We start from the raw sequence: 53,757 nt of genomic DNA on the forward strand, positions 1-53,757 counted from the left end.
GCAACTGAAGCCACTGGAAATTGAAACTATCATAAATCCAATCAAGAAATCCAGGGATTTATAGTGATATAGGGATTTATGAAAGGGCTTGGGACTTCCACTAAAGATGTCACCTTCTCGGCAGTGGCACCTGCCCTGTGGAACGCCCTCCCATCAGATGTCAAGGAAATAAACAACTATCTGACTTTTAGAAGACATCTGAAGGCAGCCCTGTTTAGGGAAGTTTTTAATGTTTGAAGTTTTATTCTGTTTTTAGTGTTCTTTTGGGGGCCGCCCAGAGTGGCTGGGGAAACCCAGCCAGATGGGCGGGGTATAAATAATAAAATTATTATTTTTATTATTATCACTCCTGCACTCTTTGGAAAAATCAGAATGATTATACTGGTTTAAGTGTGGAGTGATATCTACTCAAAGTATACATCAGCTTCAGACCTTTCTCTAGTAACCAAAGCTTATTTTAGTATTTGTTTTGAAATAGATCACTCTCCTTTCTGACTGTTTGTTAACAAACTCAAATAATGAAATAAGCTTTGAAACAAACTTTTTGCAATATGCCAGGCCATTCACTTAATGGACCCCAGACTGCCAGGGTTTCAAAATCTACACTGCAAGTTTTTGTCACATCAGAGAGTCTTCCCTTCCTTTTGCCCCCACAGAACACAATTCACACGGACAGGTCATCAGAGCGAGCCTTACTGCTGGTGCGGCTGGTTTTGCTGAGCCTACGTTTGTCATGGAAGTAGCCATTGGGAACCAGGGTGGGAGCGGAGCTATTGGCGGCCTCGGAGGTCTGAGAATAGTTAACTTGGATAAATGGAGCTTCCCTGTCCACGTCGTCTTGGTTGTGAACCCTCTCGGTTGCAAAATTGGCAGTGTTCTGCTGAGAGGCCATTTTGTTGCTGAAGGGACTGATATATTTCCCACCAGGGTTGGCCAAACACTGATTAAAATCTGGAGGAGGGGTACAGCTTTGGGTCATCTTCGCTTGGGGGTCTGTTTCCAGTTTGCTGGCGACTGGGCTGGGGCTGCGTTTGTAAGAATGGGAGAACTTCTGCTTGGCTTTCTTCCACCCCAAGTGATATAGTTCAGCCAGGCTTAAGAACAGAGAGAGTGCTGCTACGGCCAGCATGAAAACGATAAAGATGTTCTTCTCAGTCGGCCGAGAGACGTAGCAGTTGACTGGGTGGGGGCAGGGCTTCCGTTGACAGATATAGAGCGTCTCAAGGAAGATTCCATACAGCATGTACTGCCCAATGATGAATGCTACTTCCATGGTGGTACGGATTAAAATGCTGCAGACGTAGGTATTCAACAAAGTGCCTTGAAGAATGATCCTCCCACTTGGCTCATCCCAGCAGGACAGCTCCGCCTTCTCGGGTGCTTGGTACTCTTGCTGGTGGAAAGAATCTTCCTTTCTCTGAATTGCTGTCGATGCTTCTTTGGCCTCCTTTAGCTTCCTCTTCTCCTCCATGCGCACTGTGTGCATTGCATGTCCCATGTACAGCAGGGAAGGGGTGGAGACAAAGATGATCTGGAGGACCCAGTACCTGATGTGGGAGATGGGGAAAGCTTTGTCATAGCAGACGTTCTCACAACCCGGTTGCCGGGTGTCACACATGAAGTCGGACTGTTCATCTCCCCACGAAGACTCTGCGGCTGTGCCCAGGACAAGCATCCGAAAGATAAAGAGCACAGTCAGCCAGACTTTCCCCACCACTGTGGAATGCTTGTGGACTTCCTCGAGGAATTCTCCTAGGAAGCTCCAGTCACCCATTTTGGCTCAGCAAAGAGGCTGGCCTCTGAGGGAGAGAGAGAGGGAGGGGGAAGAGAGAGAGTGTGTGTCTTACTGATATAATCTTATTTATGCATAAAAGTATTTCTGTACTTCCATATCATCCTATATCAGGGCGGTGTACAATGTTATAACATATAACACCATTTTAAAAACGCAAATGCAATGGAAAAGAAATAATTGCCAATAAATAGTACTTCCTTTGTAGATAGAATAGCATTTGAAAGGTTCCAAAACTGCCACAAAAGCAACTATAGCAGTGTTTTTCAACCACTGTTCCGCGGCACACTAGTGTGCCGCGAGATGTTGCCTGGTGTGCCGTGGGAAAAATTGAAAAATTCAAGAGAATTACTTTATATATAGTCAATATAGGCACAGAGTTAAATTTTTTAACATTTTCTAATGGTGGTGTGCCTCGTGATTTTTTTCATGAAACAAGTGTGCCTTTGCCCAAAAAAGGTTGAAAAACACTGAACTATAGAAGCAGATAAAGGCAACTTTTTTTTTTTTTTTTTTTGTAAATAAAGCATTATACGACTTCATTATAGTATACTGAAGTAGGATAACTACCAGTAAGTCGAAGTACTTCTGGAAAGTTGAAAAATGCGTCTCTTGGTCTCAGCATTACCAATTCATATTTTACCCCACTTTGTTATTTTAGTTGTTTAATCTAGCAAAGAAATTGATTAACAGTATAATAAACCTAAACACATCTACTTAGAAATAAGTCACATTGAATCCAGGGGGGAGTACTCCCAAAGAAAGTAGGCAGTGGACTGCAACCTAAAGCTTGCAGTTCTGCCTTTTTTATACATCAAAGCACCTCTGTAAGCATATCACAAGTACTCTCAGCCACCTTGCATGGGCCCACTCGTGCCTAAGTCTTTGGTCATACAACCATGCCTGTCTACCATGAACTCACTGTGCGATGACCTCATTTAACCTAGTAGCCAAACTCTCCAGTGTTTCTATTCACCACGCTTCTACTTACGTATCTATTTCCCTTCCTCAATACAGTCCCATTATAAGTTGGGCAGCAGAACACAACTTTGAGTGAGCGGGTGTCTACACATCTGGATGTTGCGGTCGACATCCCTATGGCACTTTTTCTTTGACATCACCCAGCTATAAAAACCTTTTGTTACCTTCTTTCAGAGGAGGGAAGTTTTCCCTTCCTTGTTTTCATGGCCATAACTTCCTTTCGCTTGTGGCATCACATGCGCTGAATGGGAGGGAAGACAGAGACACCGTACTCCATTACTCTTCGCTCCAGACAAAGCAGCGTTCTTGACAAGCAAAGAATAGCGATGCAGTTTAAAGAACTCCCTGTTACGAGGTGGGCAGGCCATTCCACCCATGTAAGCTTCTGCTTCAGAGAAATCTCTTTGTATGAACTTCTGTTATTTGCTGCGGGGAAGCCAAGAATCCTTCACTTAAAACACACACACACACACACACACAGACAGAAACCTTGGAGGCCTAGCTAAAATTGGATCTGCAGGGATATAAATAGCAGACCTCAACAGCTAGCACTATGTTTTCCCACAAGAAAGGTGACCAAAGACTGTTAGCCCTACATTTAGTGATTAAATGTATTTTTTAAATGCATGGCTGTTTCCCTACCATATGGTACATGGAAGTCTGTTGGCTGGTGCAAATTTGAATGAAAATCTATATGGCCAATATAAGTTTGGGAAACTTGACTTTTGAGGTTTGATCTCAATATACGTTGGACCCTTTCCACATAGATCTCTACTAGGAAATAAAATCCCCTTGCAATGGGGAAAAGAGCCAATTTGAGTCTGCCTTCAGGACCTTCTCTGTAAAATGCTTCTTGTGATGGGTGCTGAAGTTGTGATGGGTGAAATTAAGATATTACAATATTCACTGCACAAAAGGAATGCTTGAAGCTGAGCCCCTCTAGCATGGATATTCTTAAACAAGGATGTCTGTTCAAAAGGAAAACATTGATGCTGATGGCTTTTGGTGCCTTTTAGATGTTATAGCAGTGGCTTTGGAATAGTTTTTCCATAGCTTCATCCCAGGGTGTGGTTGTAACATTTACCGGTATGGCACCGTACAATTGGGGCCAATTGTGTTGGTTCCTGATTCTGGTTCAGCTACGGTCATATATGAAGGACTTACACAAATGGCCCCACCTATGCAGTGTTGAGCTTTTAAACATTATGACATCCATTCTCACCTTTTGGTCCCCGTATGTTGTTGGACTACAGCTCCCATCAACCCTAGTTAGCAGGACCAGCAGTCAGGGATGGTGGGACTTGTAGTCCAACAACATATGGAGACCCAAGGTTGAAAAAGGCTGCATTATGGCCACACTGGGATGAACCTCATGGAAGAATAACTTCATATTTGGAAGTCAAGCGGATAACTACCGCTGAAAGGGCTTTTACTGCATTGGCACCCATTGGCACCCATGCTAGAAATTTCTCCCAAGGCAACTTTGCCTAGTGCCTTTAAACTTTGAAGTATCAAGAAAAGGTTTCTCCAGTGTGAAATTGTTTTTGTAAGTGCCTTGAGAGCTTCTGCCCCAGAGTGGGACATAAATCTCTCAAATAGACACATAAATTTTAATTAAAATAAAAAGTGAATCCCAGGGATGACTTACAGCAGGGCAATCTAAAATCAATGCAGGATTCAACATTATGTTGCTGCTTTTTAACACTACCAAATAAACAAGATACTTAACAATAATCAATCTAGAACTCACACTACAAAGGTAAAGGGAGAGGGGGGAAAGACACTAGTTGTCTCTGAGATGCTCTGAAATTTCGGAGAGTCTTCTGGCTCATTATCATTAAAGAGTCTCTGTTGTTTTGCTACACATTGCCCTCTGAAACCACAGAGATTATTGTAAAACAATTGAAATGGAAAGTATACTCCAAAAGCTTCCCTCCATGTTTATGAATGCTGTGAATATACTGAGTTGAAGGACTGCAAGCAAACGATAATGCTAAGTGGCATTATCATACCTTGGGTGTGAGTGTGCTGAACGCTGCTGCACAGATGGGCGTTTTACTTCGTATCTTTATCAGCGAGCTCAAAGCTGACTGAACTGGCATGTAACAAAGCATGTAAATCTTACGTCTGGTACTAAATTGGGAGGTGTTGGATATGCCAGTGAGGACAGCCAAATAATACGGATGAACCTAGGAAGATTAAGAAATACTGTATTGACATAGTTTGAGTGCGGTGGAAAGAGAAGACTACAGCTTCATTTTTCAGGCTGTATTGTGGTGCGGTCAGTAAAAGGGAGGTTGCTTTTATTTGTTTATTTAAGGAGACGCAAGGTAAAAAATGACGGAACAAGATGGATAAATGCCTCGTAGCAAAAACTTAGCATGATACTGGTCTAAAGAAGGACACCATACAGCTTTCTCAGCATTATATGGAACATCTGAATTTTGCACAGATGCATCACAAGCTGTATTTCTTGAATTCCATGGTGCTTGGTTCCGCTGTTTACTCTACCCCCTTCTAGTCTCTTTTCATGTACGTGTGTGTATGTGTGTGTGAGAGAGAATATCTAACTGCAGATAATACTCCATGCATCACAATGGGCTTCAGTTCACAAAAGCTTCTGCCATAACTTCTGTGTGAGGTTCTTAAGGCACCATGTGTTCGCTGCTGAATCAATGGTGTTTAGTTTATTTATTTTTACTAGAACCTCAAGATTCATCAATTGGAGCTCATGGTTTGGGTGCAAAACAGTGGCTCAAGAGGCCAGGTAAATTACCTATGAGTGCAATGGCCTGTATATATGTAAATACAAATTTAGTTAACTACAGATCAGGGATTCTAACTACCTAATTTAGGTTGGGGTAGGTAAGGTATTGTAACTTGTGACTGGGAGACAGGAAATCCTTACATTGCAAATTATTCAGTAATCTACCATCAGATCCTGGTCTTCTTTTCTCCCATACCTGGTCTATTAGACAAATGGACAGATGTTGCTTACTGACATGTGACAATATGTCCACATTCTAACCTCCATACAAATTAGCTAGAAAGGGGATACATAACAGTTTGTCTACTGACAGAAATGAGAGGGGCTGAATTTTTTAATTTTTATGGGAGCAAATTAATCAAACACATTTTTGAGCAGTTTTGTTTTTTCAGTAGATATTCACCCAATATTTAAATATCAGGGCTTTTTATTTTTTAAAGTCTCCTCTGAAAGGGAGGGAAATCAATTTATATACTGCTTTTTCTTTTTGTGTGTGTTTTGGTTCTCTGATGAGATCTTTTGGTCTGTTCTTGATCCCCACTGTGCACGTAACTGCTCATCCGTTCTATTTCTTTCAAGTGCTGCGATGACACAAAGGAGACAAGGACAGCAGAGGAGGGTATGTGAAATCAACCTACAGGCCAAAGAGAAAGGAGCTGGAAGAGGAATGATTGCCTATGCTGGTATGCTTCAGATTCCTTCCAACCGAGTACTGACATTCCCAAGGGCAAAGTACAGGGATAAAATAAAATGTATGTGATAAAAATAATGCATAACTTGCTTGCAACAGTGAGAATACTTTGCATAGTTCCCAAGAGACTGTGGATTCAGAATCTCACCATTCTGAACTCTGAACCCTTAGGAATTGTCTCACCATAGGAAAATCCGAAAGAAGACACAGGGGCAGCTGAGACTGTTCAGTTTGGTGTCTGATTGGTTTTATATATAGTGCATCACCCAGAATTTGCTAATATAGGGACTTCTACAAAGAGGAACCATGTAATATTATTTGTGCCAAAACCATAACCAAGGAAATAAACAACTATCTGATTTTTCAAATACATCTGAAAGCAGCCCTGTATAGGGAAGTTTAAAACGTTTGATGTCTTACTGCATTTTAATTTGTTGGAAGCTGCCTCAAGTGACTGGGGCAACCCTGCCAGATGGGCTGCATCATCATCATCATCATCATCATCATCATCATCATCATCATCATCATCATATTTGGACAGGCAAACATACTCCTCTGCTGCTGCAGCCTCTGATAACATAAAATGTTGAGTACCAAGCAGAAATAGCCTGATCAAGCATGTGCAGTTGAGAGCCAGTGTGGTGTAGTGTTTAGAGTGCTGGACTAGGACCTGGGAGACCAGGGTTCAAATCCCCACTCAGCCATGAAACTCACTGGGTGACCTTGGGCCAGTCACTCAATCTCAGCCTAACCTACCTCACAGGGTTGTTGTGAAGAGAAAATGGGGAGGAGAAGTATGCAGGCCACCTTGAGCTCCATGAAGGGAAGGTGGGGTATAAATGTAATAACAAACAAACAAACAAACAAACAAACAAACAAACACCTCCCATGTGCTGGTTAGGGTTTTGTACAAGGGCTGAGGGGAAAGAGTTCAAATACTCAATGCCATACAGCAATCATGAGTTCTTGTCTAGTACTTGTGGTCTGTTAATTGGAATGAAATTGTACACATTCCAAGTGAAAGCACAAGTTTGTGGTGATAGTATTTGGGAATCAATCCTGATGGAATGGTACTTTTTATTTTCCCTGACTGAATGGCTGAGGGTAAAGAGGGCCTCGATTTTTCCAGAGACCTAACATACATGGACTGACATGCAAATATCTACACACAGATACATTAAATAGGAGTGGGATAATATAACACACACACACACACACACACACACACACACACACACACACACAAACATCAGATATCTAGTTTCACATGGCACATGCACTACATACCGGTAATCATCATATGGGAATTTATTGCCAGAGATATTGAGTAATTCCAAACAAAAAAGAAATTAACAAGTGGGAAATCAAAAGAGCTGTTTCAGCAGAATTCAGATCATGGGCAAGTTGGCTGGTTATGCACAGCTTGCCTCTAATAATAACCACTTCAAAAGAATAACAATGCAATTGTACTTGGTGGTCTAACAATGCCCTCCCCCCCCCCCATCAGCTTGGTCTAAGAGCATTTGGTTTCTCTGGTCTGTTCACCTTCCCATAACACCATGACTGTGATGAGGCCAGCTCCAGCATTCTTATAACTTAAGTAAAGAAGAAACTTCTGTTAGCAAGACCACTTATCTGTCTCTAACCATAGGCAGCCCTTGATCTCTAATTCTATGCACATGTTCTTCTAAGTCCCATTAAATAAAGTAGGACATAGTCTCAAGTCAAAATGCTTCGGAATAGTCTGTTGGTTTCTAGAGGTTACGGCAATTAGAAGAAAACTCTTGTCCTGTCTTCTACTTCCAAATCATGTGACATTTTTTGGTTCCCCTCCCTAAAATTAGTGTATGTGTGAACTTCATCACCACCACTAAAATATTCTTTTTATATAATATTTTTATTAGTTTTCAATTACAGTCCAATAATAGCCTCATTATTTAAAACAGTGTTTCCCAACCTTGGGCGTCCAGCTGTTTTTGGACTACAACTCCCATCATCCCTAGCTAGCAAGACCAGTGGTCAGGGATGATGGGAATTGTAGTCTGAAAACAGCTGGAGGCCCAAGGTTGGGAAACACTGATTAAAAAAACCCACCAATTTATAATGCAATTATTAATACTAGTCATTCAAATACCGAATTATATAATTTAGCTAAAGTGCCCCCCCGCATGCTAGATTTGATGGTTTGATAATTTTCTTTATTTCTGTGTTCCAAAATCTTATTATTTTCAATTGCATTCGTAATCATTTTATTCACTTCATAAATAATAAAGGATGGGGATGAGTCAGCTCTAAGTCTCCATCATAAATCTCTTGCAAAATAGAGCTTCCCTTCCTTATTCCTTTTTCAACACACACAATTCCGTTTGATGCTATAGTCCATATTTATAATCCAATTTATTCCATATTGGCTTGTACAAATATAATTTGAACTAACATTCAGAGGACGGTTGCCGAATCATAAAGGTAGAGAAAAAATCTTTAAATAAAGAAACTGTAGGCTCCCCTCCCCCCACCGTCTTTTGCACCAAATGAAGTTCACACCTTAAAGTCCTTGCAGTTGGTTTGTTCTGCAGTTTGTGATCTCATCTCTTCTAGCATGCGCCTGTACTTTAGTCCAATTAATCTCTAATTAACAGGAGAACCTCTGCTTCTTAATGGTGGTGTTGGAGGGTTTTTGCCAGGCAAAGTGTTTCTACACTCAGCGCCTCCCCGCCCCCCATGGTGGAGCGAGTGCCAGGTACCAAGACAAACTATGAGTGAAGCCCATTCCCCTCTTTCCGGGGGGGGGGGATTTGCAATGATAATCGCCCTCAATCATCCTTGTTTTTCCTTCGCCAACAATCTCCCGCTGTCTTGGAGGCTGCCTCCATTAAGTCAGAACAGACCTGGAAGCCACTCCTAAAATATTCTTCTTTAGATCAGGCTGTTTATCAGCACACTTACCTGGGAGTAAGCTCCAATGATGCAATGGGACTGCTTCTGAGTAGAGTGTGTATAAGATAGTGCTGTCAATTTTACTATGCAAGTAAAAGGTAAAGGTAAAGAGACCAGTTGCAGATGACTCTGGGGTTGAGGTGCTCATCTCGCTTTATTGGCCGAGGGAGATGGCGTACAGCTTCCGGGTCATGTGGCCAGCATGACTAAGCTGCTTCTGGCACGGAAATGCCGTTTACCTTCCCGCTGGAGCAGTACCTATTTATCTACTTGCACTGCGTGCTTTCGAACTGCTAGGTTGGCAGGAGCAGGGACCGAGCAACGGGAGCTCACCCCGTCACAGAGATTTGAACCGCGACCTTCTGATAGGCAAGGCCTAGGCTCTGTGGTTTAACCCACAGCGCCACCCGTGTCCACTATGCAAGTAATGAAGAGCAAATATTCTCCAAAATGCGCACATAAAAAAGAAACAATGTAAAGCTTCCAACTATATCTAGCAAGAAGAATCCAGCCATGTGACAGCAAAGCTCATCTCTAGTGGTTCTAGGTTTCTGCAGTTATCAGATAGCCTTCTCAGCAACAAGAATCCGTTTAAATAACATCAAACTCTCTCTAGGCATTAAAGCTTTCTGTGGTTATCAGATATCAGTGTTATATAAAAAAGCTGAACTAACAGGAAAGCACAAACGGGTTACTGTTTAGGAGATAATAAAAACTAACAAGGACAACATTCATAAGGATGTGAACTTTCTCATGTTAGATGGACACTATTAAACAAGGAAAAATACTCCAAAAATAATATAAAATCTGGACCATTCTAAATAACTCAGCACATGTCATCTTTTTTCTGTAAACTGAGAGAAGGTGGCTGCCCCACTTCAATATGCTTCCAGATTTCTGATGGTTCTTACTGTTGCTTGTTTTAAATTTAAAGAAAGCCAGTTCCAAATTCTTACTCCCTGAGCTTCCCGCAGTTTGTCACATTGACCATTTTACTCACCTGAATGGCCTCTTGTCTTTAAACAACTCGTCGTTCTGTTACTTCGTATGGAGTCTTACCATGGAGTCTTTGGACTTTTTAACCGTCTTCCCACCGCTTTCTCTTTCCTCCTTTCTTTCACCTGTGGTTTCTCACACCCCCTTTGTATCTCCTTCCTATGTATACCCGCTTCCCTCCTCACCCTTTGTCTTTCTCACCCTTCCCCTAGTCACTGTTCTAGAAAAAGGAGTCATTTTATAGGTTTCATCCACCCTTTGTCCGTCTTCCCCTTGTCTCTGCAGGCCTGCGATGCTGACGGTTGCTCTTCTCACTTGTCAGGAGAGACAAGCGCTGCACACCAAGTGCTCTTCAAATAACAGGTCACTATCAAGCTTTCCTTGAAAGTCAGAAACAGCGATGCCCCTTCTGCAACCAGAGCTCTCTGAAGGCAGTTTTACCCGCTCAAGAAGGGAAAGGGTTAGGGTTGAGGGGCGGAGGCAGGCTGTCCCTTGTTGATTCTGGAAAGCACAACCAATCAAAGAATAATTCCTAATGTTCTGAGATTCCCTTATTCTGACAAGAATACTTTCCAGCAAGCCTGTTTGGCGGGGTGGGGGAGCAGAGGAAATATGCATGTACATAAAGCAACATTTGTGCATGGGTCAAAAGTTAAAAATAGAAGGAGCGGGTTCTGGACCGTGTTTGCAACACGAACAGCCTATTGAGAAGAACGTAGAGAGTGACCCAGCATCAATATCAAAGCTTCAGAGGAGAGCAAGAGCTTTGCTACAGATGATATTGCCTACTGAGGGATGTTACCTGTAGTAAACAGGTTTTACTTAGGCTTGGTGTGTGCTAGGAAGAGTGAACCACACTTCATAGGTCTCCCCTCAGTGTGTGGCATGCCCTCCATTTTGGATGAAATATTGCCCTTTGTTCTCTTTTTCACTTCTGTCTGTCAAACTTTCAAATGGTGAGATATTCCCCACAGGGTGGGAAATGTTATTCTCAAATGTGTGGCTTCTAATAAAACATACATTGTTTTGGTGTTATGAGTGTTATGCTCTCTGCCTAAAATGAGAAGGCAGTCAGAGGATATCGTCACAGCAGCCACGAAGTCCTGAGCTACCCCAGAGCCAGTCGCCACAGTGTGGATGTTGAAATCCCCTAGAACCAGAAGTCTGGGAGTCCCCAACACTGCCTCCGAGACCGCAGCGAGGTGGGCAGTAAACCAGCAGAATCCCTAATCTGTCCTGATTGCACAACACCAGAAACACACACTCTAGATCCCCCCCCCAAACTGGATAGAGAGGCTGGAGAGACAGAGAGAATTTCTATAGACCACAGCAACTCCCCCTCTCTGACACTCAAGTCTGGCATGATGTTGTACCATGTACACAGGTGGGCACAGCTGGGTGAGACCAACTCCACACTCTTCATCCACCCAGGTCTCAGTGATGCAAGCAATATTGGCCTCCACATCCACAATCATGGATAAAGGAGGTATTTATATAGCAGCTTCCAACAGTGAGATATGCATAAAGTGGCTCACAACATTATAAATTGGTTTATTATTGAATGCAAAACACTGAAAGGGGGAGGTTGGGGGAAGAAAGCAATATTGTTGCTGTGTGAAACAGCCAGTTGTAGCTACATTAGCCATGCATCTCAACAGAGAGATATTGAGAGATTTATATTATTATTTTTTGCCCCAACATGCATCACTTTGTGATCATTTTACTACTCATTCACTCTGTTTGGAGAGGCCTATTAACATGCTGGGTATAAGACAGCTGTTTGTCTCTACTGAAAATGAACTTTATTCATTGCTGAGGACTGCAGTACCTATGAGGCTACACACATTTGGAAAACACAAACTATCTTTGGCCGTCTATACTGCTCAGACTGGGTAGTTCAGGATCAGCCTGAACTTCTCCAAGGGATCTCCCACTGGACAGCTCAGCTGACCTGAACAGCTGAGAGAACTGAGAAGTGGGGAGTCTGAATATTGTGCACAAAGGGCTTGCCCTTCAATGTGCTTGCATGCATAATTCTTTCTTGTTTCTTCACCCATTCAGCCAAGGTTAGAAGCCAGGAAGAAATACAGATTTTTATTTTTTTTTAAAAGAAAACAAACCCACTCGAAAATGTATTTTAGCACAAAATGATTACAGTTTAAGGATAAGCTCGGTAAGACAGATGTAAACACAAAGACTATGAGGCTGAAAGCATTAAAATTAAATTATTCATCTGTACAGAGATTTGTCTTTTTTAAAATGTGAATTTTGATTGTCTTTCCTCAGCACTGACTTAACAAATGTCAAAATCTGGGAAATACTCAAAATTTAAATTTGACCTCAAATGGTGACACCTGAAATTCAGAAATGAAATCTGAGATCACCATTCAATTTTCAGGAGTATGCTCGATTTAATTAATGAATATGATGAAAATAAAGTTTCTATATTCAGTTCCATGTGACCTACGCTATCAACTATTGATTGCTATAGCCTGTCCAGTGTCATATTTCATAGAATCATAGAGTTGGAAGAGACCACAAGGGTGATTTCATGTCGGCTGCTGCATTTCAGATGCTGTCAAGTGACAACAGCTTCTGCACATCAGCCATCAAAACTTGAAAAAATGCTAACTACTACTGCACGTCAACTGTCACAGATTGTCTGCTTATGGGCATTGAACCTTAAGCAGCATTTTAATTTAATTTTATGCTTATACTCCAGTAACTGTCTGAGGCATCTGATTCTAATAGAGATAATAGAAACATTCCTTTGCATAGATCACTTCTGGAGATTAAATCCTGTGACTTTAGATTCGTTGTCATTATCTTCATATTATTCTCCCTTTATATACCTTAACAGCCTTCCTCTCCAACAGCCACAAGAAATCAAGGCAATCAGTCCACTCAGAGGTGCAACTGATAAAAGGGGAAATGAGACCATACTATTTGCATAATGGGTAAGAAACAAAAATTCTAGTTTGCAAAGTGGCAAACCAAAGGAAATTATCTTTCCTAAAGTAAGGACTTCCCCGATGTGAACTTTGTATTAGGTATTTCAAATAAATAAATAAATAAAAAATCAGTACTTGTAGCTGTTTTGCACATTCTTTATGCTTTTTCCCCTTGTTATCCACCAACATTCATCCAGTTAAAGCTGCAATTCTGTGCACAGTTGAATGTAAACTTCACTAAATGCATTGTGACTTACTACCTAGTCAGAGAGGAATCCCTTTCTCCCCGCCATCCCAGAGCAGAAAGTGTGATTTGGGATGATGTGTGATTTGTTCAGCACATAATCTTGAATCAATAAAATGTGCTCAAACCTCGTTAAACAAAAGAATTTCAGTGTAAGACCCCAAAAAGAACCTACAAAATATACCCCCCCAACTCATTTTATCAGATTTTCAATAGACAGAGGTAGGGGCACAAAAATAGATGGATGAAGAGGTTTCTACTAATAATTTAGCTTTGGGGGTTGATCTTTGTACTTGCAGGAACATACCTTCTCCGCTTGTATATCCAGGAGGGATCCTTGTCTGATGGAGGACTCTTCAGATTGGATAAACAAATCTCAGAAGAGTGTCAGAACAGCGCGTCTTCTTATCAGGCAGCTGCCAGGAGGTTCCCAAAAAACCTGAAGGAAGCAGGCTGTAGGGTCTCCTAGCTTCTGAGTGCCGTGTGACATGCCCCAGCAGCTGTCGGGCTCCTATAGAGTCATCGTGGTGGATTGGGATATAAATGTGGTCCCAAGAAGGCTTTATTGTAAGCAGGGACTTGGCTCTAGCTGAGCACTTCCTCTGCCTCCCAGCCTCTCTATTTTTAATGAAGGAATCTGGGGCTATCGCAAAGGAAGTCAAATTGTTTTAGGAAAACAATAGCAAAGTAACTAAACGTTTATTGGTTTCCTCCCCTGGGGTCTGGGATGGAGTTGTCAATTGGACTGAAAAGATAGACGTAGTGTTTGTTTAAAAGACTTAATTCACTGGACTAAATCAATCTTGCTTATGTCATTTTTTTTTAAAGAGCGAGATCGTAGACTGATATGGAAGTGAAGCAGCAGCTTAAAAGTGCAAGTAAGATTTGATCGTTAAGCTTGGCTATGCTTTTTAGAGTTTATGGTTATGAAAGGATTGGCTTTGTATTCAACAAAGTTGTTCCATTAGCGCAAGGACTTCTGCCTGTGGAACTGGGCTTCTTCTCCCTCTCCTGCTCCAGGGGGGTATGTTGGAGAGCAAAGGGAGAGAAGAAGAAGGAGTCCTGTTGTGCAGGCAGAAGTCATTGTGCCAATGGGATGACTTCATTGGAGCCAATCTGTTGCCTCTAGACTTAAGTGTCCAACTCTCCCTAATACTTACTGTCCCTGCAATGTTCCCCCACTTGGGTCATTCCATGTTAAGTCTAGGCTTGGAACCCAAATATCTGATGCTACCAGCTTTGCCAGCCTTCCCACATCTTAAGACAAACTTGGACAACCTGATGACAGCGAGTAAACTGCGCCAAAGTGCTGTGCCCTCAAGAAATTGTTACTAATCAGAGTATATCACGGGAGTCTTGGAAATGGCTGTTTCCACAAAGCTGCCTGCTGAGAAGCCATCAGCACTTTGGAATGATAAACCTTACAGGCCTTGCTTCTGGAACATCTGGTGCAGGAGTCTTTTTCGAGACTACCTGCCAGCCTGCCCATTTGCTACATAAATGAACATCGCCTCCGGAGCCAGGAGTGCCAGGAGCAACAAGAGCTTCCACTAGATTCATATTATTCAGTTTAAATGATGAGGGACAATTGGAAGTGAATGGAATTGTCTGTACACGTAAGAAATATATAAGCTTTGCTACCATAAAGCAGTTCCTGGAATTATTGGCATTCGCTTAAGAAGATTCATGAAGGTGTGTGCCCCCCATCCTTTCAGCTTTGCATATCTGTCATCATAATCATCAGCAAACTCTCTTAATTTTGGGCCCACTAGATGTCCCTAAGTGCCGTAGTGTCTAGAATGGAGGCACCTACCCCTTCCCATCCATGTGATCTGGTATCTGCCCACTCCTTGCAGTGAATGGATTTTGGAAATTCTTGATGTCTCTCTCTTTTCTTGTGTTGCTCACGCATAGGGCATTCAACCTGCCCTTGGCACCACATTGTCCAGCTAGCTTTGCCATCAAATGACTGCAGGTTGAGCATGGTTGTCAGCAAGGGATTCCCTCCACATGCACATGCTTTGACCCTGCCAGTCCCAATGGGCACAAGCCCCACTACTGATGAGAAAGATCAGCATGCTCCAAGTGCCCTCAAATGAGTAATGTGTCCCTGGGGCTTCAAGACAGACATGCAGTGCCTATATTTTAATACCATCCAATCAAGCGCAGCAAAGATGCAAAGTTGTGAAACGAAAGTTCACAAATCAGCTGACTAGACAGCTGCTATGCAAACTCACACTTTCCCTCGGGATGGGATGGGCACTTTGTTTCGGTGTTCTTGAAACACTGGTTGGTTGGTTGACCTGCTTACTTTGCTAGCCATCCTTGAAGCCCCAGGTGACTCGACAGCCCCATTTCTCACTTCTTGCCCCCAGACCCTTCTTTGTGCCTTTGGTTCAACGTTGAATGCCGAATGTTGGAAGATTCAGGACTGCTTCATGCAACACATAATTAAAACTCTGGAGCTCGCTCCCACAGGAAGCAGTGATGGCCACCAACCTGGAAGGCTTTAGAAGAGGTTGATGGCTGTGCCCTGCCTCCACAGTTGGTGACAATAATGCTTCTGAGTATCAGTTGCTGGAAACCCCAGGAGGAGAGAGTGCTTTTGTGCTGTGCTCTTGCTTGCTGGTCTCCTGTGGGCACCTGGCTGGCCACTGTGAGAACAGAATACTGGCCTGATCCAGCTTGCTCCAAGCTTAGACTGCATATTTGAAACTATCTTACTGTATTTTGTACCCAAGAGTATTCTAGCTGTGTTCTCCTTGCTGGTGCAAGGAATAAGGCATGAATCAGACCTTTGGATTGAGTAAGTAAAGCTTTTAAACTTACTTAACAGTGTGTGGTCTGTTCATTGCCAGAGGGGTAGAGAGGGGGGCAAGTGCTGCAAGCACACTAAATGGGATATGAAAAGGGGTCTAACAATCTATATTCCCACGTTGCACTACTGCTTAACTCTGTGACCATTTTAAACTTTGCTGGGGGCTCTCTCCTGCTGGAGAGTTAAGCCCTGTGTTTTGAATCCTGGCATCCTGCCAATTTTTTTTGGTTAATTACTCACATGTGGGTCACAGATCCTATTTTCTTCCCACACAAAAGGTGCAGAGGAAAGTGAACCGATTGAAAACCAAATGTCATGTAACAGCTGAATGGATAATGTGCGGAATTAGATATGATAGATGTAATTGACATATCAGAATTCTGCCATTCCTTCTCACCTCCTACAGCCCTTTTAACTCAGCTCCTTGGAGCTTGCATCATGTTAATACTTTACCTCATGTGATGATAAGTATCTCTATTTGCTTTTCACCACAGGCCTTGACATGTCCTGAAGAGGTTTCAGCAGAGCCAGGAGAAAAATATATCGGGGGTGGGGTGGGGGAAATGGGACCAATGAGCTTGCCATGTGCACGTGCTGTAACTGGATCGGTGTTCCAGGGAAAGTGTAGGTAATTTTCCTACTTGGGACATAAATATATATATATATTTAATGGTTCTCATAAATATGCTCATGTAAAATGGGTGGTTTGTGTGTGTGTGTGTGTGCCATTATCACACAATAATTAAGGGAGGCTGTTAGCAATCCAGTTTCTCTCTGGGTTACAACTTAAGAGGATGATTTCTTTATATTTATTATTTATATTTATAAAATTTTTAATATATTTACAGAAATATACAAAAACTTAAAATTATTTTGTGATGTCTACCTGAACACCTATCTGTATTGATATAATAATGTAGCAATTATCCATTTTGAATTTGAATGCCACATTTCAGTGGTCAAATGCTCCCAAACCACTCACATCAAAAGCACGGAACAACACAACACAATCCATTCATTCACTCTGGCCTTAATCCAAGCGAGAGTTAGGCGTTCTTAAAGTCCATGCAACTGAGGTTGCTTCCAGTCAACCTACTTATGGTGCTCTCATCCTGATTTATTTGCACAAAGTTTGCAGGAGGTTCGTAATTGAGCATTTGTTCTGAATTGTCTGCAGGGAGATTAAATGACATTTTGTCAAGCAAATGCTACCCATACCTTCCAGTGCATTTTCCTATCACTTACCCTATTGTAAAATGACCGGATTTTGGGAAGTGTGTTTATTGTTCCAAATCAACTTTAATTGTACAATTTGAATTTGCTGGGGATGACTGAATCATACCTGAAAATGGCCTGGAAGCATCCTTAATGTGTTTAGGCAAGTGCATAACTTGGTGTTGGATTTATGCCACTATCTACACACACACACACACACACACACACACACACACACACCAGTCCAACTCCTGTGTACAGTATCAGTATCAACAGTATCGCAATCTCCCCAGTATCAACAACAGGGGAGATTGTGGGAAAAGTAGGATTTGCCTGTTAGAAACTATTAAACAAAAACAAGTGTTAACAGAATGGGTAGGGTGATAAAATTGTGACTTTCACAGATTAGGAGGGTGAGGAAAAGCCCAAAGTCTGCCTTGAGGCATGATTTGGGGTTATCTGCCTATTTGAGAGTGATGCATCAGTCCTGCATGTGATCCTCATATGGGCTAAGCAAAGCTTTTCGGAAAATTATTTTGTAAAGCAAAATAACTGTAAAGCAAAAAGAAATCAAATGGCTTTTCCAAAATCAAAGGGAACCAAAGACTGGTTAGCACAATGCACCCAGTATTTGCAAGCTTTGTTATAATGCCAAGTATACCACGGGATGTTACAACAGAAATGGCAGTTAACATAAATTAGACATGGTTTAAGAGGCAGGCGGAAAATTTTTCAGAGGAGCTTGAAAAGTGATGCCTCAGACTGTTTTCAAAGGCCTGTGTTTGTTTCCCCCCTACATCCAAAAAGGAAAGAGGGCAGACATGGAGGAAAATTGATTCTAAAATGTGGCTTGTTGTTTTTTAAATAAAAATAAAAATAAATGAGGAACTATAATTTGACTAGCATTTGGCAATCGTTCCCTGAGATTTCAAATGAAGGACATAGGAGTATATTGATATATGATGGCCATGAGCCCAAGTAAAGCACTTTTAAATCCGACTAATTTCCACGAGAGCATGTGCTTACACCCAGAGGTGTAGTAGTCAATGGGTTGGGGTATGATGACCTCTTACTATTCCTGCACCAGCGCCCCTTTCTTCCAGAGCCATCAGCATGAAATGTAGGCTTTTCAGCAACCGAGAAGAAGCCCTCACACCCCTTGTGCTGACTAGAGCCAATCAGAGCCGAAGCAGATGAGTCAGCCACGGAGGATTGGCTCCTAGGTTCACTCTGCAAAAGCTGTGTGGGAAGAACGCCAAGGAGTTGTTCTGTAAGGATCCTAAGCTGAGCATTTAGGAACACCGAAAACACAGGGTGCTTCCGTTTCAGGAGAAGGGTGCGCAAGTTCCGTTATATGCCGTGGAGCTTTGAGGGGAAATGCAGCTTAAGTCGCTCCGAAATAAAATATTGCAGCACTTCGATTAATTGGCCGATTTATGTGCACAGAAAATAGTAGATCTAGCTGAAAGGCCACTCATGGAAAACTGCTTTGATGGTTGCAGTGCATCCCTAGTTATTATTGTTGTATAATTATAGGATTATTGTGGAATCTTAGAAGGAGACGAGGTAGTAAGGGTGTGTGGCTGCGATGGGGCATGGCGATGGTTAACGTGAAGGGCCCCTGCACATCTGAATTTGCCACTACGCTACCACTTATAACTCTGGTTTAAATAAATAGCAATAAAAAGTTCTTAAGTCAACCAGACTGCCTCCCCCCCCCCCCCGTGTGTGTGCATCTTGGAAATGGCTCCATTATTTGGCACTAATGAGCATCTCATGCATATTTCCTGATTATTGTATTGGGCCTATCTATCAGTTGGGGGAGGGCTCTCAATGTGCCCTGTTGACTTGTCCCCAAATTGGTAAAACTGCTGAGCGCTTTCATAGTGAGCAGTGCTGTGCGTCTTGTGTGTGGGTGTGGGTGTGTCTTGGAATAGCGTGATGATCTTTTAAGTTGTTTGCTAAATGTTGGCTCTTTAAGTCGTTTCTTCATCAACTATATAACCTGCCAAACTTTTTAGCATGTCTCTTCTTCCATTAAAAAAATCAAGAATGCTACTTTGCGCTTGCAGAATTGAGCTGGAATTCATACTCATTCAGAAGTTCACAAGCGAGAATTCTGTATATCTTCTTGAAAGTCATAATACCCTTGGCTAAAAAAATTAAAAGAAATAAATAGAAAAGAAAAATTAACCTTGCCTGTTTTTGCTGCTTTCAGAAAAGGAAATTCATTAGTCATGTGTTCTAGACATATTCTGGGAGTGATATCAAACACACATTCTTACCAGTGTTATTTTCTGCTGTTTTGAAAAGAAGCAAAGCACAGTGGTAACTTCAAACTTTACATTTAGCACCAGCATTTTATTATTTTATTTTCTAAAAAGACAATCAATGATGCAGGCAAATAATTAAATTCTAAACCATATTTTGGCTGAGATATTGAGCTTGCAAAATGGGCTGGGGGTCAGTTAGCACATATAGCCAATGTGTTGTTAGGGCATCTCAGGAAAGCTCTCTTCTGTAAGCTCTGCATATCTTCAGTTCCCATATGGAAGACTGACATGTTATGCTTGCATTGTTGACAGCATAATGTATAACAAGTTGCAGGGTTCCCACGGCAGGAGGTGGTGATTGCTGAACAATAGGAGTGCAATAAAGAATGGTCCTTCTAATCAATATCCTGCCCAGACACTGAGTCAAGTGGCAGTCCTGGCCTATCTAAAACATCTGTAGCGTTTGTTAGTTTTTCATTTGTTTAGTGATAACATTCGTTTTCCCGAGGCAATAAAACTCAGGGACTATCACCTCTGTGTGCTTTTCTCTCTTCAGCTTGTTTCAGCTGATTCTGTCCCAGCATCTACTGAGAGATCACAGGAATTAGCTCTCCGACACTTTGAGCTGAATGCGATGCAATTTACAATATTGGCTATCTTCAGACGTTTACCAAAACAGGTCAGGTGAAGTGGTAGAGAGGAATGCACTAGCCCTGCCACCCAGTAGCTGATGGTGTGGTGGCATGCTGCCACTCACCTGACTTCCAGATGGCCATGTCACTGTCCTTATGGGGAGGCAGAGGGGAAGTAGTGAGGTTGGCATGGTGCAAACACGTCCTGGTGCTACTGCCCATCTGTTTGCGCTGGGCCAATCTTCCCACTGTCTCACTCGTCTACCTCCTAGTAAGCAGCAGCAATGCGACAGAATGGATATCAGGCAAGGAATGCCATTCCACTCTGCCACCCCCTACTCCCTGCTCCATCATCACTCCCATTGCTCTCAATTCCTGGAGGAAAAGCAAGGAGCCTTGTGTGTTCATTCTTCATGGATTTGGATTTCGGGGAAACCAGGGTTCTAAAACATGCAAGCAAAAAAGGTTCCCCACTTTGCATAGTTGCCCTCCACAAGCTGAGGGTGATGGGAATAACAATGAGGGGGGGGGCAGAGCTAGCTTCGTCATCCCCACTGCCCCATCCCCAAGTGTGTTCATAACTTCTAATAGTAACACCTGACTTGGGATCTGGTTACACAATTAGAACCGGTCTGAGTAAGATTGCCCAGAACTACCTATCTATCACCATGATTATCTGAGCCTGCTGAACTTAATAATAATAATAATAGTTATAACCCACTTTTCACCACCTGGCTCCCAAAGCAGCTTATAACAGTTGTGCTTCTCAGTTATGTGAAGAGGGCTTCTGGCTACACCAATTTGGAGATCAACTGCAGCTTGATGGTGCAAGTGAAATTCTGCCTAGGCTAGCTATTGGTGTAAACATTCCTTATTAGTTTTGTGATTGTATGTCAAAGCTTGAGCCAGGCTTAATCCTAGGTGGGACTGTGGCCTTCCTTCCGCTACCCCACTCACTCTGAGCTGATGCACTTCGATAGCATCGTGCACTGTCTGAGAAATGTGGATTTCAAGCGCTGGCGGGGTCATGAGAACAGGCCCCTGCTCTCCTCACCCTGAGAAGGTTGATGTTCGAGCCACGCAGGCCACTGCTTTGATGCATGCCACTGCCACGCTGAAATTATCTGCTGCTAAAAAAGGCAAGAACGCAGACATGAAAAATCTAATGAATTTTATCCTTAGCAAAATGTTTCCGTGAGACTGCAGAAACCCGTTACAGAGGGCATTGCGAACCACTTGGTTTCCAGTAGAAAGCGAAGAAAAACAACATTCATTTAAATGACTTGACAAAATACTGTGTTTCTGTTTGGTCAGATCCTGCTCTCATCACCCTGCCTGAAGGATTGAGGACAAAAATGACCATATGTCATTTTTGATGGGGGTGGGAGGGAGCAGCTGTGCCAAGTGGTTTTTGGCATCTCGGTCTAGACCAGCTTCTTTTCAAGCTGCAGGAAATCTGCACAAATCAGGCAGCTTGTGCAAAGCACTTTCTGTCTCTTTGCACAGTATTGTTTCATGCTCAATGGATTGTAACATTGGCACAGTGATCTTCTGCTCTCATTGATCTATAATCCAAAGCTGCAGCATGTCAATCACTTCCAAATACACAATAAAATTAGAATTAGGATGTTAGGGGTTGAATCATGGAAAATGCACCTGTTTTTGTAAGTTTGACTTCCTGTTGCATCCAGACCTTGATGTTTCTTTCTGCTTTCCTTCTTGAGGAGACAGCAAGACTTGTTAAGCTTTTATTCCTGAGTTATGCTTGCCCTTGTTTCAATGTATGTGTTGAGGGGCAGCAGTCTCCAGGTTGAGAAGGAAGGTCTGAAGGGTGCTTGAAAGTGTGGTTGGTTGGAGGAATTTAAGAGTCCTCACAGTCAGGAATCCTGATTGTGCAAGGTCTTTGACCACAGGGAGGATTAAAACAGCTTAAAACACTTAACCATCGCAGGGGGCCTGTGCCAACTCAACCAGGTAGAGCAGAAGGAAGGGAAACCAGCAGCAGTTGGAGCCACAGCCAGTGACTGGCTGAGCCAAGTAATTCTAGCATTGTTCCCATCCTTCCTGCTGAAGAAGGGCAACACTGAGGAGGACGATGACAGGCAGTGCCACCCTTAGTCGGGGGCTGGCTGGCTAAACGCAGACTGACATTGGGGAGATTGTGATCTATTCACCTTAATGGAACAGCCTCCACTGCTTGCAATCTTGTGCAAGTCCTTCCCGCTCAATGCAGAAAGGTCGGTCTGTTGCCCCACCATGGATACAATTTAAGAATAGTTGGATACGAATGCTTGAATGGAACAGGTGTGGGGAACCCCTGGCCCTGTATATGCTGCTGAACTGTAACTCCCACCAGCCCCAACAAGCATGGCCAATGGCCAGGGATGATGAGAATTAAAGTTCAGCAATATCTGGTGGGCCAAAGGTTCCCCCACAGCTGCTCTAAATAGCTCTATTCTTTTAGCTGAAGAGAGCAGTCGTCTGCTTCCAGTCTTCTGCTTCCAGTCTTCTGCTGGAACTAGTTGACTCTCTCTTATGCCAGGAAGTTGGAGCAAAGCCTTGGATTCCTAGCATGGATCTTCCTGTGAGTGCCATGGCAAGAGCCCCGGACTCTGAGCTTTCATTAAAAAACAAACCAACCCTACATCTCTTGTTCTCCTGGAAGGAATGTTCTGGGGCAAAATGTGCAAGTACTGCAAAAGAGATTTCCATGAGTCTCCTTGTATCTGTGGGAAGGCCTGACCATGTGGAAACTTACATAGAAACTGAAAAAGCAAATTTTCTTGGGCTGGAGCTGGCAAGAATGGGGAAAAAAACATCTCCCTAACTAGTGAAGCGGACACGGGGCAATGGATTCAAACTACAAGAAAGAAGATTCCACCTAAACATTAGGAAGAACTTCCTGACAGTGAGAACTGTTCGGCAGTGGAATTTGCTACCAAGGAGGGTGGTGGAGTCTCCTTCTTTGGAGGTCTTTAAGCGGAGGCTTGACAGCCACCTGTCAGGAATGCTTTGATGGTGTTTCCTGCTTGGCAGGGGGTTGGACTGGATGGCCCTTGTGGTCTCTTCCAACTCTCTGATTCTATGATTCTAGTGCCAAGTATTGACTCTGGGATCTTCTGCATGCACGGCATGTGCCCACTACTGCCAGAGAGATACATTCTCCCCACCAGGGCAGGAAGCTTCTGCAGAGAAATCCTCAAAACATCCTGTTTGTTTGACTTCTGGAAAACAACTGCCATGAAATCTTCATCCTGCCACCATCTCTCCTACGATAATAATGGGACTGAGACCATAGAAAGGAGAGGTTAGAACTGCTCCCTGGAGAAGTCCCTTGCAAAACATCACTGAGATGCAGAATATCCCCAGGCTGGCAGGGAGCATGTGCCCAGCTTAGTCCTCATCAACACCACCTCCTCGTTGACTTTTAACACTTCCTTATCACTTGCTGGTTCACCTCCCAGAGGTTCTGATAAAATGCCATCCTCAGTGGAATCTCCTGACCCAGTCTCTTGAGAATGCAACAGCTTTAGAGGTGGAACTGAAGCTTCCTAGCCTGGAAAGGGAATGATCCATGTGTGTGGTTGGGAGCAATCTGATCCATCTTCCTGTACCAGAAGATACTTAAAGTATCATTGTCTTTATATCCACTTTTTAACTTCTAGTGATGGACACAGACAACTTCCTTAGGTATTTTCCTTCATCGTACAGCTATATTATATAGATGATAGATAGATAGATGATAGATAGATAGATAGATAGATAGATAGTGTGTGTGTGTGTGTGTAATGATAGCTTCTTGTCTCCTACTAACTGTATTCACATCAACTGGGAGGGTCTGGCTTTGTTACTATCACATTCTCCTATTTTACCCTTCATGCTCTACTGTTGTAAATCTCTTTGTACTCTTAGGCATAAAATAATCGCCCCCTCATAGAATTGTAGAGCTAGAAGGGCCCCTGAGGGTCATCTAGTCTAATCCCCTGCAAGGCAGGTATCTCAACTAAAGCACCCATGACAGATGGCCATCAAACCTCTGCTTAAAACCTCCCAAGGAAGGAGAGTCCACAACCTCCTGGGGGAGACTGTTCGACTGTCAAACAGCTCTTACTGTCAGGAAGTTCTTTCTGATGTTTCGCTGGAATCTCCTTTCTTGTAACTTGAATCCATTGATTTGGTTCCTACCCTCCAGAGCAAAAGAAAATAAGCTTGCTCCATCTTCCATGTGACAGCCCTTGAGATATTTGAAGATGGCTATCATATCTCCTCTCAGTCTCCTCTTTCCCAGAGTAGACATACCCAATTCCTCAACTGTTCCTCATAATGCATTTCAACTATAATGCTTTATACACTTTTTCTGGGAGCAAGCCCCATTGAATATTTGCTCTGTGGGCAATGGCTTTCTGTTCTTTTCAAACCAAGTTTTTTCCTCTCTAAAAAAAAAATCAAAATGCAACTTTTATGGTTGGAATGCCATTAAAACCCAGTGGCCAACTCTCATTAAACATACACAAATCCTATTGCAAATATCACCTCTTAAATCATATCAAATTTGCAACACAGCCAGTAGTCTAAATCTTGGTTGAATGGGCTTGCAGGAAAAAAAGTCCTAACAGTACAATCCTGTGCTCTTACGTAAGGCCTACTCTGAAGTAAATTCACTGGAACTTACTTTCAGGTAGCTGTGAATAGGATTGCAGCCAAAGTTAATTTAGAATAGACATGTAGATCTAAATACATGGCTGGATTTATATAAGGGAGCACATGGATTCCAATGGACGTTCAGTAAACTGATCAAAGGACTTTGTAAGCCTTTGTACATTGCCTGTCATTCCAAAAATGCACGAGGGCTGTAAAAAGGGATGGCTCCCAATATGCTTAGTTGTTAATCATCCTCCCAGATATAGGTGGCATATCAGGTTGCATTGACCCAGTAGAATATATGATAGCACATTTGCTGGAACTATGAAGGCAAAGCTGATTTTAAGATATTTGTAAAAGGAGAACAGAACTCTCTCTCTCTCTCTCTCTCTCTCTCTCTCTCTCTCTGTGTGTGTGTGTGTGTGTGTGTGTGTGAGAGAGAGAGGGAATTCCTGGTCTCTTCAGCTGCTTGGCCTGAAAATGGAAAGCCCAAAGCATTTCAAATTCCTGAAGTCTTTTGTCGCTAATGCTTTGCAGGAGGCTTTACTGAGCACCAAGCATCTGGGAGAAATTACAGGAATGTTCTCTTGTCTGCATAGATTTAGGGGAATGGTGCCACTGGGTGGAAGGGTCAAGAAGAAAATGGAAATGACCAGGAGAATGAAGGAAGCAGGAAGGAGAGAGACAACTGCCAGCAGAATAAAGTACCCGGTAATAAAGGAAGCAAAAGTAATACAAATCACAGCAAACATAGGACAGATGTAAGCAGGGCTTTTTCAGTGGGAACTCACAGGAACTCGGTTCCAGCACCTCTCAGGTGAGTTCTGGCACCTCTCAGGTGGGCACCATTGCCATTCTAAGAGAACGAGGTGGTGTTCATGGTGAGTTCTGGAACCTCTTTTTCTAAAAAAAATAGCACTGGATTTAAGAGCGGTAAAAAGCAGTCAAGAGGCAAGAAAAGATAAGGGCAAATCAGAAACACTAATTACAAACAAGGAACCAAGAGTCAAAAAGATGAATTTGAATATAAGCCTAATTTTACAGATTAATTAAAAATCATGCCTGGCGTCCGTCCTAAATTCAAAGCAATTTAAGAGAAAAAGCAGGTCATATTTGAATTCACCTAAAATATCTAAGTACTGTTCCATGTTCCCCACTTCTCTCAGCGATGAAAAGTTTTCATGGCAGTCCTACAGGTTTTGCTTCCTTTGTTGAAAAAGCACTGGTGGTGTTTTTCTAATATTGATTTACAAGCATACAAGCGGAACATGGTGGAAACAAATCAGCACTCCAACAGCAGGTGGCAAATTTGCTAATCAATCATCAGAGTTCAAAGAACACCCAATATTTTTCATCTTTAGTCCACTGACAGTTCTATACATTATCTGCATCTCTGTATCTGTTTTTCCCTAAATCCAATCTACAAACAGGTGTCTGTTTCTGTACCACCTCCCACTAGCTGGAGGATGTCCTCTCCTCCAAACTCAAGGCTGGAGAGAGATTCCCAGCAATCAGATGAACATCTATTGTTTACTCCCATTGCTAATTGTCTGATGGGATTCTAAGAAGGAGGTAGATATATAAGTTCCTGTATAACCAGTGTTTGTTTTTTTCTGGGGGGATGCAGGGGTACACATACCCCTAAACATTTTGTGAATCTTTGTACTTTTGTCCATTTACTGTATTTATTTTTCTCGATTTGAACTATAAAATGGTGATTTTCTTGAGTCAAAATGAGAGTACCCCTAAACATTTTTAAAGAAAAAAAAGCACTGTGTATAACCATACATTTGTATTCAAGAAGACTTTAGTGGAATGATAAACATTTCTTTGGTGGAGAGTGTGGATTTGATTCTGCATGATGTTAATTTTTTTATGATCTCCCGCCCTTCCCAGCAAGGAGTTTTATCATCACAACAATCTTGTGAAGTGGATTAAGGTTCATCCACACTTTCGCTTGACCAGCTTTGATTGTAAAGGTAAAGGGACCCCGACCATTAGGTCCAGTCGTGGACAACTCTGGGGTTGCGGTGCTCATCTCGCTTTACTGGCCGAGGGAGCCGGCGTACAGCTTCTGGGTCATGTGGCCAGCATGACTAAGCCGCTTCTGGCGAACCAGAGCAGAGCATGGAAATGCTGCTTACCTTCCCGCTGGAGCGGTACCTATTTATCTACTTGCACTTTGACGTGCTTTCAAACTGCTAGGTTGGCAGGAGCTGGGACCGAATGACGGGAGCTCACCCCATCGCGGGGATTCGAACCACTGACCTTCTGATCGGCAAGCCCTGGGCTCTGTGGTTTAAACCCACAGCGCCACCCGCGTCCTTTGATTGTACTTTGATTGTACTGTGTACCTATTAATTCCCCTGGCTCTGAGAGCTTTTTTTGTTGTTCCGTAGCTGTGCCTTGCTAAATTTTGACCTTACTCACAGAATTGGATCTTAACAGATGTTTTGCTTAACCAATCAATTCAGTGGATAAGATCGGATTTTCACCAGGCACAGTTGCAGAGGAACAAGAAAAGCTCTTGGACCCCGGGGGAATTAAATAGTAAACAATACAATCAAAATACGAGGGAAAGTTAAGCGTGGATGAGCCCTCAGACTCAGCGAAAGGGTCTTGCCCCAGGATCTTGGATACAAGCTTTTTTGTCTACTGGCAGCTTTTTAAAAAAATGTTACTATTTATTAAGGGTGGCCTGCCTTGGAGCAGGATGGGGGTGGGGGAAGCAAAACACAATGATGCAATAAACACTTTGGGTGTGGCGCAAAATTGTCAGGGACACAGGGCACTTGGGTCCTTTGGCTGATAGAGAACCGGAGCAGTGGCTTGTAAGCAGCAGGTCTCTGTGAAACGATTTCCAAAGACTTTGTGCCAATTTCAGCACACAATGTTATCACTACGAGCCAGCACACGGCAGGCCTGCTGTGTTCACACAGTTTGGCCACCCGGGATTCAACAGGTCCTTACAGATCTCAGCTGTTCATACTCCGGCTTCCTGGTTCTTGATGGCAAAGGACAAAGGAAAACCCTTTCTTCTCTGGTAACCCTGAGGAGTTTATCATTCCTGGCACAAAAGCTGCAATTATCACTAGAATCTGAAACCGAGTGCCCATCTCCCAGCCTTTGAATGCCTATGCTCTTTTCATGATCATGGCTTTTATTGGTCATATTGGTTCAGTTAGTCATTTAGTTGTTTGTATCTGTTCAGGTGGCCTTCTCAGCCCACTGGCCTCAAGAGTTTTTGTTACGGAAAAATCCAGGTGTGAGAGAAATTTGCCCTTTTCTTGAGATTCCCCCCACCTTTTTATGGTTTTAATCCCGTGATTCAGTTTCTTAAAACTTATTTATTGTAAGCTGCCCAAAAACCTTTATGTTATGAGGTGGCATATGAAGGACACAAATTAATAAATAAGCAATACAGCATTTTAAATTTGTTGTTGTTCAGTTGTGTCCGACTCTTCATGACCCCATGGACCAGAGCACGCCAGGCAGGCATATCCTCCACTGCCTCCCACAGTTTGGCCAACTCAGGCTAGTCGCTCCGAGAACACTGTCCAACCATCTCATCCTCTGTCGTCCCCTTCTCCTTGTGCCCTCCATCTTTCCCAACATCAGGGTCTTTTCCAGGGAGCCTTCTCTTCTCATGAGGTGGCCAAAGTACTGGAGCCTCAACTTCAGGATCTGTCCTTCCAGTGAGCACTCAGGGCTGATTTCTTTAAGGATGGATAAGTTTGATCTTTTTGCAGTCCATGGGACTCTCAAGAGTCTCCTCCAGCACCATAATTCAAAAGCATCAATTCTTCGGTGATCAGTCTTCTTTATGGATCACTGCCTTGTTGTGGCGAAGGGGCTTGAATAACTCAGGGAAGCTATGAGCTATGCCATGTAGGGCCACCCAAGATGGACAGGTCATAGCGGAGAGTTTAGACTAAATGTGATCCACCTGGAGAAGGAACTGGCAAGCCACTCCAGTATCCCTGCCAAGAAAACTCCATGGACAAAGACAACAGCATTTTAAATACTGTTTCTTTTAAAGTTTGCCCTTCTTTTTCTGTTTCACTGGTCTATTCTGTTTCACTGCCTCCTTGAGCTTGGGTCCTGATACCTCACCCTGACCTAGTAACAAAGGAAGCCGAGTTACCGGTAAACCATTGGCCCATCTAGTTTGGTATTGTCTACACTGACAGGCAGCAGCTCTCTAGGATTTCAAGCAGGGAATCATTTCCATTCCTCCCTGGAGATGCCAGGGATGGCTTTCTGCATCCAAGCAGAGAATTGATCACTGAGCTACAGCCCTCCCGCAATTTGCAGTAGTAGTAGTAGTTAAAATAAAAAAAACCCACCAAGAGCACAGCTATAGAGCTAACACACCTTCTAGTTCAGCCCTTTCTTTTCTATAAGAGGTAGGTAGGAGTTATTTATAGAGTGTTCCTCTCCTCTTTAGTCTACCACCTTTGAGAACTGGAATGTAGGTTTTTCTTTCTAAAAAAGAAATGATAACAACTGAACTGCAAGGTGTTAATCTTTGGGGATTAGTTGCTGATGGAGACTTTCCACATACAGACCCAAGTGCTGTCACGCTTCTGTCTATATCCTGAGGGCATGGACAAAGTATTCAGCACCCTTCTGAGGATGTGAAGACAAGCATTATCCAGGATTTGATACCAATGCAAGAGAAAGGCATGCAAAAATGGCACCAAAGGTTTTTTTGTATCACACCAACACCTCCAGAGTCCACCTAGCCTTCCCTTTTAAAAATAGCACAGAAATGCTATGTTGTGTCATCTTGTCTTTGAGGAAGACGGTTAAGTATCCAGTACCAAATGAAGTCTTTTCTGAGCATCCCTGGTGTTACTAGTTTTCAGCAAAGAAGTGACCCTTGTACAACACATTGATAAATATACTCTGAGTGCCTCCAGATGACTTATTTTATTGAACATTCATCCTGGGACTCAGCTATACAGCTGCAAATAAAACGTTTTAAATGTATTGCAAAGTGCAATATGCAAATGTGATACTAGATGGCGACAGTGAGCTATGCAAAATTGAATATTTTCCAAAACTTTTTTTTAAAAAGCATTTTCACGGCATTTTTTAATATGTGTGTAGATTCCACCCTGATTTGCTTGTACAAAGCTTATAGGGAGGTTATATTATTTATTGCACATTCACTCTAATCTCTTGGCAATATGAGGTTATATGACAATCAAAACACCTCCTGGTTTGCTTGTGGGGTTTTCTGTTAATCCCATTGATCATTTGTTCATTTCGCGCGTCTCAGTGCATTACCTAGTCCCTTTGCTGTTTATTTTTTTAGTTAGTACATCTGTTTTAGCAGAGATGTACCTTGCAAACATCCACGTCTTGTTGGATTCCAACTCCCATCAGCCACAGCCCACCTGGTCCAAATCCAAGAATGATGGGAGTTGTAGTCAAGCAACTTACAGAGGAGAACAGATTCCCCATACTACCTGCACTATTCCCGGAATTCCTGTTAATTACAGTGAGTCTACAGGCCCCTTTATAAGTATGAATTTGTCAGAGTTGAAGACATTGGAGCTGAGTCACGAAATGCAGTTGTGAAATCCAATATGTTAGATTCCTTTACTTTTCCAGTCAATGGGGTTGCAGTCCCTGTAGCCTGCATCTCCAAGTATGGGCAACACAAGACTACCACTGTAGCAGGAAAGGGCTGTGCTGCTTGCACCTTTTTTGACCCACCACACAGCTAGCAACATTCCCATGGAAAGGCCTCCTTCCATGATTCAGAGAATGTCTGGCCAGTTGTTCTGGGAAATTAATTGCTTGCGAATGGCCTGGATCCCATGTCAGGAAAACAGAACTTAGAGGCTCAACTGCTTCCAAGCCCGAGAACCTTTTATTTTTTATTTTTTTGAAAAGAATAAATTGCTGGAGCATGAGAGGCTTCCGTTCTTTGCTGGCATATTTTGCACCGTGCCCAGAGAAACAATCCTATCAGGCTCAGGAAGGCTAGTGCCTGGAAGGGCAGGGAAACAGGAACTGCCCCCACGGATGTCCTCCCTGGAGGGAGTCAGCCACTTTTCTGGGGAAAAAACATCGTGGTGAAAAAAAAAAGTGGACGCCAGTTTCAGCTCAGGGTTCACAGCAAGGTACCTATTTCATTGTGTCAGGACCAGGAGAATGGAGACAGCTCCAAATCTTTCTCTTGGGAGCCAAGCTAGCATCTCACATGTGGAGTCCTGGCTCTGGCAGGGAGTTCATGCCTCCATCATAAGGCTATATTGCAAACCCCAGAATCTGAGGGAGAAGAAGACTGAGGTGTACATCCTATAAATTTAAAGCAAATTGTTTTCTTCAAAGAATCCTGAGAACTGTAGTTTAGCCCTCACAGAGCTACAGTTCCCAGCATCCTTCACAAACTACAGTGTCTAGGATTCTTTGGGGGGAGTCATGGGTGTTAAATGTGCTGTAAATGCATATCTCCTTTGACTAGGTGGAAACAATATGTGTTTAGCTCATAACTGCTAGCCAAGTGCTTTGGCTTCTTTCTCTCCTATGCTATCTGAAGGAATTGAAGGGTGTAACACTAATGGAGGTGGCAGAATCAAATGCGAACTCAGTCAAAACGCTACCTTCAAAAATGTATCCAGAATATTTACCTATACCCAGGCTTTGCACTATGGAAGAAAAAGCATGGATCTTGGGGTCTATAGTGTTGTTGTTGTTGTTTGTTGTTGTTGAAGGGACGTAGCCTTTCCTATGCTGCAGGCCATTTGGTTCACTTCGGATCTACCACTGGAAGAACACTTTACATTTTTAATGCTACGATTTCAATTCCTGATCAATTCATTCATTCCGTTTTCAAACCACCCGTCGTGAGTCGGGGCGTACCCAGGATCAAAACTAGGGGGGGGGGGCAAGCCATGGTCGTTCAGGTTGTGACATTTCAGCACAGAAAGGCGAATGGAACCAAAATTTTAGGAAAATTATATATAATTATAGCAGTGCTTTATTACGGTAGTTATTACAATTATTTGCTTTATTTTTTTATTCTAGTTACATGTCTTATACCAGGGGTGGCCAACTCCCAAGAGACTGTGATCTACTTTCAGAATTAAAATCTGGCAGTGATCTACCCCCGTTTTTTGGGGATCAGCTCAAAGTTGTTGACCTTTTTTGGGGATGAGGAATGCCCCGTTTTTTAGGGGTTCGGTTCATTTTTAGTTGTTGAGCTTTTTTTAGGGACTAGACCTTCTGAAATAATTGATTTAAAAATATTAAGATTAAGATTACTTCAACTTCCTAAGCATCTAGGTATGCTTGCCTAAGGAAGAATGCTTTTAGCAGGTGCCCGAAAAGAGTCTAGCAAAGGCACGTGCTTTGCTGCAATAGGCGGGGAGTTCCAAAGTGCAGGTGCTGTCACAGTAAACAATGCAGTACAGATATTATGTGGAGCCTGTAGTAGTGCTTGAAACTACTGGAGGGGAGGTTTTATTTATTTATTTATTCAGCTCCACTGAATTGAAATTTCAGCCAGGCATGTCCAAAGTCCATTTCGGGGACCTAATTCGGCCCACCAGTTGGTTTAATCCGGCCCCTGTAGCAGTTTATTTCCTGGGGTAAATTCCTTTAAAAACCTCAACAACTTCAACCCTAGTAAAGGTTAACAACTTTGGTCGGCCCTTTGGTCAGCCCTCACGGCCCTTCACTTCAAATCTGGCCCTCTTTGAAAAAAGTTTGGACACCACTGGCTTACACCATACTAAATTTGTTAGCCTTTTAAGGTAACTCTTATTTAAACCAGGCCCCTACCCACCCCCCAAAATACTTTTGGTCTCACAAACAGCAGCACATTCCACCTCAACAGGGGCGTAGCAAGGTAAATTGGTACCCGGGGCAAAAAATTTTTTGTCCCCCCCCCCCGGCATGGGAAGTTCAGGTGGTACCCGGTGCGGAAAATTCCTTGTCAACCCCCCCATTGATCCCCCCCGCAAAAATTGTTTTACATTATTTCATATTTTCTTACAAAGGAATAATAACAAGTAATAATAAAAAAAAGTTTTATTTATATCCCACCCACCCCCCGGCCGAAGTCGGGCTCAGGGTGGCTAACATCAGATACATAACATTGGTATAAAATCAAACAATAATTAAATTACCTCCTAAAAACATCTCATAATCAAATTAAAGTCCAATTAGATGGCTTTCCACAGGGTTAGGGTTGGGAACAGTAAGTGTTCTCTGAACTGAAATTCCAGCCTTCATGACATAGGAAAACAGCCAAGTGAACAGCTATTTTGGTGGAGGAGGGTCAAGATATTAACCGATATGCATAAAATTTCATATATAGCTATATAATCCCTAGTATAGTAAGATAAGACCTTCAGAGCAGGCATTAAAAAAATAAAAATAAAAATAAAAATTCAAAAAAAAAAATCCATTTTTTTTATAAAAAAATTGTTCCTTGATAATTTGTCACCCCCTCCATTATGGAACCCGGGGCGGCTCGCCCCCCCTTGCTACGCCCCTGCTTGGAAGCTCAGCAATAGGGGTGGCAACCGCATCTCTAGGGCTACAGCTGGGAATTGCAGGAAGGGACAATCTCATGTCCCTGCAAAATGGGCTACATCCAGTGGAGGAACCACAAGAAGGGCCTGTCTGTTACCAGCTCAGACAATTGGTCCATCCAGACCTTTTGTAGTGACAGCCACATCCTTCTGCAGAATTATGCCCTAATTCCCCGGGTGAGCTTCTTTATTAAATGCTGAGGATACCAGTAAAAAACAAAAATAAAGCATTTATTAAAAGCTACTGAGTAGAAAGTTTAGGGTCAGTTCAACTGTTAATTTACTGTGTCCAATTTATTTCATTAAGTATTTTTGGCATTGCTCCAAGGTGGCATATACAGTTCTCCCTCTCCCCATTTTATCCTCACTACAACCCTGCGAGGGACATTAGACTGAGTAACATTGACTGGCCCAAGGTCACCCAGTAAACACTTGAACCCAGGTTTCCCAGGTCTTAGTCCTGCACTCTAACCACTACATCACACTGTTCTGTGTTCACAAGAATGTACTTGTGAGATCACAGCTCTAGAGGAGAGAGATCATAAAATAGTGCATTGCAATGCATGGAAGCGTTTATGTTTGCTTTGTAACAGAAAAAAAAACCCTGTTCAAGAAAGTTCGTCATTCGCCTCACTAAAAATCTACAATCACACAACGGAATTCAGTTCACAGTAAATGGTGGGGAAGAGCACCAATAATACTTTGTATGTGGAGATTATTGCTTGTTATTATGGTATACATTTTGCCCTTTTATATTGTAAACCACCCTGTAATCTTGGATGAAGGGCAGCATAGAAATCTAAATCTTCATCACCATCAACCACCACTGCGTGAGTCCTTAGGATATTCCTCCTAGGAAAGAAGAAGGTAGTTTAATAACCACCTAAACTAGGATGAAGGGAATAGGCTCAGGTTACATCCTAAAGTTACTATATCAATCCTAAATAAACCATATTAATGTGAGAATACAGCGCCCCCTTGTGGGATTAATCCAAGGCCTGCAGTCAAACAGCTAGCGATTTCAAAGCGATATACTATATGCAGTCCGTTATCTCTACTTTCTCTTCCCCAGGTTCCTTTTCATGGTCAAACTCATCCTTTTAGTGTTCTTCTCTCCTCCTCATTTTGGTGAACAATGCTCAAGTGCCAACCCTCCTTTCCTAAATGTCCATGGTGGCTCCCCCTGGCCAGCAGCCCTTTCAGACCCATTCCCCTTTCTTCCTATCCTGAACGCCTTCCTTAGGCCCTCTCATATGGCCTGCCCTAATCCTAGACTGCATACACACCATACATTTAAAACAAATTTTCATCCCTCTCCCGGCAAATCCTGAGAACAATATAGAAAATTCTTTCCAGTAGTACCTTAGAGACCAACTGAGTTTGTTCTTGGTATGAGCTTTCGTGTGCATGCACACTTCTTCAGATACACTGAAACAGAAGTCACCAGATCCTGAGAACAATAGTTTACGTCTCACATTCCCAGCAACCTTCAAAACCTCCAGTTCCTAGGATTCTTGGGTATGTGTATGTGTATGCACCTTAAATGTATGGGGCTGACATTAAGTCACTTTTACTCATGAGTATATCCATTGAAATTAATGGACCTAAGTTATGGCTATTTCTTTCAATGGATGTACTCTGAGGAACAGTTAGTTGAATATATTGTATGGTATGCAGGCAGCCCTAGGGATCAGGGCAGTTCAGGCAACGGGAACCAGAAATTGTTTGTGACGATAAGAGCAGCTGAGCCAATGGCTGCCACAGAATGAATCATCTTCACCACAAAACCCTTTAACGATTTACAATACAGATAATTTGCAAAATAAAATAAAAACGATACTCTCTATCCTTAGCCAGGATCCAAAGGGAGAAACACTGATACACAGTATATACAAAGAAAAATATTTTATTGGTGTGACTAGTTTTAAAGGAACTTTAAAAGTGTGTAAATCTTACAAAGTTCTCCTTCAGGAACGTGTGTCCATGGTTAAAATAACATAAGATGGACAACTAATATAAACGCAGTTATAAAAAGTGTAGAGAAAAAGCCGATATCTCGATAAGAGGAAACCTTAGCCGAATTGTTCATGCCCGTGGCGATGGCGCAGGGCTCAAGCTGTTGAGCGTTTTTGGGAACAAACTACAAAACCACACTGAGTTAGGCGAACCCTTAAAAAGTTAAGCACAATTTGTGCTGCTTCATTTGAGTACAAGAGGAGGTTCCGCCCCCGCTCCAAGTAGGTTGCCATGTGGTTGTGCCTTGCATTTTACTTCCATTATATTAAAGATCAGCCGGCTTATTACAAAATGTTCTGTTTGGTCTCAATCTGTAAGGAACACCTGGCCCTCCAGGTGTGGGCTCCAACTCCCATCAGCACCAAACAACACAGCCGCTGGTCAGAGATGATGGTAGTTATCATCCAACAACACCTGTAGGGTCCCTGATCTGGACCCCAATAGGGGGGTAATCTTAGTTGTGGCTTCTAGAGCCATTGTGATCTGGTAGCTGCAGCTACTAACATGAGTTTGGCCAAACTGCGAGAGGCAGTGAAGGATAGGCGTGCCTGGCGTGCTCTGGTCCATGGGGTCACAAAGAGTCGGACACGACTGAACGACTGAACAACAACAACAACAACAGCTGCAGCAAGGACCAAGGAGCGGAGATGGTGGGGTGTGTGGCTACAGCTGAATTTCATTGATTCATTTGAACTAACCAGTTCAGTTCGCAGCCACACACACCTACAGCACTCAGTGTTGGAAGGTCCTCTGAAAACTTGCACAGCCATATGGAGCAGTCAAGAGAGGCACGGGTAACATTTGATATTTGTGTGCTACTAACTTTGTTAAAGTGACTTAGAAACTCAAGATTTTCAACCATATGAGCCAACCGGGGTTTTCTAGTAATGTAGCACAGTTTTTCTTACAGGGGACTCCTCAGTGTCTGGCCTTAGCGTTTAGCGGATGGCCTGTAGGTTTGCTATGTTCAGCACATTAGCAGGAAACATGAAAGCTGATTTTGAGCTAAGCAGATCAAGAGATGATAACTTTGTTGCAGGGGTCGTCCAGTCCCACAATCTGCGGCTGTGTCCTATCTATCTGACAGGAATGCGCCCTCATGCATGAACTGCTCTGCTCAACAAAAGGGCCCTGCCTTACCCTGACACCATTGTGTAGGAAATCCTCTTGAAACAAAAAACTGCCACTCGTTCTCCTCTCTGCCATTCCACACACTGGGCTCCAAGGAAAGGTCTGGGTCGCAAAGGCAGCTTCTCTGTGTTGCCGCAAGGAAAAATGTGATGCTTTATTTCCAAAATGAGCGGTGGCCAAGGTTCAAGCTGACTTGGATTTGTCTTCTTTTACACACACACATACACACACACACACACGCACACACACACACCCCTCTCTTTTTTTCTTAAAAATGTTTAGGGTTAGTCTCATTTTGACTCAAGAACATCACCATTTTATAGTTCAAATCAGGAAAAATAAGTACAGCAAATGGACAAAAGTACAAAGATTCACAAAATGTTTAGGGGGCATGTGTACCCCTGCGTCCCCCCCAAAATCTCTCTCTCTCTCTCTCTCTCTCTCTCTCTCTCTCTCTCTCTCTCCACTTCAGGCTGTGTGCCTCTGAGTACCTGCAGAAACCCCCCCCCCCCAGGACAACAAGTTTCTTTCCCCCCCTGAAAATGGGAAAAGGATATTTCACTTGTGAAAGAAATGCAGCTTTGACTTTCCTGTCTACTGTCAAAGTAGCCTTTGACTTACTCTTAGCTTGCCTGCGTGTGGCAGTGATGGGGCAGTTACATAGCCACAGAGGCAACCGAATGATAGCCTAGGAAAACAGCAGAAAATCACTTGAACGTGAGGGGGAGCCTATGCATCGGGCTGTCTTCATTGCATGGCAGCCAGAAGATCAACACACACAGGCGTGGGCATGCACTCTTGCTGAATGCACCCTGCAAAAGTAGGGTAGCAGCTACTTCTGTGCCCTTCCTGTTGAGTGGATAATGCACAGTCACTAACACACAGTGTTTTCAGCACACATGCATGAACACTATCTTCCTATAGACATAAAAATGTAAGATTGTCACCACGCTCTGCCATTTGTGTGGCTTCCATTAGATGGCCATGCCAGCTGTAGTGTGAGGAATGGCAGCTAGGCAAAGAAGCAAGGAAGCAGTGCTGGTGGCTGGTGGCCTGGGTGAGCAGCTAAACACAGGGGGGGGGGCTCATGAAGGGGGTGAGATGCTTCACATAGCAGCTTAGCAAGCTGCTGTGTGACATTCCTCCTGCTCCTTTGAAATCAGGTGGAGCTTGGGGCAAGCTGTGAGGGGAGCTGTGAGCTGTGGGTGAATAAGGTTTAAAGGGTGGTTGGTTAGGTGTGGGTGAAAGGTGGTGGGGAAAGGTGCAGGCGGGGTTGGCAAGGGCAGTGGCGGAGCTTCACGCTCCAGCCTGGGGGGGGGGGGCAAAGAGCAGGCAGGGGCGGGGCTGGCGCGCATCCTGTGGGCGTGGCGTCAACCCACAGGGGCGTGGCATGCCTGCGGGGGCAGGGCGCCCAGCACGGGCAGGGAGCAGCTGCGATGGCACCCTACAGGGATTGTGCTGCTGGGGGCGGTGCGCTCCCCCCCCACTCCTCTTCCTCCACCAGTGGGAAAGGGGAGCAAGCAAGGGCAACAGCTCCTAATACTACAAAACAATGCAGCTGTCTCCTAGCTGGGTCATACTAGCAAATCCCTCCACCTAATCATGTATGTGGAAACAAAGGACGGGAAAAAATGAGCATGAATATAGGAAGCCCGTGGCTATTTCTGTGATCATAGCTGCAGCATAGTCCATTGGCTTTGAACCATAGTAACCACATTGAGCAGATGAGGTTTAAGATGGGGATAACTTCCCTAGCACTCAAATGGATATTTCACTGTAGGCTAATGTTGAGCTCTGCAAACTGCACCTTGGCTTGCGTTATCAGTGCTTGTGGCCCATCCCTAGTTCACTTTGCTCCTATTCAGCACTCACAAACTTTTTTTTTTTTTTTAATGATGTGCCCTCCCTCTCCCTTTTTGGTCTTTCCCCTCTTTTGTTCTCCATGTCACCGAATGTCATTCACTTTCTAAAGATGTCTGGCTTGGAGCTTACAGACTGCAGGGCAGCTAAAGCCCACCCATCAGTGCTGATCCAGTCACATCTGCTCAGTCGTGCGACAAGGTTGGGGCTTTTAGAGCAGGGAGAAGCTAAAGTTCACCTTTTTTGCTGCTGAACGCCAAGCAACAAGAGGAGCCCAGTTCTTCGGCGGAACCTTTCACTGTGGCAAGTTGCCTTCTTGATGGCATTGATTTATATGGATTTTCTTTTGACTTCTAGGTAGCTGATGTCGCAGCAGTTGGAATGTGAGGCAGTCAGCATCCAAGGGCCAGCTTCCATGTCTTTTAAGGGGTGTCTTTCTCCCACTGTATGGTGCTCAAGAGAGATGCCTATGTGAATCCTGATGTCATGGGCATTTTACCAACATGCATATGGAGTGGTTTTTTATTGGTAAAAATAGCCATAGCATCCTGTTTCACATGTGCATCCCTTTGTATGGGTACCACATTGGCTGGGGAGGGCATAGAAAACTGCAGATGCAAAGATGTCCTGATTTGGAAGAGGCAATTTGGACAGACACAAGTTGTATTTACAAATCCCATTAACTCTCAGTAGGCCTTTTCAAACTCAGTCTCTCCATTTTTTTATTCACTGTTACTAAAAGGATGTTACTGAAGAACGATGTAAACTGCCTTGGTTCTTGAGTGACCAATTTGCATTCCTGGAGACTGGATAAGCCCTAGAAGTTAAGAGCTAATCTTGTCAGCATAAGATTTTTCGCAACAAAAATACTTCACAGGGTTTTGCTCAAGGTATTTAAAGTTTTTAACAGAACACAGGAGGCAGAAAATGTGTTCAGAAAATGCATCCCATTCATTGTTGTGGAAGCTCTTAATAGAGGAAGAAGAAGGAATATTTCTGAATGTTGTGATCCTGTTACAGAGTACTTTTTGAGGTTTCATCTAAATTATCTTATAGTGTGCCTTTGTTTCCCTGTGCTACAGATGTATGAGTTATGGTGTGTGGATATGTTGGTTAGCCAAGATGAGACACTTTGATGCCAGGTGGAATTATAACAGATTATCCCCAAAATTATCCAGTTGATTTATGCTAAGTTTAAATGATTCTGAAGTGAAAAATTAACTTGCATTGTGAATGAGTCTTGTGAGGTAGAAACAGCTATTATAGAGAAATGCTAAACAATATGTCTAAAGCCATAGTGATAATGCATATTGAAAAGACAGAATCCTGATTGCCAAATAGAAAATAAAATCTCCCTGGCTATTCAGACCTTATCTGCTATTAAATGATGGTTTATATGCTACCCATTTGACATGGGAAAGTTCATCACAATTTTAGTAGTAGTAGTAGTAGTAGTAGTAGTAGTAGTAGTAATCATCATCATCAATAAATTCTTTTTTAATAATAATAATAATAATTTTATTGTACCCCACCCATCTGACTGGGTTGCCCCAACTACTCTGGATAGCTTCCAACAAAATATAAAGGGAGACAATAAAACATCAAACATTGCAAGCTTCCTGAAACCAGTCTGCCTTCAGATGTCTACAAAAAGTCATATGATTATCTCTTTGAATAATAATCTATATATATTGTGAGAAATGGAGCTCATCTTTCAGTTAGTGGGATGTAATCCAACTTAATTTTGCTCTGAGCAGATCTGTATAATTTAATGAACCTAAAATTTCAATGGGTCTGCTCTGACTATTGGATACAACACAGTGAATCTGATAAAAGGTTTAAGTCTGTGTTAGTATTCTTATCCTGTGAAGCACTGCGGCTGCACACTGTGCTGTCATTGCAAAGTGATACACAGCAATACACAGCTATGATTAACATAGGTTCATAAATCCCAGTGGTGATCAATAAGAAGCTCTTAGGGCCAGTGGCTTCCAATCCTGGAGCAAAGTTTCCCCTTGATCATGTGCCCCATTATCACTGCCATGTCAATGCTTTCAGCAAGATCCCAACACCCTACAGATGCAGCGTGAAAAAGGTGGACTGTCTGTAACTTGTAGCATACCATTGTAAAGTAACCCATAAGCAGGAACAATTTTTGTAACCAACTGTTAGGCAAGTTAGGGAATTTCAGAGAATTTTTCAATGGCAATGCATGATTTTGTACCAGCTGTGCTGGTGACCTGTTCTGTTCACTGGCATAAGCCTAATAGGGATTTTAAAGGCAGTATCAAATGTTAGTCATACTTAGAGTAGACCCATTCAAAGCAATGCGCTTGAGTCCGCTGATCTCAGTGGCTTTACTCTGAACAAGACTTAGTTGGCCATCACCCAGTGTGTATAATCCAGAACCACCAAAGTCAATAAAACAAATGCTGTTGACTTCAGTGGGATATGGCATGTGCCTTAAATCAGCAAACCTCAAACAACTAAATCTGGAATTGTTGTTACCTCCTCTTCATGCAGATCATTGGTGAAATCAAGCAATGTTTTAAAAGTCAGCAGGAATCATAGAATTGTTGAGTTGGAAGGCACAACAAGGGTCATCTAATGCAACCCCTTGTAATTCAATTTTTTTTAACCCAACATGGGGCTTGAAACCATGACCCTGAGATTAAGAGTTGCAGGTTTTTATTGACTGAGATATCCTGCCTTCTTTTGAAATGCGACATATGCTGAATATACTGTATTAAAACCCTTCTTTATATAATGCAACTTAATCATTGTCTTCCTCTTAAACAGCCAGAAATGGGTGACTGGAGTTTCTTGGGGAACATTTTAGAAGAGGTGAATGAACAATCCACGGTCATTGGGAGAGTCTGGCTGACTGTCCTCTTCATTTTTCGGATCCTAATCCTTGGGACTGCTGCAGAATTTGTATGGGGAGATGAACAGTCAGATTTTGTGTGCAACACCCAGCAGCCAGGTTGTGAAAATGTGTGCTACGACGAGGCCTTCCCCATCTCCCACATCCGACTGTGGGTCCTGCAGATCATCTTTGTCTCCACTCCCTCGCTGGTTTATTTGGGCCATACTGCACATCATGTAAGGATGGAAGAGAAAAGGAAAGAGCGGGAAGAAGCAGAGAGGGCTCAGCAAGCTGGGGCGGACGAAGAAAATTCACCCCTTGATCCAGACCGGAAGAGCCCTATAACTACGAGAGAAGCAAGCTCCAAGGGAACCAAGAGGTTCCACCTCGAGGGAACGCTCCTGAGAACCTATATTTGCCACATCTTCTTCAAAACCCTTTTTGAGGTGGGGTTCATAGTGGGCCAGTACTTCTTATATGGCTTCCGAATTCTTCCGCTTTACCGCTGTGGCAGATGGCCTTGCCCCAACCTCGTGGACTGTTTTGTGTCCAGGCCTACCGAAAAGACTGTTTTTATTGTGTTTATGCTTGCTGTGGCATCAGTCTCTCTCTTCCTCAATCTTGTGGAGATCAGCCACTTAGGCTTTAAGAAGATCCTGGGTGCCTTCAGGAGGCCAGTGGAGCAACAACCTCAGGAGACCCCAGAGAAGCCCCTTCATTCTATCGCGGTTTCATCTATCCAGAAGGTCAAAGGCTACAAGTTGCTGGAGGAAGAGGAGAAGCCGACGTTCCACTATTTCCCTTTGACCGAAGTGGGAGTAGAAACCACCCCAGTTCCCCCCTCATTCAACGACTTTGAGGAGAAGATCAGCATGGAACGCCTGAAAGACCTTTCCAGGGCCTTGGGGGAGCACCTGCCTTCTTACGTCTATGCGGATGAACAGGAGGAGGAGAAAGTCGAAGCAGGAGAGGAGCCGGAACAGGAAGTGGCTGAGGCGGCGGCCCAGGAACAGAGGGTGGAACTGGTGACTGAAAAAGCCCCAGAGAAAGGAGAAGATGACAAGCATATGGAGGAGGAACAAGAGCCAGAGCCGCTGGGAGACGACTTGCCTTTACCATCCGCTGATCTTACAGCTGACACAAGACCCCTCAGCAGGCTAAGCAAAGCCAGTAGTCGTGCCAGGTCAGATGATCTGACTGTATGAGGGTACTGGCTCGAGTGGCTCTGAAGAAGCCACAGAAATACATATATATCTCAGATGTCTCAAAACAAAGTGCTAAACCAGTCATTTTAATATTATTTCTTATCAGTGTTTTTGGCTAGAAAGGTGCTATCAACGCTAACTGCCTTGTCAGTCCTGTTTGTCATACACATGGAGCTAGCTGTCCTACGGTGACCCATTTAACTAAAGAATCCCTCTTCTTTCACATACAAATGCCTCACATACAAACGCACTATATACAGCACTGACATCCGAGGGGGAAAGCCTTCCTAAAGCAACGAAGACAGACGTAACAACTGTGATCACAACCTGTTTTTATGCTCCTCTTTTCTCCGGGGATGTGGGAAGCCTGTTTCTTCATTTGGTTATCATAAGATATCGGTAAACTGTTAACTTGGGTACTTCTTTGTTCGGTGTTTGCTTTGGCCACAACAGTTTTGGTTCTCCCTTCCTTGTTGAGCCTTGAGCGCAAGTTATTTTCCTCACAAAAAGGGATACTGGCAATTAGTATTGTTAAATGAGATCCATTTATCCCCCTGTGAAAGAACAAAAGCTGCAGTGTTTGCCTGTGGAGGTAAATGTGGTTAACTTATACTTGTATCCCCTGGTCCAGTTCAGACACATAACATTTTGTCCCTGGAATACAGTATATCCCAATCTGTCGTTGCAAAGAACATATGATTCCTCAGATACAACAGTGCCTCCTAGGAGCAATTTATGTGGTTGTGTCATGCTGCTGTATTTTTCTGAGGGACATATCAAGGACCTGGGTCACTTATTATTATTATAATTATTATAATTAAATAATTAAATAAATAAATATGTTAAGTTGTTTTATCTTGTCCCAGGCAACCCAAAGCAACTTACAAGCAAATACTGGTTTCTCTTCATAAATGTGGCCTCCAGGACAGAGGAGCACATCATCTAGAGCAGTGGTGTGGAACCTCTAGGTCATGGGCCTGATTTGACCTCCTCCTATGGCTCACCCACCTATACCTGACATCGTATATCAGCATCAAGTAAAGGGCAGGTAAAGGTGGAGCTGTGCCGAAAGCCTTGTGTGTTCAGCTGATTGTTGGCACTTGCAAAGTCCTAAGCGGTGGAGAACAGGTGTTTAAGACATGACCTGGACTCTGCTACTGATTTGTTTTAGTTACCTTTCTTATACTACTTTTGCTAGTGGTGGTGGTGGTGGGAATCCCCTTCTGCTTTCAGGGGGCTAATCATCTCTTGCCCCTGCCAAGCGGGGGGAAATTTTGATTGCTTTATAGCAGGGGTGGGTGGCCAACTCCTAAGAGACTGTGATCTACTTACAGAGTTAAAAACTGGCAGTGATCTACCCCTTTTTGGGGGGTTCAGGTCAAAGTTGTTGAGCTTTTTTGGGGAGGAGGAAAGCCCCGTTTTTTAGGCATTCAGGTCAAAGTTGTTATTGAGCTTTTTTTAGGGAGAAGGAAATCCCTGTTTTTGGGTGGTACAGGAAAAAAAAATTGAGCTTTTCTTAGGGGAGCCAAAGTTATTGAGCTTCTTTGGGGGAGCCAGTGATCTACCAGTGATCTACCACAGACGTCCAGTGATATACTGGTAGATCACGATCTACCTGTTGGACGTGCCTGTTTTATAGGAAGACATTTCCTTGCATTTTTGAGGGGGAAATCGTCTGCCTTACCTTAGTCAACTTTACAAAGTGGCAAGGGTCCCCTTCTCCCTCCAAATACCGTAAGTGCTACAGCTCCTTGATGTAGTTGTGAAGTTCTCAGTGTGGCACCCAAACCCTACCCTTCTATTTGAAAAAGGAGCCATGCATGTCCTTGTAGATTCCTGATTCTGGAGAGCCTTGAATTTCTTAGTTAAAGCAGAAAAGGAGGACACCTGCAATGTTTGTTTTTAAGTGCAGAAACCGGGGGGGGGGGGGGCTTGTAATGTTAGGTAAGATGAGGCAGTCCCACACCCCAAAATAAATCTTTGCCCACCCCAGTCTTTGGAAAGTTGTTCCCACCTCCCACAAATTACAACCCCCCAACTCCCACCTGCCAAACCAACTCAACAACCCAGTCCTAACTTTTACATTGTGGGTTATGCTGCATTGTGGCTCCTTACTACAATGCTGGGATAACATGGGAAGAGCCTGTGCTAATGCAGAGTCCTCCTCACAACTGTGTTGCTCCAGTTGTATAGTATAGCCTTCTCAGACACCACAAAGGTAACAGATATGGAGTTGTATAACATTGTTATGTATTGTATATTATAGTACTGCCTCTAGCAATACTCTAGCTGCACATCCCATTGGGCTCAATGGCAAAATACCACTGTCTTTTAATGGATCGTGATTGTGTTGTTTGATGGTAATGCCTTTTTTTGTTGGTGGCTAAATGTATGTATCCCTAACAACAGAGTTGGGAAACCTGTGGTGCTCAAGATGTTAGTTGGACTACAACCCCTATCATCCCTTACCATTGGCTATGCTAGCTGGGGCTGATGGGAATTGAAGTCTAATGAAACCCAGAGCAACACAGGTTCCCTATCGCTGTCTAACAAGATTTCTAGCCAGTGGTGAATGAAAGGCATTTATTGTGGCATGAAAGTTACACCCCCCCCCCCAAATAATAATACATTATTGTGCTTTCCCCTCAGTATATATGTGCTATCGTTGAAGTGCTGGTAGCATACTTCCTACTGTGCAGACTGCATGGTCTACTGTTATTGTCCTGGTTATTTTGATTCTTGCAGTCTGAACCTATGTAGAACCCCTGCAGAATGAAGCTGGTTGGATGTATCTTAGATAGACACGTGTCTCTATTCTAAACCACAGTGAAGTGATAGGAATATAAGACAAGGGCCTTATTGGAGCAGTCCAAAGTTTACTGCTGGGTCATCAACAGTGACCTACCAGATGCTCCTGAATAGCTCAGGTGGAGTACTGTAGCAAGGCAATAAGTGTATTTGGCATTAAAACCCACCTGTATCATCAATGAAATTCAAAGGCTTTGGGTGGAGTTCAATTAGTGCCTTTGTGATCATGGACAGGCTTTAGAGCCAGCAGATACAGTACATCTGTTAAAGCAGGCTTCCTCAAACTTGGCTCTCCAGATGTTTTTGGCCTACAACTCCCATGATCCCTAGCTAGCAGGACCAGTGGTCAGGGATGATGGGAACTGTAGTCTCAAAACATCTGGAGGGCCGAGTTTGAGGAAGCCTGTGTTAAAGGAAGGGGGGAGGCTAATTTTGGCTAATTCCCCTTGCAGTCTTTCATTACTTTCTGGCTCTTTTGGAGGGTCCTCTCAACTCTCTAGAGCGAATGTTCAGGGGGTCTTGGAGCTCCAGGGGCTAGCCACACACAAAACACGGCTCCTCTACAATTAATGGAGGCATCTACTGGGTCAAAACCAGCAACTGGATTTCACTTGTTAGAAAGTTTGTTTCGTTAAACAGGGTGCACATCTCTAGTGTTGAAAATGTCCACCACATTCTAGCTAGCCGGAGAACTATGACAAATCTCTTGTGGGCTTGGGCAAAATACAACTTGCATATATCGTGTGTTGCAAGTCAAATATTTTTAAGAGGATGGAGACTAATAACAGAAATGTGCAGGTATGCATTTTCATTGGCGCTGCTTTTACAGTCCTCAGTAGCTCAGCAAATTCTCTCCAGTTTGAAACAATGCAAAGGGCTTGCTGCAATGGGAGGTGTAATCCAGTTCAGAAAATCCCTTTAGCATAAACTGCCAACACCCAGAATGGGCCCCATAGAATTTTTCATAAGATTTGAGGGCTGTTAGCATCTAATTCAGAGGTCAACTGAAGTCAGGGATTTTTTTCTGCATTCATTCCCATGGTTTGGGATCAGGCTTTTAATCCTAACCAAATTCCAATGTATTTTGTTCCCCTATAGAGATCTCCCTTTACAGTTTCAATTGTCTGCTATTGGGGTGGCGGCATCATTTGCTGTCTTACACTTCTCAGCACTGGTCCTGTACTTTGTTTAAATGACTGCCCCAATCCTGTTATAGCATTATGTTATTAAAATGGTGTTGAAGTCTTTAGTAACAGGGGAGGAGAGGGGGAATCAGAATAAATCTGTTGGGTTTTGGATATTTGTTTAAATGAAAGACTGAATGTGAAACACATTTTAGAAATACAGTATGAGATTCTAACAAGAAGTCATTTGGATCAGACCAAGGCTCCATCTAGTCCAGAATCTTGCTTCTAAGAGTGACTCAGAAAGAAAGTAAGGCAGGTGACATTCTGATTTCTTGCAAATGATTTGCCATGATAATGAAGAAGACAAATGTTAGGGCTGGTTCATACAGAGATTAAAAACAGGAAGAATATTGATATGATATACAAAATAAAAATAGCTGCAAGTGACTAGTTCCATCCCTAACAGGGAAATAATTTTGATCAGAACATGAGAAAGCGGGTGGCTTATTGTCAAATTGTAACTCATTTAATAAGCAACCCATTATGTTGGTGCCTAAGCTAAAGAAACAATAAGTTTTTAAGAATTAATGATAGAAGATGATATCATTCTATGTGTGTTTTATGTGTTCTTCCTTTTTAATAACTTATAATGTTTTTATATGGTTTTGATTGAGTTCTTTTTTTGTAATTTGTCTTTTGCAAATTGTTTTTGGTGAAAATTGTGAATAAAGATTGAACTGAACCCATAGTGGCAGAAAACATTATGAAGTGTCCTGAGCTAAACCACATGCTAAGATGTTAAGGGACCTGGGGTCCAAAGAGAGGTTGAAGGATTTGGGGATGTTTAGCCCGGAAAAGAGACCAACCATTAAGAGGTGTTAGCCATCTTCAAATACAATGGTGCCAATTTGTTTTCTATTGCTCCAGGGAGTTGGATTCAAAGCAATGGGTCCAAATGGCAAGGAAACAGGATTTAGACTAAGAGTCAACCATAATCACCAGAACCATCAACTGTTTACGTCTCTCAAAAAGATACTATACAAATTGGACCTCTAATCTGATTCATTACAGTAATATGTTTATACTAGCCAAAGCCTTCAAATATTGTCATTTTAATAATTTTCTATGATAATCATCCAGGGGGCCATATAATTAGTACCATGTGGTAACCACAGTCTTTTCTCTCTCTCTCTCTTTTAGCAGTTCTGTTTGCTGGTTGATAATGCACTTTTGAAAACAGAATGTCAAAAGAGGTTTGTGATGAGCACAATGAAGGACCGACTGTTAGAAAAAGCATACTGGTATACTTTGTGAAAGTTATTCCTAAAATGACTGTTGTCTTGATTCATCATGGCCAATGTGCAATTGGCAATGGGCTCTGGAAGACTTGCAGCATTGTCCCGACATAGTTTGCTGCACTGAGCAAAGCTATTTACTTATTAACCCGAAGAATCCATATTAATTTAGGCAGGGGTGTTGCTAGCTGCTCCGGCACCCGGAGCGACGGGGGCATGGTGAGCCGCCCAAAGGGGTGCCACGGCAATCCGCCCGGGGGGGCAGTGTGCCCATGGCCGCAAGCCCCACACTACTGTTTCAGGCAGCGTGGTGTCCCGAGCCACTGCGTCACTCCCAAGAGATACACATGGCTTGGGCGTGCCATTTTGTCACCCCCTCAGGGATGACACACAGGGCGGACAGCATCCCCACCCCCCGCTTCCTACGCCCCTGAATTTAGGCAAAGTGCTGCTAAAGATATCTGCACATCTGTGAGGAAGACACATTTGCCCTTAAATCTGCATGTGTGTTTGAAAATGCATATGGTTCAGAAATACCGGTATCTATTTTTTATTTTAATTTGCCCTTAAAAATGGGGCTGAACAATCTGGTGGAGTGTTTTCTTGTGGCTGTGAAAAGGTAAGTCTTAGGGTGCTTCGACTTTATATGACTAATTCAGATAATTTTTTGGCTCATTAGCTTCCACACATTCCCATTCCCCCACATTTATATTCGTTGCTATTCTGTCATGTGTGATCCATAGCAGTGGGCAAAGCTCGTCAGAATGTATCTGTGTCCTTTGCATAGCTGTCAACTTTCGGATTTGAAAATAAGGGATCAGCAGCCTCATGACAGTCACATGGGCGGAGCCAGAAGCAAAAGTGGGTGGAGCCTGGCCGGAGTGACGAAAGAGGAGGGGCAGGGCGAAGCCGCCTCACTATCTGGCATCCCGTGGAACAAAAGTGCTTTGCTCAGCGGCGCGGAAGAGGGCGCTTTAGGGGCAGGAAACCACGCGGCAAAGGGTGTTATTCTAGGCATAGTTGCTTGGGAGTAAAAGCAGCGATTTGGCAAGCACAGCGGCAGCCTGCATGCTCCGCAGCCCGTGGGCGATTTTAGCTGTATTTGTGCACAGTCGCGTCTGGGAAACTTGACCCTTTCATTCCGGGAACTTGTGAACAGGTGTTATAAGAGACATGTGCACGTGCGCATGCTGCACTGCTGTAGGAAGTGACGGCTAATATGAATGCAGCAGCAATCGAGGTCAGGTGGGTCGCCGCTACTGCCAGAGCTTCAGGGTTGCTTGCTGTGCAGCAGGCGCGAGGAGGAGGGGCGGGTAACTTCGTCGCTTCGCAGCCGGAGGGGAACCGGCCAAAGGGGGCGGTTTGTTGTTACCTCGCAGCGGCTGCGGGCGACGCCTGAGGGGTGGAGGTTCCACAGTGGCCAGGCCCGAGGGGCGGGCCAACCGCCCGTCATTCCTGCCGCCTCTATTTCACCGCCTCCGCCAGACGAGGGGCCGGCTCTGCCAGGCGGGAACGCCCATGGGCCCGGCCAGCGCGCCACGCCCCACGGGGCGGGGGGGCGGGCAGCGCGTTGCTCAGCAGGCCTGCAAGGCACACGGCCGCCGGATGGGAGCGAAACAGGCTTTTGAGCGGGGGGCACGTTTCTCTGGGCGCTGCCCCAAAGCACCCCATCCACTTTCTCACACAACCTGGGAATATACGGGTTTTTGAGTCATCCGGGACTGCAGCGGGAAACGCATTTAAATACGGGGGAATCCCGGCCAATCCGGGATACTTGGACTCCTTTGGGGAGAGCATCGCAAAACAACTGTTAAAGCAGGATGATGTGTGGATGAGCAAGTACAAATCCACTTCAAATGTAGTATTAATGCACCTCCACAAACACCTGCAATAAAACAGCAGTCTGGATGGGACCTGAGTCTACCTGAGCATAGGTTGTGTGTCTCTTCAGCATCTAGGAGCTGAAGGTGCACCAGATCCTTTAATGGCTGTGTTGTAGCTTTTATCACTGGCACCAATGCTTGGAAAGGCTAGGCAGTTTGAGGACACACTGATGATTCAGTTGTTTGTGCCACCTTTCCAGAACTGATCTCGAGAAAGCAACAGGCAGGGTGGATTAACAATCACACTGCAGAAGAAGCGAATTATTATTATTATTTTTTGGTACGAAAGGGTACGGTATCTGGACACAACACTGATATCACATTCAGCTATCCAAATTGCATGTGTGTTTCACAGCCTGATGCAGAACAGTATACGGCAACCCCCAACCTGCAAGGAAATGTGCCACGTACCCAAGGCAGTCCACATCATTTTGGCATGTGTAGCTGAAAATCTCAAAAGCACAGCTAGCCTGCAACAGCTGTCTCAGTTCATCCTCCCCATTAGTCTCTCAAGCAGGCGGGAAGAGAATATGGAGTGTGGACTGAGGTGTACCCCATGGAAGTAACAACAAGCAACACACACTTACTGGTATTTGCTAGAGGGAGAAGTCATCAAATTAACCCCCCTCCCCGCAATACACACAAAATGAAGGCAACTCTGGTAGTTTTCCAGATTTTTTGTGTACGCTAACAATATATTAAGTGTACTTTTAAGTTCTTTTCCAAATTCTGTTACTTTTTTGTAGTGTGGCTTCCCTATTCACTCTCATGTTGCCACACTGTTGATTTCATTTATGAAGAAACAAAAATGGAATATGATTATTGCTCATATATACTGGGGGAGGGTGGGAAACTCTAGGAAATGACCCTGGACAGCTTTGAAATGCACTAAAAATTTCAGCTTCCTACATTGCAGTTTTAACTTACAGCAGTAGTGGGGCTGGGTTACAGTTGAGCTAAACAGGCCAAAGTCTGAGGAGAATGGGAGTTTGGACAATTGTTAAATTATTATGATTCTGGGCACTAGAAAGTTTCTTTCAAACAGTGGAGGATGACCAACTCGTCCACTGAGGATTATATCAAACCTATCTGTGTTTTGGTTAACAGTCCAGGATGGGTGCAACACACTGCGCCCACTGAGGCAAATTCCCACCACCACTGTTACTACCTCATCCCTCCTCCTTGACCTGCTAGTTTTTTTCTGAAGACATCCATACCACACCCTAAGGCAGGACAGGGTTGGAGGTGAATCACTGCCTGAGGCAAGTGCCTTATTCTGCCTCATTATAGAACCAGCTCTAATCGTGAGTGCAATAAAATGATTGCTATATATTAGGTGTTCCCAGCGAACGAAGTGAGCATGAGCTCCAAAATTAGGCAAACGAGTCATTTCTATAGCACTGTAATGTTCAAATTTCTTTATAGCCTTTATCCCATTCCTCTCCAGAACGTGATATTGATCGTTATTATTCCAAGTTCACAGAAAGCAAACTGAGAATTGCAATCAAGTGACCTGATGTTCAAGCAGGGCCACTGAACTTAGGCTCCTTAGGTCAAATCCCAATGTACCATCCAGTACACCACATTAGTTCTCGTATTACATTTCACGGGCTATAGAGTGAGTTTATACAAGGTCTGTACAACGATCCCAGACTCCCATCATTCACTTTCTTACTGAATGTGCAGTTTTACATTTAAAAATAGACTATATTTGATGCCGGAAAAGCAGCAATGTTGCTGTTCACAGACAAAGCTGCCTTTCAGAGTCATGACGGAGAATAATCCCAATGTGAGCTCTTCTTTGTTTGATAAAACAGGAACATAAATGAAAATGCTGGTCTCTTCAGCAACTCTGCTCCACAGAGGGTAGGGAAGGGGGCTTGATGATGAAAGTTTTTGGTGCACACAGATTCTATCAGTTAAACCTGTTCAGATCCATGGGACCCAACAGGACAAGAGAAATCACTTTATATCATCTTAAGTGTTCTAGATTTTAGGTGGCAAAGGCCACTTATGTAGGATGATCAATTGCTTTCCAATAATAAAATGCTTTTATTTCCACTGGTAAAGCGATACTGAAAAAAGAACATTCATATTTCTCCACAAAACATTTTGCATTTTCACAGCAGTGTTGTATATTCACAAACATGGTAAGTCAGAAAACTTGAGATTACTTCTGTGCAATCTGTTTATGTCACACAGCCTTTGTATTAAGGTTTTGTTTTGTTTTTTACAACTATAGCAGTGCAATTTTGAAGTGTTTTTAGAATCATTATTTAAATGTTTAAAAATTTAAAGACACCGATTTTATCTCCCCCCCATGTTTCAGTGTTATTGATTAGTTCGTATTGATACAATTGTATTGAGGCCTAATAACAGCTGGAAGTTTGTTTAATATCCTGGCTTGTTGTGAAGCTTGTAACCAGTTTCCCAGTTGGGATGTAATGGAAAGCTATGGTTAAGCTTGCTGGTTTAACTGGTTGGATTGTGAAGGGAAGAGTTGAAGGGCTGTGTGCATGGGACAAAAGAGTTGCCAGTATCTGACTTTATAATTTATATTTGGGTTTATTTGGGGCAGAGCATTTGCCTACTTGCATATTAAAATCCCATGGTGCCATTCAGATGAACAGATTACAGCAACCTTCTCCTCCCAGCTGGATTTTCCCTTGGGAAATGCTCTAACTCTTGGGCCTTCAGCAGTGTTCCATGTGCATGCATTCTATTGCAGAGAGCAAATAATGTTTATGACAGAAACAAAGATTTCAAGAATTATTACCAAGACACCTCCAAAACCAGAATGCAATCTAGACTAGATATTAAAAGGGCCAGCAAATTTGTGTTACGATTGATGTCATCTATGCTATAAACAACTTCACAATGGTTGTAAGCCTCTATTTTCAAAGAAAAACAAGGAAATGCACTTGGAAAAGTTTGACAGTGTAGTCAATCTTTAATTTCAAAGCCTCATATTTAGCCCTGTTTCTCAAGCACTTTTCCCTGCTTTCTTTTTTTGTGTAAAGGCAAAGAGCAATTAACTTGAGCCAATTCTGTGAGGTTCTGACAGCCCACTCTGAAAACCCCACTCATCTTTACAACAACCTATTAAGACAGGGGTGGCAAACTAGATCCAGCCAGCAGGCCAGATCCTAGGTTCTCCCAAATCCAGGCTACTACTTTGTGATAAATTATTCCTCTGTGGTGTGGGCAAGTCGCACTAGAAAAGAAAATCCAAGCTAAGCGAGCCTTGAAGCTACAGCATATAAAATGACAGGCGGTGACTTTAGCCCTGCTTTCCACAGGTATCCTTCCTAGGGAACTTGGAAGCACAGCCAATCCCAGTAGGTTTACTCTCACCACAGATCTGAAGAAGTGTGCATGCACACGAAAGCTCATACCAAGAACAAACTTAGTTGGTCTCTAAGGTGCTACTGGAAGGAATATTTTATTTTTTTATTTTGTTTTCACAGATCAGCAGTGACAGCAAACCTCCTTTCCCAATACACAACCAGGAGTGCACTTTAAGGCTCCCAAATGTGCATTAGCAGCTGCATCTCTACCTGCCCCACACCTGAAATTAGTCTGCAGGCTGGAGGTTCCCCACCTGATTTACAGTAAGATAATGCATTTATCCAATTGCAAATACAGATGTGAAATTGAGGCTGAAAAGGGAGCATAGCACAACTTCATTTAGGCAGATAATCAGGCTGCGAGACTTTTAAACAAACCACATGAAGAGCTGACAGATTTACTCCTTTTCAAGCCTGATCTGTGCAGTACACAGGACTCCCTCACCCACCTTGACTTCCCACCTGCACCCTGTCACATATAAATGCACCCACTTCTCATGTATGCTAGCCAATGTGCACATAAAGCCCAGTACAAGCGGCTTGCACTTCACCCGGGTACAGTATTCGATTTCTGGTTTGCGAAACCAGGAAGAGAAGAAGAAGAAGAAGAGTTTGGATTTGATATCCCGCTTTTCACTACCCGAAAGAGTCTCAAAGCGGCTAACATTCTCCTTTCCCTTCCTCCCCCACAACAAACACTCTGTGAGGTGAGTGGGGCTGAGAGACTTC

General features: G+C 43.3%; 2 protein-coding genes across 5 annotated transcripts; one reads left to right on the plus strand and one right to left on the minus strand.

Annotated features, from left to right (window-relative positions):
* Positions 1 to 253: 253 nt before the first annotated feature.
* Positions 254 to 13,885, minus strand: GJA5 (gap junction protein alpha 5). Of its 2 annotated transcripts, none has more exons than XM_033146809.1 (2): positions 13,667 to 13,885; positions 254 to 1,799 (listed from the first exon to the last, which is right to left on the minus strand). In XM_033146809.1, the coding sequence occupies exon 2, from the start codon at positions 1,772 to 1,774 to the stop codon at positions 665 to 667; it is 1,110 nt and encodes a 369-aa protein (XP_033002700.1). In that variant the 5' UTR covers positions 1,775 to 1,799; positions 13,667 to 13,885; the 3' UTR covers positions 254 to 664. The 2 variants fall into 2 exon arrangements, with proteins under 2 accessions (XP_033002700.1, XP_033002701.1); XM_033146810.1 differs by lacking the exon at positions 13,667 to 13,885 and adding an exon at positions 10,169 to 10,655.
* A 24,733-nt stretch (positions 13,886 to 38,618) lies between these two features.
* On the plus strand, positions 38,619 to 43,224 carry GJA8 (gap junction protein alpha 8). Of its 3 annotated transcripts, none has more exons than XM_033146811.1 (2): positions 38,619 to 38,800; positions 41,297 to 43,224. In XM_033146811.1, exon 2 carries the CDS (start codon positions 41,303 to 41,305, stop codon positions 42,566 to 42,568), a length of 1,266 nt encoding a protein of 421 aa, XP_033002702.1. In that variant the 5' UTR covers positions 38,619 to 38,800; positions 41,297 to 41,302; the 3' UTR covers positions 42,569 to 43,224. The 3 variants fall into 3 exon arrangements, with proteins under 3 accessions (XP_033002702.1, XP_033002704.1, XP_033002703.1); XM_033146813.1 differs by lacking the exon at positions 38,619 to 38,800 and adding an exon at positions 38,836 to 38,854; XM_033146812.1 differs by lacking the exon at positions 38,619 to 38,800 and adding an exon at positions 39,330 to 39,387.
* The last annotated feature ends 10,533 nt before the right edge of the window (positions 43,225 to 53,757 follow it).

The sequence above is a fragment of the Lacerta agilis genome, chromosome 4, assembly GCF_009819535.1.
Source record: "Lacerta agilis isolate rLacAgi1 chromosome 4, rLacAgi1.pri, whole genome shotgun sequence".
Classification (NCBI taxonomy): domain Eukaryota; kingdom Metazoa; phylum Chordata; class Lepidosauria; order Squamata; family Lacertidae; genus Lacerta; species Lacerta agilis.

Excerpts from the sequence above, each read along its gene's own strand:
- GJA5 (XM_033146809.1), bottom strand. The coding sequence starts at position 1,774 with ATGGGTGACTGGAGCTTCCTAGGAGAATTCCTCGAGGAAGTCCACAAG.
- GJA8 (XM_033146811.1), top strand. The coding sequence starts at position 41,303 with ATGGGTGACTGGAGTTTCTTGGGGAACATTTTAGAAGAGGTGAATGAA.